This window comes from Psittacula echo, assembly GCF_963264785.1.
Source record: "Psittacula echo genome assembly, chromosome: 4".
NCBI lineage: Eukaryota > Metazoa > Chordata > Aves > Psittaciformes > Psittacidae > Psittacula > Psittacula echo.
Window position 1 is genome coordinate 15,821,265 of NC_137738.1, and position 72,089 is coordinate 15,893,353.

The following is a 72,089-nucleotide window of genomic DNA, read 5'->3' on the forward strand; positions in this document are numbered from 1 at the left end:
GTAGCCTAGACAGCCACTGCCAAATAACAAAGTTAGGTTTTAAATATGGAAGGAATTCATATTACTTCTGTCCATTTTGGACATATTGTAGAATCACTGAGATGAAAGATCAGCAAAACTGTCTATTAACTGACAGCTTGGTGATCCCTGAGCAGGGAAGTTTTACTGTCCTTACTGTATGTATCTACTTATTCTGGGAACAGGCTATAGGGTAGCACCTGCCTGCCACTGCAGGGAAGGGTGGAACAAAGTCAGGCAGGCAATAGGTTTTGGAGCTGGCTAAGCTTGAGAGAGTTTGTAGCTAGACATTCATCAGATCTGCTAATTCCATTCTGCTCCTTTTCCTTTCCTCTTTATTTTCAGAGGATGAAAGACTGTTTGCCTGTGAACATCAGTTGATCACAAATGGGATTAAAAAAACCTAACCCTTCAAACCTAGATGATGTAACGGAGACATATTCATATCTCAGTGTAGTGGATATAAAGGGATTGGGGAAGACTGTTTGTGCACTGTGTTGAGGAGAACCAAGCTGTTGTATAAGGTGGATCCCTTCCTAGAAGAGAGCCTTTCTGTATCATAAATGAAGCAATCCTTAGGGGAAAAAGTAAAAATCAATCCACTTGGTTCTTGCTGGCTTTTTTGCATGTGTCTGTGGTCAGAAAAATTTCTTTTTCCTTCTCACAGCAGCTGGTCATTCAAAGTGTACAATGATTTTTGTTGGTAAGTAAAAGTACGTCTTTACTGTGTCTTAACAACAGAGACAGACATTGACTTTGAGAACCAGTGCATTGTTTTGGTTTATTCGGATGTTTTGATGTAAGCCGAAGAAAAGAGTTCCTTGAAGTTAAGCAGAAAAGAAAACATTTATGTAAAAGCCAGGGAAGATTTCATAGTGATGAAGTTGAATGGCAGGAATATTTCCACTGTATTGTAATAATACAGGGGTTTGCTTTCCTTCCGTACATATTTGTGTGGGAAAAAAAAGTGTTGGAGAGCATGTGGAGCACAAGATGAATGCAGAAGGATTTGCTCTATAGCGTGCTGAGCCTGAGCAAATACGCAGACGGTCTTATTCTGTTGACAGCCTTTTCCAGTTTTAAAGAGACTCTGTAAAAAAAGTGAACCACAGTATCCAGTCTTTCATAATTACACGGGAAAAACAAGTCATCCAGAAGGCTTCTGAGCCATAAGAAGTATCCTGTATGGATCTGTATCTTCTTCCTCTTGTATCACGGTCTCTGCAAAGTAGTATTTCTAGGAGCTTTGACCCTTCCACCCTGTTAGTTTTCATGTTACTGCTTGCACATATGATAGCTATACCTCAGTGTAAAGAAATGTTGATAGGAAATAAAAGCACTTCTCTTACTATATACTTAGAAATACCTACTTGGACAACTGAGCTACTGCTGTCATGTACTGCTGAAATGCAGCTGAGGAGGGAAGCACATAGGAAGCTGACGGGGTGCAGGGCTCCAAAACTGAAGCTGTTTTTCTTCTCAAACCGAAGCGTTTGAACTTGAAACTTTTTCATTCAACTGCTTGGGATTATTTCTGTTGTTGAACTGGTGTCTGTGGAGTCAGGCTGTGCAATAATTGGGACGAAGGCCCAATCCATCTCCAAGGCAGCCAGACGGTTGAGAAATTAAGGAATTCTGGCAATTGGGTACTTGTCGTGTGATTCAGACATTAGTGCTCATTTATGCTCCGATGCCAGGATGTAATACCAGTCTGTTTGGAGGGGGTTTAGAAAAGGTAGCAATTAAAATATACAAGTCCCATGTTATAAGATGGAAACCATCTGTGTCATCTAGAGGGATGCTGCAGTTTCTTTGACTACATCAAGCCCATTGAAAAAAGCAACTGTAGTGAAAATATGAATGAGAGAACTAATGGGGAGGTAGAATGTCTGAAAATCTTTTTCAGACACCAAATTTCTTTGAAGCTTGTCCAGAATTACTCAGAAAATGCTTCTGCCCCATGAGCTTGGCAGTGTACAACCCTGTCAAGTGTTTGTGTAAACGTCAAACAAATTAAGATGGCTTTGGAAGAATTTGAATATGAAAGGGCAGGATATTTAATTGTAAATAGGAGGCTTAGGGAAATATCTTCACAGGCAACAAAATAAATCATATCTGTGTTGTAGCTTCCTGCCATATTCAGCAATTTAATAGTAACATTTGGACAGGCTTTTAGTAGAACTCAGTGCTTGCTTAATTATAAACAGCAAAGTTATATGGCAATGAATTGTCTTCTTTCAGATACCGAACAAATCTAAGTGCGTTTACTTTAATCTTTGTATTTACCTTTAACGCATTTTGACATTTTACAAAACTTAAACTGCTAACATCTCTTAACACCAGTGGCAGTGGTGTTCTTTTCTGTGCTTCTTCATGATTTTCCTTTTCTTGTATTGGAATTCTGTGGGTTACAGCATGTTAATTTCCTTGCAGTACAAGCTATACAGACATCTGAACAGGGCAAAATTCTTGGTTTCAATACTATAAAATGATGTTAGATATAAGGGAGAAATTCTTCACTATGAGGGTGGTGAGGCACTGGAATGGGTTGCCCAAGGAAGTTGTGAATGCTCCGTCCCTGGCAGTGTTCAAGGCCAGGTTGGATGAGGCCTTGAGTGACATGGTTTAGTGTGAGGTGTCCCTGCCCATGACGGGAGGGTTGGAACTCAATGATCTTAAGGTCCTTTCCAACCCTAACTATTCTATGATTCTATAGTGATGAAGGTTGAACTCAAGACATGTGAGGATTTCAGCCAATGTTTGTGTGAGAAAATACTATTAATTTGTATTTGGTTTTCTTTCATTTTATGTCACTATTGTCAGCTTTGCTAAAGCCCAAAACCCTCTGGCATCACAGGCAGCAGTAACCTTTTTGTTCACTCCAGGAGGTGGCTAAACACTAAAGGAGGTTTTCTGGCTGTGCTGTGCCATGTGGGCAGGGTGCAGCAGTGTAAATGGCTGAAGTGTCACAGTGCCTGTGCTGATACAGAATGTGTTTTTCTATGGGAAGTACGTAGATAGAAAATAAACACAACAGAGGTGAAGGTAAGAGCATATTTTACTTTCATAACAAATAAAAACTTAACTAACATAAAGATCTGTAATTGAAAAACTCAGCTTGCAATACCCCCATTGGTGGTCATCAGAAATGATTAAGAGGTGGCTGGTTTTTTTCTAGATATCAGATGATGTCAGAAATAGCTGCTTTTTCTGATATGTCCTTTGCCTTGTTTTCTACTGAAGTTCAAAGCATAGCTTTCAAATTTGCCTCCAAGTTGGCTATCCATCTTCTGCAGAGCCATCAACAGGTAAGAGAAACAAAGCTGCTTAACAATTTTGCAGTTCTGGAGGTTCTGGTGATTGGAGTAATATGGCTTCTTTGAGACAGAAGCCCTGAACTTGTGTTTTCTTGTGTCGTTCCACCTTTTCTGGTGTTATATCTTAGTTTTTGAATACGCTGCCACATTCTCAAATGATATGGACATAAGTATCATTAGTATATTCCTCTCTAGCATCCTGGCCTGTATCAGCACCAGTGTGGCAGCAGGACCAAGCAGTGATTGTCCCCCTGTACCAGGCATTGGTGAGGCTGCACCTCAAATCCTGTGTTCAGTTCAAGGGCCACTCACTACAAGAGAGACATTGAGGTGCTGGAGCGGGGCCAGAGAAGGGCAATGGAGCTGGTTCAGGGCCTGGAGCACACGTGTGATACGGAACGGCTGAGGGACCTAGGGGGTTTAGTCTGAAGAAGAGAAGGGTTGGGGGGAACGTTATTGCTCACTACAACTGCCTGACAGAAGGATGGAGCCGGGAGGGGGCTGGTCTCTGCTCCCAAGGAGCAAGGGATGAGACAAGGGCTTCAAGCTGCACCAGGGAAGATTTAGATTGAGATGAGGAACAGTACCTTCACCAAAAGGGTTGTCAAGCAGTGGAACAGGCTGCCCAGGGAAGTTACATTCCCTGGAGGTGTTTTAAAAAGGTGTAGATGAGGCACTAAGGGATTTGGTTTAGTGGTGCACTTGGCAGTGCTGGGTTAATGATTGGACTTGATGATCTTAAAGGTCTTTTCCAATGATTCTGTGACTGTGCTTTGACTTGTGTGGTCATTGGTGAGTCTGCTGTGAAGGGACAGAGTGAGAGAATTGCCTGTTGTCCTGGGTTCAGAATACTGCTTTGACTAAAAAACATATCTGCCATCTTAACAACCTGTGACACAGTAAGCCAACATTTGAATGGACATGTGGGATTCACCACCTTGAAAAAAAACCCTGCATTTACTAATGAGTGGTATCCATTTGGCAGTTCATAGTCTGACGTGATAGTAAGTGCTAACACCTGATTCTAAAGCACACTTCTCACATGTTCTGTGCCTTCAGATACCAAAAGTCCTGAAAAAATGTGTTCAGTTCATAGTTTTCTTTTTTGTGGAGATGGACAACAGACAGAGATGCTGTTAAAAGGCTAACACCATTCCTTCTGAACAGTGAGAAACTCATGCTTGGTGAGTAGTTTAAACATGAATCTTCTGGATCTTTTTAGATGAAACCCATTAATCCAGGACTTAAAATGTATATTGTGTACGTATATATGTACACACAGACAAAACACATAATTCCATCAATTTTTTCTAAATTTTAATAGGATTTAATTACTAAACAGATAGAATTGTTTAAATTCTGGTACAAAATTTAGCACAGCCTCTTGCAATAACTCTGCAGAAAGGGGACATGAGATGCTCTTGTGTCTCCAGGCCGCTCTACATTGCTGTATAGGTTTACTGGCTTGCAATTGCTTTCTGACTTCAGTCATTCTGAAATATTCTATTGGTGATGTGAACATACTTTTAGTTAACCACTGAGTGTTAACAAGGCTGTGCTGGTGTTGGCTGAATGTTGATATTCAAGGGTTCAGTCTAGAAATAAGGGACACATTCTACTGTGAGGATGATCAATGACTAGATCACATTATACCTTCCAGATAGAATGATTGCTTTGTTAAATGTTAACATTAGACTGTAGAAAGCAAACAAACAAAACCCTACACATTTATTCAGCACTACATTACCGACTGGGAGGCAAAGCTAAGGGAAATTCTCTGGTCTGCTATGTAGAAGCTATTGTTTTTTTCCTTTTAGCTTCCCTCCTGCCATGCCCACCTTCTGTGAACAGAGAATAAGGGGATTTTGTGACTGAAGCACCAGGAGATATGCAAAAATAGGTAGTGATAGATGATAAAGAAGACAGGCAGCTTTAAATACTTCTGGTTTCTGTGATGTTTTATTCCAATGTAGTTATTTAGATGTTTTTTGTTTGAGTAGTGTAAGTCCATATGTATGGGCTGCATACAAATTCTTGTTAGACAAGTAGAGTGGTATATTTCTGAAATTGTAGATAGTGTTGCCTTTAGAAAGTCTGCTGTTTATTTTGAGATGTGTCTTTTAAGAGGAGTTGGTAACATTTAACAGAGCTATATCTGTTATTTGAAGTGAACGTACAATTAAATGTTCTTAATATCAACTCTGTAAATCTTGACCTTTACCATCTAGTTAAAGCTCTTTGTAGGACAGATATTACTGTTTTATATCAAATGAAGACAGTGGAGGTACTGGAGTGAAACACTCCCAAATGCTGTGCTTCTCGTCTGTTGCCATTTGGATCTGGTCCATAGCTGATGGAGAACAGATCTTCCTCTTAGATCTTGTTGGAACAGTTGCTGGTTTCCATGTGTTCCAATTGGGTAGATGTGAATGTCTGACATTAAAAAATAGCAGCAGTTTGTATTCTGCACGAAATCTTAACAAAGAGAAAAGCAACAGCAACAACAAAACAAACCAACCAACCAAACAAAAAACCCCACAAACTCCCCCCATAAAACAGCCCAGAGAAGAAAGCCCCAAGACCTCAGTGTTGAAGCCATCTAAATTAGCCATTTGCTTTGAAAATGGGGTCAGTGGATGGTAGAATCACAGCCGACCCTCCATGCTACCTAGAATTGGCAATCTAATTCATAACTGTGAAACTCTCAGAACTGCTGTAAGAAGTGTCTAGTTGTAGTGATATAAAACCAGAATCATTCCCTTAAAGGGATTATGCACATATAAATAGTTCTGACTTTTATGCCTTGTTCTCCATCACTTTGCTTGACCACATACAGTAGAAAATAGAATCTAAAGAAAATTGTGGTTGTGTGAAATGGCATGTCATTCACAAAAGCTTCCATTAAGTATTTCTACAAGAAGAAGAGGGTAAATGCCAATCAGTATGTTCTGGAACACCCCATCTTCTGCCCAGCATGTTGCTTGAGGGTTCAGAAAAAGTCTTTTTGGAAAATTCATTTGCAGATTTCTACCCTTCCTGGAGATGCAGCAGAAACTCATCTAGGTGGCAAAGCTGGTCATTGTAGCTAGAAGGGAATAATTATTCTGCCCTAGCTGTGCCAGTATAACATTATTGGGTGTGTTATGCTAGAAAAAGGCAACTTCTTTCTGAAACAATTATACTCCATGCTATAACATATAACAGGGAAGTTATATGAAATACAGAAATGCTTCTTCTGCCTTTGTTGTAAAACCTCAAGCAATTAATTTTGGCCAAGAGGTGAAATACAATTAATTGTCTGGCTAGCCTTGTAATACAAAACTCTGATAGATCTGTTGATAACATGCTTGAAGAAAACCAGTGCAGCAATGAAGCACCAACTCCATTGTTCTCTGTGATCACCAGAAAGTAGTATCTAACAACTGGCTGACTCTAAAAGACACCTTCCAGTGCATTCCTTTAATGAGAATGTTAAACAAGAGCTGAAAAGCGGTTGAAAAGTACCCCAGAAACCTGCAAGTACAGCCTTGAGACTTGAGCCAGTCATCCTTAGTGTGACACCACACGCACAAAGGTTTGCAAGTGGAGTATGGCTCATGTGATGTAAATTGCCCCTGGGGTGGTGTGTGGAGTCTGCCTTTTGGAGTTTGTCAGATGAATATGTCCCCCTTGGCAGCTATCTCCAATTAGTCTTAACTGTGTGCCAATTACCGCTGCATGAATTAAACCTGCCTTGCTTCCAACAGATACTCAATATAAAGGTGATGGGTCATGTTGGTGAGTAGGGGGTGAGGTGGATATGGGAGAAGTAGGTGACAGGTAGACTTCTGGGAAGTGGGATCATATTGCCAGTTGTCTTCCCAGTGGTTTGCCATTGCATTTCTCCTGCCCATATTTCAGTGTTTCACTGCACTTGTTGTGTTTACATGTGGAAACAGAGCTCTGTAACTTCTTTGAATGCATATAAGAAATAGAATCCTAATTTTTCTCCCTAAATAATGACAGGACATCCTTGCTATGTGGAAACATGTGGTTCTACTGCTGCAGAATGAAGATTTGGTAGTAAGGGATGCTGCTACTGAAGTTATACAAATGGCACAGTCTGATAAAAAGAGCAGTAAAGGAACAGGAATGTTGACATTTTCTTTACTTTTAAATATTATTGGATATTTAAAAGCCAAAAGTATTTCTCCTCTTATCACAAACTTGTTGCTAACTGTAAAGTGATCTCTTATAAACACATCCCATGGAGGATATCAGCAAGTTATGGTGTTTGACACCCACCTTGCCTTATTTTGTTTTTACTATTCTTGGTATAATCTGCATATGGTTACATGGGTATGCAAAAAAGACAACATCAGTATTCAGCTTTATGGCTCTTGCTGTGATGAGTCAACTACCACACAATTCCACTGAAAGTTGTTTAATACCGGCTTTGGTCTAATATAATGCAGTGGAAGAAACTATTGAATCCCACGTCATTAATATAGCCTGATCATAGAGAGAGAGGAATCTGGGAAACAGTGTTCAACTTATTTATTCATTATTAGACCTTGAAATCCATTTAGATTCAGATCAACAAAGACAATCCTGAGCATACCCACAACGTGCTTTCAAGGATGTCGACACTTTTGTATGCATGTCCTAGTTTGCTCAACTCTAATTTTAAAATAGCCACAATACTTGCATACGCTTTAACTAATGAATGTGCTTTGAGAGTCTTTGCTGGTGGATTCTTCCATATGTTGTGAATATGCTGCCAAGCTCATCTCTCTCTGCTGGTCTGTACTACTCAGTAACACCTATACTTGTTTGCCAGTTCACATTAGTTGGCCGTCTCCATGTGAAATTCTGCAGGACTGGAGCTAAAGCAGTTCTATGGTGGGTAAAAAACAAACAAAAAAACAGAAGAAAAGGCAGTAAATGTCTGTTTGCCACTACTGTAGATAGAAATAGCCTGGAATGTGCTCATGTGGCAGATGTGGTTTTGAGCTGGTACTGTTTGGGCACAGTGCTATGATACAGGAGAAGTTAAAAGGAACCCAACACTGGCCTATGGGGGGCATTCTGAAATGCCTTGAGATGATACTTTCTCTGAAAACAATACAATGCTGCTTTTTCTCTCTGGCTCCTTGTATCTTTTCCCTTCTTCCTTGTAACCCTGTTACTGAATGAGGACTCTGTCCTACCAATTAATACTAAGGTCATGTCAGGGCTCACTGTTGTAACTTACACTTGGTATAGCAGAAGTGGCCATAATCAAGGAAATAACATCATAACTGTTTTTTATTTTCTACGTTCCTAATTAGGATAGGGACTCCTTCCCTACCTATACTTATGTTAACTCTTAGTTACACTTGATTGTGCCTTCCTGTTCTTTCATTTGAAACTGCTTTTAATGAAATCAGTGTCTTTTGTCTGTGATTGGCAAAGAACACTGCTTTTGGAAAGATGATAGAATCCACTTTCTTTCCACCTCCATTTTACATTATTATGGCTCCTTCCTGTGATCTCTTTCCCCCTCACCCACTAAATCCTTCAAATTTTTGTGCTTTGCTTTCTAGCTTTTGGGGGAGCAGGATAAGGAGTTTGGCACCTGAGGCTTTTGTTTACAATCAGATTAAAATAAGGTTTCCTCTGAATGTTGTTTGTTACTTTCATTTACCCTCTTTCTTTTCGTGTGCGCATGGCAGTATGCAGTAGTTTTAGGTCTGAGGTTTAGGTATTGCATGGATCAGCAGTGATCTCTCTCCTGACAACTATTAAATTACATTCAGATATCTACTTGTTTTTTCTCAGTTTTCATGCCATGAAAGTCTGCTCTTTCATCACAGCACTGATTTAAAACATCTAAGCTGATACCCTGAAATTTATTACAACATTATACAATCATTATACAACAGCTCTCTTTAGACGTTTTATTTGATAACAAATTGCTGGTTATCTTACATTAACTGACTTTTCATTTCCATTATATGTTGACAAATAAGGATGGTGGCCTAGCAGTTTTATCATGAGATCAGAAAGAAGGATGGCTCAAGATTAGAAAGAGGAATGGATGTTTAGAAACCCATTTTCCTATGTTCTGTAATTGTTTCAGTTCCATTTCATTGCCATTACCACTCGCTAATGTGAGGCAGTAAACAGACTATAATTTCAGCTTCATTTGTGCATCAAAAATGTTGATGTCCTAGTAGCAGTTACATTTCCAGAAAAAGGTTACTGTGTGTTGCACCTTTACCTGCTGTTAATTTTCTGTACAGAGTAGGAACGCTGCTCCCCAAAATCCAAGCACTGGACTTGCCAGCAGTTTTGACACTAGCATCATTATATCCACTCTTCACAAAATTCTCTTTCTTGCTGTGTACACAGTGTCTAAGGTAGGAGGATGTAGCTGCCTACAGAAAAACTGTATTGTTGGCATTGGGAATCAGCTGAAGTGTTTCATTTATATGTGAGATCCAACAGAATCCCTGATTATAGCCTGATAACTGCCTCTGTCCTTCATGCATGATACCAGCTGACATCTGTGAAAGAATAGAGTATGAAAGGGTGTATAGTTGTATGTAACAGCTGGACCAAGACTCAATTTGCATTCTGCCTCAGCAGAGTAAGATGTGTGAACTTGGACTGTTGTAAGTAATAACAAGTTGTTTGCATAGATTGTTCATATAGTTGTTATAGGACATTTTTCCTTTGCATACGTATTGCTTGAATGTGAATGTGAATGTGTACAAATGTGAAGCAGTATGACAGTGTCAAATAGGTATTCTCAGGTCACTTATAGATTGTGACACTGGAGGCAAATGATCTCATCTATTAGTGTGGTTTCATTTCCAAGTAACAGCTCCTATCTTGTGTAATTCTTTCAAATGTTATGTGAGATCCTGGAAGAAAATATTAACTTGGTTTTTGCTATTCCCTTATGGCTTTTAGTGAGGGCAAACTCCCTAGTTTCCTGGGGAAATCCATGCAGTTTTGGCTAATCCATGCAGGTTTTGGCTCACTCAGATTATGACAGCAGTAACCTTGCACAGTCTGAAATGCAGGCTAACAAATGTGACACAAGAACTGTGTGAAAATTGCAACCCCCATTCTCATTTAAAAGAAGAAAAGCTCAAAAGACCAAATACTGACCCACAGCAGGGCTTCTGTCCTCACTCTGTCCTACTCTTCACCCCCAAGAAAACCCCTACAAAATCTACTATTGTTAATAGAAGGCAAAGACTCCCACTGGTACCAGTAACATTCATTTTTATATTCTAATCCATGCAGAGAAGCTTAATTAAATTGTGTAGTATGTGTAAAATCTCAGGGTTAGAAGGGGAAGCTTCTGAGGTTAGATGGCTCAGTCATTTTCTGAGCAGAGCAGGTCAGACAGAATTCTGTCTCACTAGGAAAGAGAAAAACCCTTGTTTTCCTTGCTAAAAATACCAACTTAACAGGTAGTTAAGGTTTTCCTAATAACTTGAACAATGTAAACCCCATCTGTAACTCGAGGTATTGTATGGTACACTTTGTTGTTGTTTTCTCATGCATTGAGGTGTAAACTTCTGGGGGATTGTTTTATTCCTTTTAGTATGAGGGAGGGTACAGGAAGTATTGTATTAGGTGTAAAGGTAAAATAGCTGCTTTGAAATCTAATTTAAATTAGTGACCCATGGCTGTGTGAAGTCTCGACCTATTCACAGCAGCATTTCTTATCCAAGAGGGTTCCCTACAAGAAAGAAGATCATTTAAGTCAGGGAAATAGGAGTTTTCTTTCGCTTCTGATGGTCACTTTACTGAATATCCTGAAAAATGAACTCGATGTTAAAACAAAAACTGTGTTGTCATTTTCCTCCATGGCTTTTTTTATCTAGAGAATTGTTACCTTAAGGTATGAGCTTGTCAGTATTAGCGAAGTTTGAATAAACTATTTTTTACTATTATAGCTAAGCCAGTGCAATTCTATACAATTCTATGTTAAAAAATACCTTGGTCAGCTTAACTTTAAGCTTAACTAAGCTGAATCAAGCTTAGATGAGCAATTAGATTTGAGAAATTCAGTAAGTCTTTTTAAAGTGCCTGAATGATTTAGCAGCTTTAGATATTCTTCCCGAATGTAATTTAGGCCCTTCAGAAACCTTCTGCTCCATTTATTGTGAAATAGCAGTATTGGATAGGGATGCTCAGGCACAGCTTTGTTCAGCACAAGTCAGGTAAATGGCCCACTCTGAACACCATCATCCTGGGAAGTGCTGTAAACATCATTGAAAATCAGTTCAATGCTGCTGTTGTTAGTGCCCTTAGTTCTTGAGTAACTGTGAGAACAGGATTTAGGCTGTAAATGATGGAGTCACTATTGCTGATTTAATCTACTGGCCAAAACTTCAGGTATATTAACCCTGTTCCTTCTGTTTCCATTTCACATGCTTAAGAAAATAAGCAATAGACAGTGCGCTTGTGCTACGAGTTTCTGAACAAAAGACAATGAAAAGCTCTCTCGGTGGTTGTTCACTTCCCATTTTTTAGTTTGCCAGCAAAAACCCCCACTATTAGCTGACTGACTCCGCCTTCTGAAGGACATCCTCTTGGGAGGAGAGTGGCACTGTTCTACAGAGCAGATTTGGTTGAGATTCTTGTGGAAATCTTTATTACTGAGTATTGATCTGTGTTTTAGTGGTCCATAAAATCTCACCCCTATCTTCCTGTATCAGACTAAATGCATCTAGGTGCCTTTCAGCAACTTTTATTTTGCTTATTGACTGCAGAGTATAAATTAGAGCAAAGGGAGAAGTTAAAGCATGGGGGAAGGGAATGCAGGAGAAAAAAAATCATTTAATTAGATTAAAGAACTAAAACATTTTTCAGGTGACTTTGAATTCCTTTCTAGACTTAGCGTTTCTCTGACTAGAACCTTTCTCTGTGAACCATGCTGTCTCCTTGGCATGAACAGAAGACGAGCTACTTCTTTCTTGTGCCTCTGTTTGTTCACACATCTGGAGTATAAAAGGTAAAATGGAAATAAACTTTATCACGAATCCAGAGTAGGTGTCTTTCTATCATGAGAATGTGTGCAAGAAGGCGTAGTTGGGTTTTTTTTGTGGGTGGAAGGTGTAAATAAGTCTTACCAGTGGCAGCAAAGGAGAAGAAAGAAGTTGAGAAGATCTTAACATTTGTAAGAGATGAGAAGAAATCCTACTCAGATTTATGTTTCTTGTGTCTATCCTCTAAAAATCTTCCTCAGTGAACCTAAAGCTGTACAGAAGTTTTCATACATATGTGCCGTAGAAGATCTACTAAATCACTTGAGTGGAAGATAAGAGAGAATGTATGATGCTAGCAGCACCATGGTCTGGCACTCATCATCAACACCACAGGTGGTAGCAGTAGATCATTGGTGACTGGTGTGATGCCAAAGCTTGTACCCCAGATGTTCTTTTCAGCTGATCCATGAAGTATTTCAGGACAAGTGACTTGGATTTAATCTGGTCCAGTTGCTAAATGAAGCAGCTAAGAGCTGGGCAAACCTAAAATGCTAAAAATACCTTTGTCATTGATTTTGTGCAGCTGCATGATAAGAACATCCCACATTTTGCACAGGAAACAGTAAAGGAAGATATTTTACTTTAACTGTTGCCTCAAGTGCTTGTTGTCATTTGAAACTCTGTCTTCAAATTATTCCTTAAAGTACACGCAAACTTTGGCTGCACCAAAAGGAGTTTTTCTTGCACATGTTTACCATTGGGTAAATATGTTAAATAGACTTCTTAAAATTCTTCAGCATGTTGAGTTAACTCTCTTCGCCTCACACCTTCAGTAAGTAAACTTTGTAATTTAACTTACAAAGTGCTAAGTCAGTGCTGTTGCTTGGAGATGGAAAATAACTGGGGATTAGGACCTGCGCACCATTGCTGTGTGCAATACGCAAGTGTTAAGTCACTTTGAGTCTCTTGATGAAGCATACAAAGAAAAGATGCTAACAAGCTGTTCAGAATCTCCTTTTTTATATGACTATTGTGTTCATCCTCTCGCCAAACTTGAGGACAGGTTCACCACTTTATGCTCTACTCCTGTGGTGCTCTACTTCCAGTGGGGCAAATGAGAGGGCTGTGGTGAGTAAGGTTACTCTGATGTGGTGATCAGAGATTACTCTGATCCTGGACAAAGATTAATGTGTAGGGTTCAACTTCCCTCATGCACTAGATGACTTGCCTGATATTCAGGTTAGGCTAATAGACCTCTGAGGCTCCAGACAGCTCTTTTAGTTGTGGCTCTTAAAACCAGTTCTGGCAGCTGCCTGACTTCAAGGAATAAGTGGTAATTACCTGTACATAAACAAGGGAACTACATGAATACAAACTGGTTTGAGGAGACATTGACTGGAGTCTGTGGCAGGATCATAGGTGATAGATTTCTTTTTCTTAAGTCAGACTCATGCATTTTCTTCTCTATTCTGAAATTTGAATTTCTTCTCTACTTAGAGGTTTTGATGGAGGGGTTGCAAAAAGCAGAAAGTCAAAACTTGTCTGTAGAAAGAGCTGGGCTGAAACTGCTCTCTGGAGCTCTTCCACTAGCCAACCTGAAAATGGAGGTTGGTTCATAGTGCTGTGGATAGTTAAGCTGCATACGGAAGACTGAACATCTTCATTCTAGATACAAGACATTAACTGCTATGGTGAAGAAAGTCAAGAGCTTCCCACAACTGGATCAACTTCAGGTCCATCCTAGTGCCCAGCATACGAAACAACAGCAAAGAGCATTGGAAAGAGTATTTAAAAAGTACATGATTTTCAACCTACCTTGAGGTCTCATAACTTTGGATTCTGTTGGTCAGAAAAATCTCCCAGTCAGATCTTGTGATATGCCACGTGTGCTTGGGAATGGTCCAGAAGTTCTCACAGCATTGTCTGGGTTACTAATGGAAAACTGCTGATCATGGTAGCCAAAATATGTTTATGTTCCTTTTGTTGGGGGCAAGTGGAAAGAAGGTTAATGAATTTTTTTCTCTGGGATCAGCTCCAGGATTTCCTCTGCTTGATAACCTCAGTCTTCTTGATAACTGCATTCTAGTAGCTAGATGCACAGCTCACTAAGCAGAACTGGATTTCTAAGCCTGCTATGAAAGGAGTCTTTTGAGCTGAATGTTCAGATTTAAATGGGAGGTGGCATTTATCCAAATGGCCTTTAAGCAGTGTAAAACAGAAAAGGCACAAAGATGAAACCCTTCCAGGCAGAAGTAGAAGACAGTATGATAAAGATGATACAGTCAAAAGGAGAAAACAAACCCCATAGCAAAGCAGAGCTGCACCTGTTGCCAAATGTGATTGTTTTCTACAAATCACATTTATTTTCAACAGATTGTGCATGGAGTCTCTGTAATAGCCTATGTTAAAAGCATTGCTTCTTGCAGCCTCAGTGGAGAGGTCTAACATAGTGGCAGCATGTTTGCGCTCTTACATTCAAACACGGTGTAGGACTTTGTATTCAGAGGCACTGTAAGGTGATGACATCTCTTCGATTATATTAGATGAAGCATGTTGAGGACAGGAGGAAAGGTCAAACAGCTGTATGAGTATTCTGGGAGTCCTCTGAAGAGAGTCCTAGCAAGGGAGGCAGCGGGTGTGCTGCCGAGAATGACTAGAACACTGCACCATGAAGTGCACTGGACGATACTAAAAAGTACTATAAGCCATGGAAGCCGTAAGCCATCACCGATAATGTCCTTATGCTATCTGTAATTGTAGGATCATAAGCAGAGTAGGGTTCACAGAGAAGAAGGACAGTATTTGCCTTAAAATGTGAAATTTTCAGCCTTCTGCTTATGGGACTGTACCTCTGGCTGTCTCTTTTGTTTCCTTTTAGTGGAGAGTACTTCCTTACGCACACGCACTGAGTAGGATTTATGCAGAGACACAATTGTGTAAGGATAGCCATTTAAATCCTGGCAAAGTAAATAGCTGGTAAATACCTGGGCTAGTTGGTGACTACCTGATGATTATGGTGACCTTACACTTTAGAGATTTATTGCAGGAACCAAAATGACCCATGGTAGAAATTATGAAATACTTAATGCAGCTAGAAGCTATAATTTGGGGGGTTTTACATCTGCTGTAATAGTTCTAAGAAACTAACAATTACAGGTCAGTTGCAAGGATGAAAGAACTGAGGTCTAGGAGTACAAATGAATTCATCTGGTCTTTCGGCTAGGATAAATCCAGGGCTGTTTCAGTGGTAGATTTGACCTATTGCCTAGTTGTGTCTTATATTTATGCTAATAGGTATGGTCAGGGTCTTAGTAATAGTATTTCTTTTGTATCTGATGTTCTAGTTACATGCCCTAAATATACCTCCTATTAGCATGAAAACAGAAAATTTCTGATAGGGAAGTAATTGGGGTCTTTTAGATTGCATTTGTAATATGATTAGTTCCTGGTTTAATGGTGACTCTGGACTAATGTTTAGCTGTTGTCCTTAAATACAGAGAAAAAGTTGCCTGAAAAAGATAGAAAATAGGCTCAAAAAAGAGTTCAGAAAACTCTTTGGTAACTACTATCAATGAATACATTGACTCTCTCTTTTGTCTTTCTGATGCCAGTTCTTTTCTTTTTAGTCACAAAGCAGCACAGAGGAAGGCTGTTTGCTACCCACAGCTTACCTACTAAACTGGGAGTCCTTGGGTCTGAGTGAAATATTAATGAAGAACCATTTTCTTGGAACCAAAGTGAATTCACACCCTCCTGCAGTTTTCTTATGCAGCTTCCTAAGCTGATGAAACTGGGTTTTCTGATATATGCTGTAAAAGTGTTGTCCCCTAGAAAAAGTAAAGAGCAGTGTTAACTATCATGGAAAAACCAGTTTGCAAGCCAGGCCAGTAAACTGTGTGAAATCAGCCTCTACAGGAGTAAATGAAACCCGAAGGATTGATCCCATTCTTGTGAAGAGAGCTATTTTGTGTTTTCTGGGAATGAGCTGGAAGTGCAGGAGAGCCAGTGCTTTGGAACAACAATTCTCAGTTCACAAGAGTGTGAAAGAATGTCAAGGAATGCCAGGTGAAAACTAATTGTCTTATCCACCCTATGTGTACTAGTTTTTACAGCTAGGTCATGAAGAGTTGCTGTAGGTTTCCGTTGGTTTGGTTTCTCACTGGGATTCTGCATTCCTAATTGTGGGCATGCTACAAATCAATAAAAGTATTCAGCTTTTTAATCATATCTAGACTTCTGAAATAGGATTTGAACAGATCTAGTTAGAGACATAATAGAGGTTCCATTATAGATGAAGATTGCAGGACCTGGCTTACAATCTGTATGACATTTTGCAACTGTATTCTGCGCTTGTTATACCAAGGTTTAAATATATTCTTTCAATAAATGGGCTCCAATTTTATTGGTTAAAAAAAATGAAATGAAACTTGCAATAACACTGTTGTAGCTTATCCTTCATCAGGCTGGGCACAAATTGTACCTTTTTGCTGAGCAGTTGCTGCAGTTCTCTAGTTTTATTACTACTGCTCCTTCTGTTTCAAAGGTAAAGCTGTCCCAAGAGATTTCTTCTTGAAAGACCAATGACTACAGACCTGAGAAATTTAATAGAAGGGCTAGTTATTAAAATACGTATTTTTAAGCTAGATAGTGTTGTAAAATAGTCAGCCAAAGAAATCGCATTAGTTGATGTTTAATGATTAGAGTTTGGGAAAAGGGAATCGGGGAAGGAAAAACAGTGGAGGGAGTTGCATACAACTTAAAAACAAATAATTGCTGTTTTTAGGGAACTCACTTTCTCAGAACATCTGACCAGGAGCTAAACACAATTGAGAAGTGAGCTATAGAAGCTGGTGGTAACTTTATGATCATTCATTACCCAGCACAGGGGAAAGCTGGATCAAACAGGATGCTATTCTAACTGGGACTGTGCACAAAAAGGCTTGAGTTACCCATAACCTTCAACTGCTTCTCTCCTCCTCAGATTGCTTAAGATGCAAAAGTCCAAATGAGTATGGCCCAGCATCTCTGATGGTTTTGGTATCCTGAATATCAGCTTCATGTACAGTGTAGTCAAGTACTGTATTGTAGTTGGAGAGCCTAGGATGGGCACACACAGACACACGTGGCGTTCTTTATAAAGGCTATGCTGGGATACCTCCTGGGAGCACCTGAGGGGCATTTCCATACTCTTTACTATCTCATAGCTCTGAATGCACAAAACTTTAACAATCTGCCTCAGTGCTGCAAACATCTGCTTTATAAACTGGTCATATTGAAGATAAACAGATGAAATGTTAATTGAAAAATGTGGATCATACATAGCAAGAATACAAAAATGTATGCTAAGAAGTGCATGTATAATGCTATGGGAAATAATAAATTTACCTTGTAAATGTTTGCTTATGGGAAACTAATCAATATCTGTGGAGAATGAAAGTATTTGTGTTTCAGCAGCAGAGATTGAACAGATATCAATAGTGCAAATTTCCTCTTGTTCTGCCCTTTGCATCATAAGATATCACCTGTGCAAAAATGATACAGAAAACCCATGCAGACCCCTATGCAGAATACTCGTCTCATGCAAGGCCCACACCCCATCTCAAGGTGTGCGGGTAGGCTATTGATATTGATTGGTAATGTCACCTGCACTGACTGGTGTTTCACCAAGAATGAGTAGATGATGCAAGCAGGTTTTTGCACACAGAATTTCATTTGTATGAGTGGGAGTGAGGTAGGGAATATATATGCCTTTGCAAAGTAACTTAAACGACCAGTTTCTTTTCACGTAAGTCAACACTCAGCATTTTTAATGACCAAGATAATACCTTCCTGTGCCAGACTCTAAGAGGCATCCCAGAATGAGGGGGGGTTGGAGTTAGATGATCTTAAGGTTCTTCCCATCCCTAACTATTCTATTCTATGATTCTGTGAAAGGTGTTGTTATATTACCGATTCCCTGAGCCATAGCCTTCCCATTGATTTGGTTGCTTTAATTCATGGTGTGTTGATGGTGGGGGTAGGAAGCAGCTGTGGGACACAATGGGCTGCTACTTCAAAACCTGAGATGTGTAAAACTCAACATCTTTTTTACCCTATAATCAGTTCCAAATGAGCTCTTACAAGAGGAACTTGGAACCGGCTTGGTTGAACAAACTGATTTCTCATGCATGAGAAAGTCAAGCTAAACATCCTTGGGATGCCTAGAAGTTTAAATGTTGAGAACTAGGCTTTTTATAAAGGGCTTTTGATATGTTAGATTTACAGCAAGACTGTTGAAATCACCTTAAGGAGAAGATTATTTATGGCAGTTGCTTACGGTACCAGTGAAATGCCACTTTTGCCTGCATTTAATTTTCTTCCCTCACATGGTCTGTGCTGTGTTAATGACCACCTTGTCATTCGAGCAGTGGAAAATGGTTTTATAAATAATTCTCACTGGTGAGATGAAAGTGTTAACAGAAAGGTCTTGATTAACTTATACACTTGGCTTGACCACAGTGGAGGCTAGGCTTACAATGTCTTGTTACCAGGACTAATAAAACCCATTCATTTTTTCATGTACTATGTTAATTACCCTTTTACCTTCCTTCATGTGAGACACACGCACTGATTTCATATTTGTGTTGAAGACCACAATTACACTTTGTAGACTTCTTGCTGCACTTACAAATTCAGTCCCAAACAAAACCAACCTTCCCTAATTCCAGAATAGTAATACTAGGACTTCAAGACTGTAGATTGTTACACTTAGGTGCTCAACTTAACCTACTCTTGCTATAAACAGCAGAAGATAGTACTTACTGAAAGCTCTCTGATTAGTATGCATGCATTAAAAAGGACAAATAAAAATTAAACTGCGAGAATATCTTTCCTATTTAATTCAAATTCCCCAGATGTAAATTATTCAAGTAAATCACCACATAGCATCCCATATTCCATCACCACCACCACTTCTCAGAAGCATCAGGAAAACAGGTATGTGCTACGTTATCTGAAGTCTAGTAGCATTAGAATCAAATAAACTGCTAATGAACAATTCAAGGGTCATTTGGAAAAGATGTTCCCAATATTGATTTCCTTCTCCTGCTGTGTAGGTTAGTTTTAATTGGGCAAGATCATACTGAGATGAGAAATAGTCTCTCAAGGTACCAAAGTACAGAGGACTTGATTCTTTGTAGCCAATGGCTTCATGCTACCCTAATGCAAGGTTGGCATGGACCTTGGGCTGAAAATACAGTGGAGTGTAAGGAGAGACTAGGAATAAAGGGATCTCTTTATTATATCTTATATCTTCTAACCGAATTCTATTTCTATATGTTATTGTCTGTAGAATAACACATCAGTGATTTCACTTCAAATTCATAGAAGTAGTAGACGCAATACAGGCAGCCATTGCTTGTTGGCGCTGCCTTTTGCAATGTGTCTTAATTTTTGGCATGACCATCTGTGTGACACTGTGGAAGGCTGTCACAGTGTAAAGGTAAATACTCCAAGTTAGAGGATTTTACCTGAATCTCACGGTTAGTGGTGAAGGCTCAGCCAGTGCCATCCATGGCAAGGTGAAGTAGAACATGGCCTTCATTAAGCAAACTCATTTGAAGCATGAAGATGGAAAAATAAGATGTTACAGACAGAAACAGCCTTTACGTTAAAGACGTGTCTATGTTAAAGACATAGGCCAATGTGGAGTGTGACTTCAAATGGGATTATTTATTTAATATTAATATTTATGTAAGACAAGGAAAAGGAAAGGAAAAAAGTTCCCTGAGCAGTGAAATGAAGGGAGCTTCAGGTTTGTTTTTAATTTGTTTTTTGTTTGGTTTGGTTTGGTTTTCCCCAAGGATTTGTTTTACAAATAAGTGGATTTGCTCAAGTCTGAAGACTGAAGTTTCAGCCTTTCACTAGGCAGCACAGCAACGGGGTCTCTTCTTTACCCAGCTGGCTAGTGTCATAGAACAAGACTCAATATTTTGGATTCTCTTATCCTCTTTGTCAGCCTGGATTGAAATTGTACAGCTGTTTCAGAGGTTGTGGTGGGAAACACTTAGACAGAAACATGCCTACTGATTTCCTCAGTTTGTTAAAATTGGGACAAAAATCCCTTTGATGTTGTTTATTCTTGTAGATTGCCAGTCTCATTGAATAAAGTATACCAGAGCTGTTATGCTGTTCTGTGCAGTGGTCCCTTCATCTCTACCTGCCCTCCTACCTGAGCCTCTAATCCTTGCACCTTTTCAACAGATGTTGAATTTACTGCTGTAACTTACTGCCTTCTGATTTTCTGTATCCATCTTCTCCTTATCATTTGTTTTGCAAATTAAATTAATTATATACACTGTATATTTTTATAAGGAGGGTTGATGATCTGTTGTTAGGCTTGCCTCACACTTTTCATTATAAAATTCTGGTTTTCAGCTACTGATGTTCATCTTTATTAGTTGGTACTGAGGTTTTTCCATAATGTGAAGTTTTTGTATTGTGGTTTTTCTTATTTTCTTTCTTTCTTTATATATATATTATTCTTTTTTACTTGGGTTTTTTACATGATTCTACATAGGAAATTAGGGGGAAATCTGTAGGGGTAAATTATCTCTACGTAGGCCACAAAAAAAACCTTGACGACCTTCTCTTTGAATGCTGTTATAGATGTGTGCTTTGGAGAAAGATATTTTTGGTAAAAATATGTACAAATGTGGCTGAGAAATAGGACTATAAAATGCTATACTTATACATTGCCATCTTCCCCCTGCACTCTTTCACATTAAGAATATTTGTAAGATTCCGAATATTTGTAAGATTCCGAATATTAGGAAATGCAACTTTAATTTAACAGTGTTGTGCTGCATGTATTAAGAAGCAAGGATAAGCTACACTATCATTTTTGGGGTTTTTACAGGAGTTTTTTTATAATTCAATAGATGGGTAGATTTGCTCTGATGAAGAACCAGGAACACACAGCATAGGAAACTATCATCTCCAAGAGTACTATACCTCAGCTGCAAAATTGAAAGTGATAATGAGTAAGATCTCAAGGAAGGACATGCCAAAGCCATTTAGTGTTGCTCTTGTGATTTGCATTCTATCTCTGCTTCTTTCAGAGAGCTGTTTAGTGCAGGTAAGCAAGTCACTCTGAGCAGAGTTACACAGTGGCATTTCTTCTTGCTTTTGAATAGAACTGATTTGTGAAGCACTCCATCTCATGATGCATTACTGAGAGTAACAAGTTACTTCGCCATTCTGTCTTCCTTTTCTATTTAGAATATTTTGGAATATTCTTTACTAACAAACAGGGAAGGACCAGTTGGTGATGTGAAAGTTGGAGGCAGCCTGGGCTCAAGGATCATGAGATCCATATCATGCTAGGAGGAAACAGGGCAATAAGTAACATTGTGACTCTGGACTTCAGGAAAGCTAACTTTGGCCTCTTCAGAGACCTTCTTGGAAGATTCCCATGGGAATGGGTCCTTGAGAGAAGAGGGGTCCCAGAGAGCTGGTAATTATTCAAGGATCACATTCTCCAGGCTCAAGAATGGTGCATCCTCATGGGCAAGAAATTGAGCAAAGGAGGTAGGAGACCTGCATGGATGAACAAGGACCTCCTGTCAAAACTCAAAGGTAAGCAGAGCACTGAGGGAGCCAGTGGACATCATTGCTAGGCCACTCTCAATCATCTTTGAAAGGTCTTGTAGAACAGGAGAGGTGCCTGAGGGCTGGAAGAAAGCAAGTGTCACTTCAGTCTTCAAAAAAGGGCAAGAAGGAGGACCCTAGGAACTACAGTGCAGACAGCCTCACCTCAGAGGTGATGGAACACCTCATCCTGGGTGTCATTTCCAAGCATGTGGAAGACAAGAAAGTAATCAGGAGTAGTCAGCATGGAGGAGAGAAGGCTGCGTGGAGACCTCATACCAGCCTTCCAGTATCTGAAGGGGAGCTATAAGGATGCTGGGGATGGACTATTCATTAGGGACTGTAATGATAGGACAAGGGGTAACGGATTAAAACTTAAACAGGGGAAGTTTAGATTGGATATAAGGAAGAAATTCTTTACTGAGAGGGTGGTGAGGCACTGGAATGGGTTGCCCAGGGAGGTTGTGAATGCTCCATCCCTGGTGGTGTTCAAGGCCAGGTTGGACAGAGGCTTGTGTGGCATGGTTTAGTGTGAGGTGTCCCTGCCCATGGCAGGGGGGTTGGAACTAGATGATCTTATGGTCATTTCCAACCCTAGCTATTCTATGATTCACAAAAGGGTGAATCTTAGCTAACAAGGGTGAATTAACTACCTTAACAAGGGTGAAAAATGCTTAACTAACTTGATTGTCTTCTACAGTACTGGCTGGATAAATAAGGGGAGGGCAGTGGATGTTGTCTACCTGGACTTCAGCAAGGCTTTTGATACTGTCTCCCACAATATCCTCATAGGCAAGCTCAGGAAGTGCAGGCTGGATGAGTGGATAGTGAGGTGGATTGAGACCTGGCTGAATGGTAGGTCTCAGAGGGTTGCGATCAGTGGCACAGAGCCTAGTCGGAGACCTGTACTAGCAGTGGCCCCCAGGGGTCAGTACTGGGTCTAGTCTCATTTAACTTTCTCATCAGGGACTTCTATGCAGGGATAGAGTGCCTCCTCAGCAGGTTTGCTGAGTGTACAAAACAGGGAGGAACGGCTGGTTCCCCAGGGTGCTGTGCTTGTTACTCAGAAGGATCTGGACAGGCTGAAGAGATGGGCAGAGAAGAACCTTCTGAACTTCAGCAAAGGCAAGTGTGGGGTCCTGCATCTAGGGAGGAATAGCCCCATGCACCAGTACAGGTTCGGGTTTGACCTGCTGGAAAGCAGCTCTGCAGAGAAGGACCGTGGGGTCCTGATGGACAACAAGTTGTCCATGAGCCAGCAAAATGCCCTTGTGGCCAAGAAGGCAAATTGTGTCCTGGGCTGCATAAGGAAGAGCATTGCAGCAGGTCAGGGAGGTGATCTTCCCTCTCTGCTCAGCCCTGGTGAGGCCTAAGCTGGAGTACTGTGTCCAGCTCTGGGCTCTCCAGTACAAGAGAGATGTGTACTCATTGGTGACAAAACAATAGGAAGAATGAGCTGCTGAGGTTCCCAAGTTGCCTTGTGCTATTCTGCTCAAAATGCTTGCATTCCTTAGGTCGCACATAGATCTTGAATAGATGTTTTATAGTAACTTTAAAAGTGTCTTCTCTACTCAGATGTGTTCAATAGCTACAGTTTGCAGGAATCTGTAGCTCTGCATTGTCCCAGCCTTCAGAGCAGAACTGCTGGAAGAAGGATGAGACATACTAAGCTAGTGTTCAAGAGAAAATGTAGAACAAGATCTTATAACCTATGTGGCCTTCAATTAGTTTAAATTTGTGTCTGCTTATTAGAAAATTTTCCACTAATCTAAAATTATTCTAAATTTCAGTAATTCAAACATGAAGAATTTATTTAGCAGTTGTCACCAGCTGTGATAAGCATGCACCTAGAACAAGGGTTATAGTACCAAAAAAGTATAGTCTTGCATCAGTACACGAGTAGCCTTTTATGCATGGCTTTGTGTCTTGCAGAAAATTCCACCAACATACACGTAGTGACTCGGATCAGTTGGTTTAATTAAAGATAAAAGAGGAAAGGAGAGAGGACTACTGCACTGAAACTCATAATTTTCTTAGCAAGATTTACTGGTGTGTACGGTATTTGTTGAAATCAGTAGCTTTGCAATGAGAACCTTATTTATTTCTTGTTAAAGAATTACATTATATAGGAATGTGTAATCACTGTGACTATTCAATTTGTATTCCTAAATGTATTTGAACACCTTACAAGATGTTCTCAGCCCACTCACACAATGTTGGATCATCATACGAATAAAGGAACCGTTTATTTTGTAGAATACAAATTAGTAACAGTTAAAGTTGAGAGTGAATGGGCTGAATTAGAATCAGCTCATCCATCAAAGACTGGCTACTGATTATTTACTTGGCAGTGCTTCATTTAGCTCTATTAATAACACAGTGGCACCATTATGTAAAGGTTATGAGCTGTTATCATAGAATCATAGAAAAGTTAGGGTTGGAAAGGACCTTAAGATCATCTAGTTCCAACCCCCCTGTCATGGGCAGGGACACCCCACACTAAACCATGCCACCCAAGGCCTCATCCGACCCGGCCTTGAACACCACCAGGAATGGAGCATTCACAACCTCCCTGGGCAACCCACTCCAGTGCCTCACCATCCTAACAGTGAAGAATTTCTTCCTCATATGCAATCTAAACTTCCCCTGTTTAAGTTTTAACCCATTACCCCTTGTCCTGTCACTACAGTCCCTGATGAATAGTCCATCCCCAGCATCCTTGTAGGCCCCCTTCAGATATACTAGAAGGCTGCTATGAGGTCTCCACGCAGCCTTCTCTTCTCCAGGCTGAACAGCCCCAACTTTCTCAGCCTGTCTTATGCTCTTGAAAATTAAGAAAGAATACATGAAAAATAATGATATGTGCTCAAAGTCTGGAAGTGGTAAATGTTACATGAAGTGTCAATAGGAATAATCTATTCATTTGGTTTTTTTCTTACCAGCATTTTAATTGCAAGTTAGTAAGCAAAACAGCAGCTTACAGACCTTGATAGGTTTCTTATGCACACCGTGCTGGATGTGGCTATGACTTCACAGCAGTGAAGGAAAGCCTGCCTTTCTATTGCTGCTTTGAAAAGAACTTTTACATATTTGAGTGTTCTGCTCAAATTATATCAGTTTATATAGCATTAGATAGTGTACAGCCTTCTATATTGCTTGCCCACCTCTTCCTTATTCCTTTATCTCTGTAATAACAAACCTTTCACCACCATTCTCCAGATAGTACTCTAAAATTCCAGCTGTGATACAAAGATAAATTTGGCTCCTGTGTTTGTACAGCAGAGCTGTAACATGCATCTCATTCCCATTTGGTTGTCTTCATCAGTGTCATGCAAAAGGTTCCATGGTTGGAATATGCCAGTAACAAGAGTCTTCACTCATATATTTAGCTCTAGTGATACTCATTTTGAAACTGTAATCTTCATTTGTTTGACTGTTTGACAATGTAATGTTCATTTGTTTGAAATGTCAAAAATTCATTTGTTTGACAATGAAATGTTTGACATTTCATTTTACTGAAAATGTATCTTCATTTTTTCCCAATAAATAACTGGAGTTAAAACACACATTCTTGTTGATGGTGTTTTAAACAATTAGGTCAATAATATCTATTGCCTTTTCAAAAGGAAAAGCATGAGTTCTGTGGGTTATGCAGCGGGGCATTGGTTTTTTTTTTTCGCTGTTTAAATTAGAAGATGGCTTGGGGGGGGGGAGGTTCTGCAAAAGCAGTAATGTAAGTACTGAAGTCCAAATGTTCCTTTCCTCTAACTGATCTATAATGAAAGCCTTCATGTACAGGAGGCATGGCTTGCATGGGAAAAGCTTGTGTATGCATATATACAGATGGGAATATAGATTTTTAAAAAGGAAAAAACCAAACCCAACAAACCCAACCTTGTTATTGAGCTGAAAAACATTGTTCTGTTCACATGTTAAAAAAACGGCTTGAAAGGATGATGAATATATGTGTGCTTTTCTGTTCAAGAAGGAACATTAATTTTCTGCTCAATCCTGAGCTGCAAATTTCAATCATAATCAGAGATATTATTAACTCAGATCTGTTTATAATCAAAGTCAGGGCTGAGGGCAGCATCGCTGCCACTCTACTCAGACACTGAAACTATTAAGAAATCAGTTTTGATGAGTTTGTTTTGTAATAGTGTTGTGTTTTGACATCGTGTTGTGTGATGTCAGGAAGTGCTGCTTTTTCAAGTCATCCTGAAAAAGCACAGCCTTTTCAAAACAGACTCAGTCAGGGAAATGGAAAACAGATGAAGTAGTTGTACGTCATCGAGGGAATGATATTTCTTGAGAGGACAGAAATTATCTAATTGCCTTTGATTTTATGAAACGCTATAAAAAGGATTCTGCTTATATATTAGATTTTACATTTTGAAAATTGGAAAGTTTGATGTTTGTAAGTTAAATTGACACAGTGCAATGAACGATCACCCTTTCAAGAGCCATCTGCCAACTCTCCAGGTGCAACAGTCTCCATTTCTGCATTTTCAGTTGTCCTTTTAATCTTAGTGCCCATAAGGATTATAGCACTGTAACATCATTTGTGGAGATGGAGTGGGTATGAATATACAAAGTAGATATATTATATCTACTGCTAAGGCTTTTCTTCCATCCTGTTGTTTTTCAAGTGGCAAGATACCTGCATGTTGCCTTGCTGTACAAGCAAGTACTTGCTGTACTTGCACAGTTCCTGTCTACCTCAAAGTAGAATATTTAAGCAGGTTATTTCAACATCAGTGTCTAACATTGGTTTATTTACCAGCATATGTAGCTCTTGGGTTGGGCCTTTTCTTCTTTAAGTTTGAAGGCATTTTAGGTTTTGTGAAGCATGTGCACACATAAACACAGTATTTTAAATAAAAGATATATGCACCAAAGCCTCACTAAGTTCTCTGAGATCTGACATGTCAAGAATAGGGGCAAACTTAACACCAACAAGAAGAAAGCCTTCAATGCAACAAGAAGTGATTAGTGATTCAGTAGGTGAAATATTCCATTCGCAAATCTCATATTACACATATTAGTGACTGGGGTGCTGGATCTGCCATCATTTGGTTGTGAACCTCTTCTCTTGCTTGATGTTCATCATCTTGTCGAGGTGATGTGTCAGGAAGCCTGAGAGAAATCTCCAGTTCTGTCAAGCAATCATTCAGTGAGATTTGTTGATGTAAATGTCCATGCTGGCCTCTTAAGCAAGAATACTACCTTGTTTTACCAGGCTGTTATGAGATACTCTATTGACAATGATGTACTCATGTTTATACCTATGGTAAGCAGCACTTGGAGCAGAAAAAGTAAATAATATTGTACAAATTTAGCCTATACCTAGCCTACCTAAAACACTTCCTGTAATTTCCATATACCCTATATGTTTCTCTTGAACATCCTTGCTGTTGGTACACTGTTCTTTGTGAGACTTTCTCTCAGGATTGTTACAACTAAGCTTCCTTGCAGTTTTACTTCTCTTTGTTTGTTCTGAACACGGTATGTATTTACAAAAATTGCACTGCTCTTTGATCTTCAGATGAACTTTAGCTAACAATTTCCAGCACAAAACCAATTACAAAATGCTTCATTAGGCAAAGAATACGGTTTGCTTTTCTATTTTGCCTGTGTTTTATCGTGGCTGTCCTTAAAATCTGTAGATATGCTCTTAACACATTCTTTCAGTTCCCCATAATATCACCAAGGCTTTAACAGAGAACAATTGTATAGTTGGAGGATGTGTAATAGGCTACTAGAAGAAATATTTACATCTGGCATGATCAAAGCTTTGGAGTATATGAATGTGTATGTGGGAGGCCTAATTTTTATGTGGGTGGATTCACAAAGACTCAAACGCTGCAGTACTTAACCCCTTTCCCTTTATGAAAATTCCATTCCACAAAATGATAAAGCATGTAATACCTGATTCTTATCTTTTGTTTTTCATTTCAAGGAGCAGTATTAATTCTTCTGCTTGTAACTACTTGTTTAAGGCAGAAAGAATTCTTTGTATTTCATCTCCTGTACTAGCTTACTTAGTAAGATGCTTATCTTGCTTGTGATGTTTTTGCATGTTGGAATACATATGTGTTTTAGAACCTAAGAATCAGATTATTTTAATACAGTTTTGATAGCCTGTAGAACTGCTGTGGTAGGCACAATACTGTATTGTCAGTGTTTGTAATAGCTACATCTTCAGGTTCAATTTCTGCTGGTTTCGCTCCTGTGGCAGTAACGGTCTGTGAGTGGTTTCTAGAAATCTGTCACTTGAAAGTTTTTATTCAGTTACTTTAAATAGTTACTTTTATTATGAAGGTTGTTAATACTCAGCCATTTGAATAATCTCTGTTAGGAGTTTGTTTACGTGGTTTTGATGAGGAAGCTTTGGATTATAGCTGACCTGAGCTAGCAGCTTGCTGAACGGGGAGGTCTTGCTTTCCCTTTTGGCCTGTTTCCTTCTCCCCACTGCCCTGTGGTCTTCCCTTCCATGGCTCCCAGCTGCACCAATTCTGGCTGCTGGGTAACCAGCTCAGCTTGCCAGCCCAGCAGAGGAGCCCACACGCCGAGCTGTGTGCCAAATTCATCTTCTGCTATTCTGGGCTTTCATTTACCAGGGGATCAGCAGAGGACCTGAGCTGGCTGGAGGAGCCATCAGGAGCCATGGCCTGAGGGGCTACGGGGAGAGCAAAGCCCCTTTGTGCCTCTGGGGAAATTCCAGCTTGCTCAGACCACTTTCTGAAGTCATAGCATGAATCATGAACAGAGCATCATGTGTAATGTGTATATGGCTTCTTGAAAACCAGCCCTGTTTTTGCAGGCAAATGGTGATGTGAGCAGTAATTCAACAGTTAATACATCAGTGAAGACATGTGCATTTATTTTTAGAAGACATACTTCTTTCGTGGGTATCTTAGAAGATTCTGTATATGCTTATAGCATTCATTGCTGTTGCTTTCATAGCTTGGGGCCATCAAAGCAATAGAACATTCTCCCTTCTAAAAGTGTTTTTTGCCTATTAAATCATGGGTATGTATGTAACTTTGCTTGCTGTTATCTGTATTACCTCAGCACACTGAGTTTAGGGAGCTGATACACCTTTTTTGGATACTTTTTCAATCTCTTTGTTGTCCCTGTGACAATGGTAGTCCACAAATATGATCTTGAACGATTTCAGTATCAAATTTGTGTGAACTAGTATCAGTCAGTTAATGTCAGTGTGCTTTGTAAGTAACAGCAGCTGAGGAAGTGATTCAGAAACAAGGAAGCCATTCCTGATGCTCTCCAGTAGAGGGATGGGATGGGATGGGATAAGATGGAATGGGAAGATAGAAGTGAATATTCTTCATCTGCCAGAATTTGAGCTGTTGTTGAATCTGTGTCAACACCTCAAGTACCAGGAGGCCACTGTGCCAGCTTCTCTAGTGCAACCCCCAAGGTAGGCAGGCTCTTACCCACATTTTTGCAGTTTCAGGATTATCAAAGTGACGTTGCTTTGTTTTTCTGTGGTGTCAGTGTCAAAACTGATGCATGAGTCTGGTTGACAGTTAAATGGTGTCTGCAGTTCACAGGTGTGTGGTTGGCAGCTTTTGGGTCAGTAACAGAGGTCAGGGTCTTTGTGTTTATCCTCTGTGTGTGACCTCCTTTGTAGGTTTTACTTCTAAAACACCCCCTCACCATTTTGTTTGTGGCAACACAATGATTCACTGCAGGATTGCTGTGCTATGGAACCACAAAACTGACTTTTCTTCTGTGTCACGCTGTTGAAAAACTGCAAGTCAGCAAGGTTAGCCTAAGGAGTACCTCAGCATGACTTGTTCTGCTGCCTCATGCTTTCAGTATGTTCACATAACAACAGAATTAGAGGCCCCAGTATCATTTTTGGTGCATATCTCAGTAGTCTGGTGTTCTCATTCACAAGGACAATATCACCACATTTATACTTAAGCAGTCTAAATCTTAGAAGGGAAAAAAGGCCCCAGAAAATGGCATTTTAAAGATCTGAAGTTTTACATATAATCAGTCCTCTGGAACAGCAGCTAAATTCAGGAAGACAGCAGTGAAAAAAAACATGTTTGGTGCTAACTCTCAGCATCACTAAATTTCCTATATATTCAAATACAAATAAAGTAACACGAGAGATGTTATATAAATATTGACCATCATAGGCACTCAGTAATCATCTGTAAGACTCCAAGGGATCACCGGACTTCAAAAGAGCTGGGTGTAAAATGCTGTATTTTGTAAGCATTTGTAACTGCAATGATAGTTTCAAGCTCAGAAACCCACCCTCCATTTTCATTTCTGTTCTTCCAGCTCTGAGGATTGACAGTATTCCTGAGGTCCCATGGAACTTGAATGAAACCTTGTTTTCTACCTGAGCTGAAGTGGATCAAAACAGAGAGGACAACCATTGCACCCGTTCTTTAGAGCATCACACTGTACCAAACAGGGCACAGCAACAGAGAAAGCACAGAAAAAAAACCCACCTAAAAACCCCAACAGCTAAAATAAACAGTGTGAGAATGTCACACTTCAATCCTTCAAGCTCTCCCTCACGAACAAAGCTGAGGAATGTCCTGATACTGTGATAAGTCCTGACACGAAGAAAACAGATTTGAACATTTGATTTTACTGTCTAGCAGAGACAAACTGCATATGTAACATTATTAGTGTCACCAAGAGATTGACGGCCTGCCTTCCTGTTGCTTGTTCAAGGAGATTTCCATTTACCCTCATCTAACTCCAAGATAAAGAAGGGGACCATCTGCTCTTTCTCCTTCAATCCCCTCGTTATTACAGTCCTTTGTTCGCATGGTCTCGTACTAATTCATCCTCCCCACTGTCCTCAGTACATTGCTTGGTCTGTCAGATACCATGTACCCATCTTTCTGGCAGTCTGTTTTGTCCTTAGTTGTTTCTTGTGCTCCCTTATTCATTGGCACATGTATTTGCCTAGACCTGGTGCTTTACTGTACATTACTCTGCTGTGCCAATGTCCTCTAGAGAACCTGCAGCTGGTGTGAGGCCTCAGGGAGTTATTACAGAGTAGAAGTTGTGCTGCAGGAGTTGTGAAGGACAGGTCTTGGCTACACTTCTATGCCTCTTTCACATCAGTAATCATATTCCTTTGTGAGAAACGGTTAAATACACTCAGACATAAAAAGCAGGGTCTGTATGAATTGCATGAATGTATATGTATATATATCTGTATGAATATTTGTATGAATTCTTACCAAATCAATCTGACTCTGCGGTGTTGTCTGCTTGCAAAAGACAGCCTTCAGAAAAGACATGTCCTTATGATACCACTACTTAGAAGACAGAGCATTTAGTGAGCAGCTGTTCATTTGCTGGTGACTATGGGCGAGGATCAATTTTGCCAAAATTCATTTTACAGTAATAGGGATTTTACAGGGGCTTGTTTGCTCTCCTCATCAGCTCCTCTTCCTGCATCCCCACTGAAAATAAAGACAAACTGCATTAGTGTTACCCATACCTGTGAATGCTGCTGTTGGTGTTCTCATGCAAACAGGACTTAGGTACTCTGTTATTGAGGGCAGTCCTGGGAACCACACAGTTAAAACAGCATCTGACCAAGTGAGAGCAATGGGGAAGTACAGGGAAGGAAAACAGTATGGATGGTTGTGGCATGACAGCTAAACCTGTATAGCTATAGCCCTGTGGTGTTATCCTAAACAGTGTCTGCCTTTAACAGCCTAAGTTCGTCTGTACGCTTGATCTTTCTTACATATATGCGCGTGTGTGTGTGTGTATGCTCCAATGGCCTTGGATTTAGCAATTGTCATCTGTGTGTGCTGCTCCGGCTGGGAGAGGAGATTTGTGCCCATGTGCCTATCCTCTGGAGCAGCTGCTAGGAGACAGCAGCTGGACAAGAGGCTCAGAGACCTCAGCCTGAGGTAATTTTAACAACCAGTTGCTACCTGTTAGGATTCTGTGGCAGGAATATAATGCAATATCTCATCTGGTGAAGCCTGATGAGCACTATTCTAGTATTAGTTGATTTACAACTTAAAAATAATAACTAAACAAAGTAAAATTCAGGGTCAGTATTTAGAACAAAAACTGGAGTTTGGTGTCTGTTTCCTGGCAATATCAGCATATAATTAGAGAGCAATAAGCAAACATTGACATGAAGAGTTACTTAAGGAGTCATTGTTGACAAACATTTTGAGACTGTAACTTATTGCACCCAGTATCATTGCAGATCATAGAATCATAGAATGGTTTGGGCTGGAAGGGAACTTAAGACCACCTAGTTCCAACCCCCCTGCCATGGGCAGGGACACCTCACACTAAACCGTGTCACCCAAGGCTCTGTCCAACCTGGCCTTGAACGCTGCCAGGGATGGAACATTCACAACTTCTTTGGGCAACCCATTCCAGTGCCTCACCACCCTTACAGGGAAGAATTTCTTCCTTATATCCAATCTAAACTTCCCCTGTTTTAGTCTGAACCCATTATGGTGGCTTGCTTTGAATTTAAACTGCTGCTGTGGGTGCCGACACAATTGGCATTCAAGAGCAGCGCTTGAACCCACTCCTGGCTTTTCCAAACATCTCACTTAAATATTAGGTAACTTTGTGCTATCTTCCATATGATTGGTTCCAGCCCCTGGAACAACTTTGCTCACATCAGTCATTGTCTTCAGAAGGATTATTTACATAAAGAGAAACATTGCCATGCTGGTTCTGTAAACCTTAATGCTGTGTAATACACTGTGCTCTCTGTGTCTTAGGAAGACTGTAAGAATCCCAAAAATGCTGGAAGGTAAACAGGAAGGAGTGAGACTGGCTCCATCTTTGAGAAGTTTATTGACAATTAATATGACCCATGAAATATATTACGAACTTTCCTTAAGCCCATGCTTTAGGTATTGCTCTTCTGATGTTTTGCTGACTGATACAATTTTCCTTTTTCATTTAATCCACTCAAAAAGCTCCATTATACAGCACATAACCATACTGCTTACAGAGAGGTCTCTGTGAAATATAAGACAGTTTCACAAGGGAAGGCAAGAACATGTTAAGGATCAAGACTAGTATTCACTTCCACTGTTTCCCAAGAGTTACACATAAATGCTTGATTTCTGAAGGTTTTTTTTTTTTTTTTTTTTTGCAAAGTAGGAACCTTTTTTATTGCATTTTCTCAAACCTTTGGAAAATGATGCATATAATTTTTTACCTTTTTTCTTTTATTAATGCAAAGAAGCTGTTCAACCAGCTTCTATTATCATTACTTCTCTCTAGATCTTACGTCTTTTATAATTTTCTTGTTATTATCAAGACCATCAGCCATTTTCTCATCACTGTTGGTTTTCTTTTTGTTGAGGAAGATGATGATTTAGCTGTGAATTTCTGGGCAAAGAAGATGACTGATGTCAGACAATTTAGTAAGCATCTAGATTACTAAGCTATATACATATATAAGATATATCATATATATCCTATATAAATTCAAAGCAAGTCACCATAATGGGTTCAAACTTAAACAGGAGAAGTTCAGGTTAGATATAAGGAAGAAGTTCTTCCCTGTGAGGGTGATGTGAGACACTGGAATGGATTGCCCAAGGAAGTTGTGAATGCTCCATCCTTGGCAGTGTTCAAGGCCAGGTTGGACACGTATATATCTTATATCCATAACTGACCTAACTTTACCAGATATATATATGTGTGTGTATATATATATATACAAGGTATATAATTGATATATAATTATACATAATATATAATTATATAGACTGTAGAATTACATATACAAATAATTGATAAAATTTTTTATATATAACCAATGTATATAATATATACTATATATAATTTTATATAGAGAGATATATTTTATATCAATGACTGACCTAACTTTACCAGATCATGGCAAAATTAAATCGACAATGAAGAGTAGCACTGGACCAACCCCAGTTCCTTGGACACCTTGGAGCACTAACCCCAACTCCAGAGTTTTCCAAAACTACAGAATTCACAAGATTGTCTAGTCAAAACAAGAGAATATTGGTCTGCCTTAAAACAACAAATCTGCTGCAGTCTGATGGTACTTTACCGGGAGGACAGGGAGGCTGAATTCTAATTGTGCTTGAGGAATAAGTGGTTGCTGTAATGACTCCTGTAAACCTGCAACAACCTGTTCAGTATTCAAGCTAAACTCACATTCTTTATATCTAAATCCATTCATTTGTTTGTGTGTGTCAGATGTGCTGTGAGGAGACTGCTCCTTTTAAATGCATTTGCTAATTTCATTCAGCTGAGCATGGTTTATTATAGCTATTCTAGGAAGTCAAGCATCTAAACCTAGTATTTTACATTCATACAGGTGCAGGCCACCTGTAGCTGTGTTATGTTTTATCCCACGTTTTTACCTCCTGGATTTTAATACCAAGAAAAAGTGTTGGGATTTTTTCCCCCTCTCATTTCAAGATGTAGAAAGGTAATTATTAGTGTGATTTTTTTTATTTTATTTGATTTTGAAGTGTTTCAAAAAGAAAGGACACAAACCTTGGCTCCTTTGCCCATGACAAGTTGTATATTTTACTGCATTTCCTCTGAAGGAAGGCAAGGATTCTCCCTTTGGTAAAAACCTTGTTTTGCACATGGAAGCAGCGTTATTCAGACTTTTGCATACCTCTTTTTTTTTCTGTAAATCAAATAACTACTTTTATAAAACCGCTCTAAACTGAACAGCACGCTGTTCAAAACAAAGCAGTTTCAAACACTTTGCCCTGCAATCAGTGTTGGCAAGTCAGGTCCTGCTTGGTAACGTAGTGCAGAGATGCACCCGGCTGTGTGCGCACGGTCTCCCCACGCCGCTGCCCCGGCTCAGCCGCGAACTCCGACGGGTGATGCCGGTAACGGGCAGCTCTCTTCCACGGCCGGTGTCACCGCGGGAGCGCGGCCGGGAGGCGGCGCTGCAGCACCACCGCACACACCTGCGCACTCGTGCTGGTGTCTGGGTTAACCAGAGCGGGATCGGGCCCGCCTCCCGGTTAACCTCACCGGGGGAGGCCTGGGCCTGCACCGCTGATACTAGCTGGGTGCTGCGTTGCCTCATGGCCTATTGCTTCCTGCTTCTCCAGCTGAGATAAGCTTCTGTATTGGGTTTACTGGGCACCTGGAAACTGCACAAGTCACTGCTGAAGAAACAGATAATTTAGAAAGAAAAGTTTAAATGCTTTCTGTAAGTTTCTGAGATTCAGGGCTACTTCTATAAGTGGTTTATCATGAAACTTGGGACCTCAGCAGGAAAAGGGAGACGCTGGAGTCTGAGATGTACAGACACAGAATCATAGAATAGTTAGGGTTGGAAAAGACCTTAAGATTGTCTAGTTCCAAATGCCCTGCCATGCGCAGGGCCACCTCGCACTAAACTATGTCACCTAAGACTCCATCCAGCCTGGCCTTGAACACTGCCAGGGATGGAGTATTGGGCAACCCATTCCAGTGCCTCACCACCCAGCTCTGCAAGCTGCACTGTGAGTTAGGCATCTGTTTTTAGCTCCTGGGGAAAGAACAGCCCAGATTATGGCTGGCAGTCACTCTTAAAAACACCGAAGACCTACACAATTAATTCTCAGCTCCTAGGCTTGCCACACCTTTCCAGTATTTTTCAACCAGTGTAGCAACAGGTTTATAGTAGAAAACAACCAGAACTTTGATTTGTAGTATCAGAACTGCAGTGTGGCTGTGTGACCCTGCTCAATAAGACTATCAATAAGAACACTGCCCTTTTTATTTTATTGGGTGGAATTTAAAATGTACATGCATATATGTTCAACAAGTGGATAAATGCAGAGGGGTAATGGCGTAGTAATAGGTCTACAGTGAACACAAAATTTCAGTAACTATGTGAAGCATTGAGAACTTTGGTTAATCAGTAAACCAGATAAGCCCTCCTTTATCTTGGGTTTGAAATGCCACCGCAACCTTCTTGTCCCACTTCGGTTTATAGCAAGCAAATAAAACTGTATCAGTGCACATACATTTAACCATGCACCGCTGGTGACCTGAGTTACTATGTAACTACTCAATCAAGAGCCTTTAAACCCTAAGCAGCAATCGCAGAAGAAGTTTAGCAAAATCCTTCAGGTACGTGTGATCAAAGTCGACTTATGGAAGCATTCCCCCAGATGACGATGACACACTGCTCCTGCATTAGTGTCAGCATCCTATGCTGTTTCCTCCATTCAGGAGCGGGCAGGATCTGCTCTGAAGGGGTTGTTTTCATCACAGGGATGATGAAACACGGGTGGGGTGATGCGGACTTGCTGGGAAACTATTGTCATTCCCGGCACCGCTTCCAGGTGCTTCCCCGTCGGAGGGCAGCGCTTTGCGCTCGGCCGGGAGCTGCGGCCTGCCCGCCGGGCTGAGGCAAGTACCGGAAGCGTGAATCCGTCGCTCCACGTTCCAGCAGCCCTTGGGAAGGCAGAGCAGGGTCCCGCGACGCGGGCACTAGGGGGAGGCAGAGCCCCGCTCCGCAGCCCGCTCAGCCAGGAATGGGGGAGGAGGGAAACGGACAGGGACGAGGAAGAAGAGGAAGTTGGGTTGGTGAGAGGTGGTGTGGCCGAAGTGGCGGGATACAGGAAGAGGCGAGGTTTGGGCTTGTTATTCCCCACCTCCTTGTCTTTCCCGGGTGGATTTTCCATCTTAGTTGCAAAGCTCAGCCCTAACGTCGCGGTCAGGCTTGTTGCTCCGTGGCGGTTCTCAGGGCGGAGCAGCAGCCAGGTCCGGTCGCTGCGCCGGGGAAGAAGACTCTGTGGGGACGTGGAGGAAGGGGAACCAAATGGGAACATGAGCCCCGCGGCGGCGGGGTGGCGAGTGAACACCCGATGTGAAGTGCCCTAATACACCTTCCCCCCCCCCCCCCCCCGCAGTTGTTCTCCTTCGCAAATGTGCTTTCAAAGCGCAGGGTTCCTGCTTATGTGGTCACGTTTGCACCCTTGAATTTCTATGGCTCAGAAACGAGAGAGGATCAAACGCGTCTGCTGGCTTTAGCAGCAATAAAACTTTACACACCAGTCCGTTTTTCCTTTCCCATTTGTCCCGGGACTGAGCAAAGGCGGGGGGGGGGGGCGGAGAACGGACGACGCCAAAGGTTCAGATCCGCGGCCTCCATCGCCTTCCTCTCCGCCTTTGAGAGGCCTTATCTGAGCGGAGGGGCGGAGCGGGCTGTTTTGCCTCGGCCAGCAGCCTGCTCACTCCCGCCCGGGAGCAGCCCCACCAGCACGGGCCTGCCGCTGCCTTCGCTCCTAGCCTCGCGACTGCGGGTCGGGGGCCGCGACGGGGATCGGCGGGAGGCGGGCGCAAGGCCGGCTGGTCAAATCGCTGTGGCAGAGGATGGGGGGGGGTTGGATCCGTGGACGGGGGCGGGCCGGGCGATGACGGGCCCAGCCGGTGCGGGGTTAACGCCGCATTGGCTCTGCGCCTGCCTGCCAACCTCTCCCTAACTCCGAACAGAAACAAAAACAAACACAAATCTCCGCCCCCCCCCTCCCCCCCCAAAAAAAACCAAAACAACCAAAAAAACCAGGGACAGGGCCGGGACGCGCAGCCCGAGGCCAGCCGCTGTCCCGCCGGTGGCACCGGGACAGCTCGGGCCTGACCTTTGTTTCAAGCCAATTACGTGGCAAAAATTTATTTTCGGCGGGGCGGAACGAAGAGGTGTCCCCTCCGCACCACGCATCGGCCTCCGCTCGGCGGCAGCCTCTACCCACCCGGGGAGGCATCGCGGGCGACTCCCCTCCCCGGAAGGAAGGGAGCTATGGCCGCAGCAACCGTGCCGGTGTCTGGGGAAGGGCACGAAGGGCGCTTAGCAGGGCCCGAGCCCTTTCGTGTCAGTTCCGTGCCGTGCGTGGCCCCCGCTCCGTCCCGTCTTGCCCTCGCTGTGGGCGCACTCCGGGGCACCGCGGTCTAGCAGAGGGCAGCACTGCTCGGACACAGCTCCAACACAACCCACCACTCCAACCCCGGCCCCCTGCACGACTTGGGCGGTCCCGCCGAACGGCGCGGGGCTGGCCGGGCGGGGCGGAAAGGAGAACCGCCCCGCGGGCCTTGGCGGCGGCGTTTATATGGGGGCAGCGCGGGGAGCCGCGGAGTTCCCGCAGTTTGCTTGCTGCTGTGCAGCTGTTGTTGCCGTTCTTGGCCCGGCATCCGCCGGGAAGAAGACGGGACCATTTCGGATCTCAAGCAAACGGCCGCCTCCTGTTTAGTCGTGGCTTTTCCAAACCCTCCGAGGAGAGCGGGATCTTTTGGTCCTTCCTGTATTTCCGACCATTACAGGATCTAGAAATGTCGACGACACTTCTATCTGCCTTCTACGACATTGACTTCTTGTGCAAGGTAGGGAGAAGGAGTGTGATCCCCAGGCGTGACCCTGGCCGGTGCCCCGTTTTGGCGGGCGTTGCTCGGGCCGGGGTTGGACCTGCCCGGGATGGGACTGGACGGGGCGGTTGGCGGGCTCTGCGGGGCGGGCTGCCTCCTGACAACTGCCAGGCTACGGCAGCGCGGTCCGCGCTGCAAGGCGGCCGATGTAAGGCTGCGAGCCCCAGAGCTACTGGGGACTTCTGGGGTGTTTTTTTTACTCTGGAGCCGGTCGCCGCCGGCCGTGCGCTCCCGAGAAGAACTTTGTAAAAGTTGCGTGGGCGGCAAAGCCTGCGAAGGGCCTCTTCGCTGCTCTGCCCGCCCGCTCCGGCACTTGCCGCAGGCCCACATTGGGGCCAGAGGGCGGTGCGACCCCCACCCGGCCCCCCGTGTTGCTGCGGAAGGGCCGCTGGGCTGGGGGTCACCGTGCAACCCCTTCTCTCTCCCCTGCTGTCTCCCCCTCCCTCCCTTTCCCCCGCCCCGGCAGACGGAGAAGTCCCTGACCAACCTCAGCAGCATGCTGGACAAGAAGGCGGTGGGGACTCCGGTGACCTCCCCCAGCTCCAGCTTCGCGCCGGGCTTCCTGCGGCGGCACTCCACCAGCAACCTGCCGGCGCTTGCCGGCGGGTCCAAATTCCCCAGCCCTGCCGGCTCCAGCTCTTCCTCCACATCTTCCTCTTCCTCCTCCTCCTCGTTCGGCAGCCTGAAGGAGACGAGTTCTGGCGCAGGTGGCAGCAGCAGGAGTCCCACGGCCCTGCTTAACAAGGAGAACAAGTTCCGGGACCGCTCCTTCAGCGAGAACGGCGAGCGCAGCCAGCACCTCATGCAGCAGCTCCAGCAGCAGCAGGCGGTGGCGGCCGGCAAGGGGGGCGGCTCCGGTGGCGGCGGCGGGGCCCCCATCAACTCGACGCGCTACAAGACGGAGCTTTGCCGCCCCTTCGAGGAAAGCGGCGCCTGCAAGTACGGCGAGAAGTGCCAGTTCGCCCACGGCTTCCACGAGTTGCGCAGCCTCACTCGGCACCCCAAATACAAGACTGAGCTCTGCCGTACCTTCCACACCATCGGCTTCTGCCCCTACGGCCCGCGCTGCCACTTCATCCACAACGCCGACGAGCGCCGCCCGGTGCCCGGCGGGGGCACGACCGCCCCTCCTCCCGCCGCCGGCGCGGGACCGCACCACCACCCTCACCACACTCCTCCGCACCCCGCCGGCAGCACTGGGGACCTCCGCTCGTTTGCCCCCCGCGACCACACGTTGGGCGGCGGCGGGTTCGGGCACCCGCGCGGCGGGGAGCGTCCTAAGCTGCATCACAGCCTGAGCTTCTCCGGGTTCTCCGCCCATCACCACCACCACCCCCCCCCGCCGCACCCCCACGGCGCCGCCCCGCCGCCTCCCGGGGGTCGCCTTGATGCCGCCCTGCTGGAGAGCCCCGGCGGATCGCGCACGCCGCCGCCGCCCGCTTCTGCGTCGTACTGCGAGGAGCTGCTGTCGCCGGCCTGTGCTAACAACGCCTTCGCCTTCTCGGGCCAGGAGTTAGGCAGCCTTATCGCCCCGCTCGCCCTCCACACACAGAACTTCGCTGCAGCCGCCGCCGCTGCCGCCGCCGCCGCCGCCTATTACCGCTGCCAGCAGCAGCCGCCGCCGCCCGGTGGGGGCTGCCCGCCGCCCCCTGCATCGCCGCCTTTCAGCTTCCAGCCCCTTCGCCGCCTTTCCGAGTCGCCAGTGTTCGAAGCGCCGCCCAGTCCCCCTGACTCTCTCTCCGACCGGGAGAGCTACTTGAGCGGCTCCCTCAGCTCCGGCTCCCTCAGTGGCTCCGAGTCGCCTAGCCTGGACTCGGGCCGCCGTCTGCCCATCTTCAGCCGGCTCTCCATCTCCGACGACTAAGGGAAAGGGAGGGGGTACCGGGGGGGGCCGGCCCCGCGGCTGCCGAGCAAGTAAGTTAGCGAGCGAAGAAAGTGAATCCTTCTTCTCTTCTTCCTTTTTTGTTTTTTTTTTTTTTTTTTTTTTATATCTATATATCTATATATCTATATATACACCGAGAGCTGAACAAAGATAAAAAAGGTGTTTTGCAAACGAGGCAAATGACACGAACTAAACAAACCTATTTTTATAGAGAGACCTTGGAAGAAGGGGATTTTTTGTTCTTTGGAGACAAGTTCTGATCCGCACCAGCAGCAGCCATTCCATCTGTGTTCATAAAGAGGAGAGAAGAAAACAAAGATAAAAAGAGCATTAGAAAACACACCACCATAAAGCAACAAACAATCTGCGGGGCGCTGGCCCTGCCTGCGCAGTGCCTCCGAACCTTCGGACACACACAGAAGGTTACAAATTGGTTCCTTTCAATGCAGTTCAGATAAAATGCAGAAACTTGAAACCTGTAAAGCCTGTTAGCTTTTTTTTTAAGGAAAAGAGGAAAAAAATCCCATCATCCTGCCAAGAATATGCCTTGATAACAACCTTCTTTTTTTATATATGTATTATTATTATTATAACATGCTAAAACCTTCATTCCAAAGTTTAATATTGGTTCCATTGCCACCACTTAGTGGATGTTTGGCTTAGAACAATTTCTGTTGTTGTTGCTTTATGTGGAAGCACTCAACTGAGTTTAGTTTGTAATTGTTGGAGAATAACTGCTGATTTTTTTTTGTTTGTTTTTTAATTTTTTTTAGCTGGTTTGAGTTGATTTTGTGTGAATGAGTCACTGCACAACAACTCAAATCTGAAACTATTTAACTTATTTATTATCTTGTGAAAAGTATACATTGGTAATTTGTTCATACTGTATTTATCGGGTATGATGAAAAAAGCAATAGATATATATTCTTTTATTATGTTTAAATTATGATTGCCATTATTAATCGGCGAAATGTGGAGTGTGTTCTTTTCACAGTAATATATGCCTTTTTTTGTAACTTCACTTGGTTATTTTATTGTAAATGAGTGAAATTCTTAATTTAAGAGATTGTAATATTTATTTCATTAATTTCTTTCCTTGTTTACGTAAATCTGAAAGATTGCATGGTTTCTGTATAGAAATCGGTCTTGATGCTGTGGAAGTAGTTTGAGGGATTTCTATGGGGTTTTTGTAGAATGTAAAATGGTTGTAGCCCATCCGAGGTGAAAAACAAATGAGAGAAAACAAGCCAGCAGCAAAAAGAGGACTGACTTCACAATCAGAGTGGCAAATTGAATCTAGACTTGTTTAACATAACCAAAAAGTATTTTTTGTTGCCTAACTCCACCAATCACACTGTGATAAGAGTCTCAGTATGTAGCAATAATTGGGGGTTCCAGTGTTTAGGATGTCTCGCAGTGCCTTCTCAAGGGTCCACGCTTGCCTTAAATCTCTCTCTCAACCAAATAAGTATTTTTTTTTTTTTCTTAATGCTTGATATGATTTGAATGTAGGGATGGGTTTTAACTGCAGCAAAATTTTGCCACTCTTGGTAAGAATGGAGGCCATCTTTGTATCTGAAACTTCCTATATACCTGAACATATCTTGTTTAAACTGAATTCCGAAACTTTGGCATTTTATTATTTTTCCTTATGTAGAAAGTCAGGAGTTTCCTAAAACTTTCTGGATGGTGGATGAATGAGCGGTAGCTTAGTTTTTGTTTGTACATAGGTACAGATTGAGCACTATGTACTCTTTTTGGACTACTTTAACAAGAAGTATGTTTTGAATGTAACTAAAGGATAAGTCAACTTGAGTTGTAATATATTTTTCGGGAGTCAGTTCACTACAGGTTGTGTGAGACTGTAAACTTTGTACTGTAAATGTTTTGTAGTTCTCCCAATAAAGTCTTTTTGGAAAAAAACAGTAAAAAGAGAAGTAACCCTTCCACTGGTGGAAGGCACTGAGTGTGTCTTGGGAGGTAGCACCTCACCCCAACCCCGGTCACCAGTGGATTTAGCTACAGATTAACCCAGCGTCAGCACACTCCTGCAGCAGTCCCTGGTCACTGGCCAGAGTTAATAAACGCTTCCAGAAGTTTTGGGAGTTCACGTGTTACTGGTGTGCTGGATCCTGCTGTTTGAATTGCTGGGTTTTGCTTCCAAGGGGTGAAGTGTGGGCCTTTGTGGCTTAACAGGTGGAGCGGGCAGAGAAATCTAGTAATGGCGTTTATCGGGTTGCATTGCTTATGGGGATATATGGGTGTGCTTGTTAAGGAAGAGGTGGCAGTTTGGGTAATAAAAAGGCATAATTAAAGTTTACCCTCTGTCCCAAAAGCTTTGTTCCTCTTGCAGGAATGGAGACTTCTGCCTTGGCACTCCCCATCACCCCGCTGAGGCATATCTCTGTTAATTGGGCTGGCATTAAATGTGTTAATCAGTTTTCAAGGCTTGGGGTTTAATCAACTTATCTTTGAGGGTATATAGCAAAATAGTGGATTGGGCTCAGTGTGTTCATTAATGCTGGAAGAATTTTAGCTAATAACTCCATGCTCAGGTCCCTTACTGTAGTCAGTTGCTTTAAAACTTAAGTCATGATTTCTACTGGCTTATTTTTGTTCTTTTGTCATGCTACTGATAAATGTTGTTAACATTATGACATCTCTGTACTGCCTGGACTGCCACAGGGCTTTCTATAAATACAAGGTAGAATGTAATACCAGTGCCATATGTTTGTGTAACAAGCCTTAGACTGACTCTCAGTTTAAAATTAAAACAAATGTAAGCAGTGTGTGACAGCACAGCCTGGCTGCAGCAATCACCGTTTCTTTTTTTAATGGCTTGGTCTGACATTCTGGCTTAGAATCATTCCGTTACATTCCCAAACAGATTTCTGAAGGAACTTCTTTCTGGTGCTGCCTGCAGAGTAGCACTGAACACAGCCTGGTCTTTCCCTGGGAATCCCTGGTGCAGGTACCATGGCTGCAAGAAGGTGTTCACCAGTATTTTGCAGGAGCAGAGAGTAGCTGTTGGTTTGACTGGTGTCTAAGCTGATGTCTTCACTAATTTGGGGGATCTAATTGTCAAATTAAAGCTGTTCATTAGGAGTTTTGGAGCAACCTGATCTGGTGGAGGATGTCCCTGCCTGTGTTGGGGGCTTGGAATTAGATGAGCTTTAAGGTCCCTTGCAACCCAACCCATTCTATGACTTATTTTCAGATTTTCTTTCATCCCTAGGTATGCTTTTTGCTTATCTCCCTTGCCCACCTCTCCCCCTAAACCTGCCCTTTTTTTTTGCCACAGTAGATAAGGACCTTATTTATTGCTCCACCAGAACAGTACTGGTTTTCTGTTGGTTGAACAGGATCTTGGTCTGAGTGCCAGGGTTGGCTTTGGTGCTCCTGGCTGGAAGCTTTACAGCAGCTGCCCCATGTGAAACACAGCCGTGCTGGTGTCAGTACCAGTGTTCTGAGCACTGAAAAGGCTGCCAGGACAAGATGGGTGACAGCCCACGAGTGTCTCCCAGTGGGCTAGTGGCATGCTGTGCACCCTGCTCCAAGTGAATAATGCTCTGAGGCCAACCATCCTGCCCCCTGTATTGTCTGTATCTGCAAAAGCCTACTGCAAAGCAGTCTGTCTCAGCATTATGTGTTCAGAAAACCAGAAGTCCTTGAACTAGGTTGATAAATATCTGCTGCTTGGGCTGCACAGTCAAGTGTTAACCTTTAAACTGATGATTTATATTGTCAATTTAAGCAAATGCTCTCTTGCTTTCATTTCAGAATTCAAGGAAGCATGTAAAGCTGGTCAGACCATTCAGAAATGTCCTAATACTTTGCAATAAATTGATAAACTGCATAAAAAGAACCTGGTTTTCTTCGAGAACTTTGGGTTGAGAAGGAGCAATAAGGTCTCTGCTATTGCCCATTAGAAATGTGGTATTTCTCTTAATAGTTGTGGCATTGAAAATGAATTTGATGATCTGGAAAATAGGGATTTGATTAGTTATTGGTGAGGCCTGAGTCTTGCATGCTTGCTTCAGTTGATAATCTGACAGAAACTGGAGCTTTTTGTAGGAATAAGGTGCAATGGTACAGACCTTGAAACAGGAATTGATTTAACATGACTAGGTATGATCATTAGGGGGTTTTCAAAGGTATCGAATCAGTAGTTTGATTTTTATGGCCTAGTCCTCTTAATTTCTTCTTATTTGTGCAGGGATTCTTAGTTTGCCTTCTTCAGGTAGCGTGGGTGTGCTATTAAATCTGGTGCTTTTGCTTTCTCTGGGCTTTGGGGGTTTGCTGCTAACCCAAGTTAATTCAGAATCTAAACCTGGTTCAGCACACAGATAGATGGATTGACATCACCGAAAATACTCCCAGCAATGTGTCACAGAATGCAGCAATGCTGCTCTTTGCTTAGGACATCATGGATGAAGCAAGAGCTGGTTTTGCTGTACCCCCAGGCCAAGCACAGGAGCTGGAATTACAGCACAGTCCGTACACTGGTGGAAGAGGGCCCATCACCACTGAAGGTTCTGGTAGGCTGCCGGGTAACTCTCCCTGCTGTATTGCTGGATGCAGAATGAAGGAAACCAAGGTTAAATACATGGGCAGGCGATGAGCCCTTTTTCAGAATCTCACTTACATGTTGTGCAGTGCAGCTCTTACATTGCTTTGAAAAAGAAATTAGTCTCCTGCTCATGTTTTCATCCCATCCCATCCCATCATTAGGTGGGCACCTAATTTTCAAAGAAGGCCCAAGATTTTCATTTTGGTCATTTTTTGTTCATGGTCAAGATTTTGATTTGCTAACATAGCATTAAAGCTAAGGGGTCTGTACTGTATAGTTTTAATTGTGTGATCTGTCTTGTCTTGTTGACCTTGAGTGTAAATCTTGCTTGGAGCTTCAGGCAGTGGTGCTCTGTCATTGGGCAGACAAGGACATGTCACGTTTTGCTTCTTTAATGTAGAGAGCTCTGGAAATGGAAACTTTATTTTCTGACCCTTCAACTCAGTTCCTCAGTGGTTTAAGGCAAAGGTACTGGGTTTCCCACATTCTTGCATCTAAAGCATAGATACATTGTCCCTTTTGCCAACCCTGCATCTGGTTGGTACCTGCCCAGAGAGGGGCAGGAATATCCTGAATGACCACAGCCAGACCTGCCTGTAAGTGTTCATCTGCTCAAGAAGTAAGTGGAGGGTTGGGATGGAAATGATACACTCGAGGTGATGCAGCAGGCTGCCTCCACCAGAAGGGAGCAGTTTGTTACCTCAGCTCTTCTCCCATCCCTTTGTGACCCACTCCCTGAGTCGGTTTGGGTTGCTGATCCAGAGAGCATCCTGCACCTAGTTTGCTCCACATGGCCCAGGGTGGGCGCTTGGTCCAGGGCCACTGAAAGGTCCCCTTGCCCCCAGCCAGCTCTGGCACTCATCGCATCTACCTAGGGGCTGATGCACTGTGTTAATCAGGCAGAATGGGGGAAAATGGTGTTTTCTGCTGGGGTGGGTCAGTGAGGAGTCTGATGGGTTTCATTGCAGGTACAGGGAGGAGGAGGATGTAGAGCCCTGCATCCTGGTGAGGAAGCAGGTATGATGGGATGGAGGACAAGGGGTCTCCCCACCAAGATACTAGATTGGCTTATCCCGCCTGTGTGGGTTTTGCTCCACACAGTTTCCTCCACAGTTCTTTGAGAAATTCTTGGTATGCCCATTTTAAAACTGCATTTCTATATTCTAATAATTTTGTATACAATGCAATGTATTTTATATTGATTTTAAGTGACTCACATGGATCTTGAGTATTCCTTGAAAAGATACCGACATTTAAGGGAAGGTTCAAAATCAAAATAGGGCCTAATGAAGGTGAATGAATGTGACCATATCCCTGAAGAGTTATTTTGTCTTGTTTACTAGCTATCAAATAATGATAGTGTGGCAAAGCTCTGCCTCTTCGGAGAAGTTCTGAATGTGAAAGGAAACACTTGTTCTCAGCTGGTTTAGATTTAGCAGGTTGTGTCATTTTTGCAGCATATGTACTGAAGGATATTAACTTGTAAATCTAATTTCTTTATTCGTGTTAAGAATTTAATATTGGAGGGGAGGGTGGAGGATGAAGATTCCTCCCTGAAGGTCTAGAGGACTTCATCTCTGAAAAGAACTTTTTGTCTCAAAGCTTAGTCAAGCAGACACAAGTCATTTCATATCTCCTTTCAGAGAGGATGGTGTTAATAGAAGCATTTTGGGGTGACACACCCCCCCCCCCACCCTGATTTGCATTCCTGTGGGAAGCAGGCAAAATTACCCTGACAGATCTGAGTAATTCCTATTCTGTATGCTATCTGAGACAGGAGTACAGGGTAATTTAACCTTCATTTTTCTACCATGGTTAATAACATAAACTGGGAGCTGGATATGCTGAAATCTAAATACAAGGGTCCTATATCAATGGATTATTACCTTATCTTCTCTGAATGATGTTCACTTGAATACCTGGAATCATAATAACATAGAAACAGGCAGAACTTAATATTTCATGATTGTTTCAGCATTACATAAGCAAAGGACAGCATTTTATAAGTTAGAAACCACAGCATGTAAGTAGCCTTGTTGCCTTGGCTGCATTCAGAAAAGTAAATTGTAAATAATGCTGTATGCAACTTCCTCTTCCCTTTGTACCACATCCAACATAAAAGAAATAATTCATGAAAGCATTCCATATCCCACAAGCTCTTAGTATAGTTACTCGTATGATGCAAATGGTCCATCATTTTATGAACTGGACAATTCCCAGGGATTAAAATGTTCCGACAGAACCCAATCTTGTTGAATTTGTTTGTTCTCAGTTCTCCCAATGAGCCAAATTAAGCTCAGGTGGAAATGCTTGTGCTTCAGAATGACTTTTTTTTGGCCTCTTCAGGAACCTACTCACTAAGGTTCCATGGGATAAAGCCATAGAGAGCAGATTGATATTCAAGAATCACTTGCTCCAGGCTCAGGAGTGTTGCATCCTGACTAGAAGGAAATGCAGCAGGAGGGCCAGGAGACCTCTATGTGTGGATAAGGAGCTACTGAGGAAACTTAGAAGGAAAAAGGAAGCTTTATAAAAGGTGGACTCAAGGACAGGCGGCCTGGGAAGAATACAAGGATGTTGTCCGGGAAGCTAGGGACCAGGTCAGGAAAGCTAAGGCCCAGTTAGAATTGAGTCTGGCCAGGGATGTGAAAGATAACAGGAAGGGATTCTATAGGTATGTAGCAAACAAAAGACAGGCTAGGGACAATGTGGGCCCCCTCCAGAAGCTATCAGGAGAACTGGCTACCCGGGATTTGGAGAAGGCTGAGGTTCTTAATGACTTCTTTGCCTCAGTCTTCACTGGCAAATGCTCTGACCAAACCACCCAAGTCTTGGAAGTCAGATGCAGGGACTGTGAGAATTAAGACCTTAGGCCCACTGCAGGAAAGGGTCAGGTTTGAGATCATCTTAAGAACCCGAAGGTGCACAAGTCCATGGGACCTGATGAAATCCATCCGTGGGTCCTGAAGGAGCCACTCTCCATCATATTTGAAAGATCATGGCAGTCAGGTGAAGTTCCCAATGACTGGAAACAGGGAAATATAACCCGCATTTTCAAGAAGGGGAATATGGAAGACCCAGGGAATTACAGACCAGTCAGTCTCATGGAGCAGATTCTCCTGGAAACTGTGCTAAGGCACATGAAAAATACGTAAGTATGTGATTTTTAGTAGCTCTTTTTGAAGGAATTTTATTAATTCTGAGCAATGGAATTTTTGATTGATTTTTTTTTTTTTTTTAAGAATTCCTTGTAGTAATTGGGATGAGGGGGATGTTCAGGGAAGTGTTGGTGCCTGTGATGATGGAGCTTTCTTATCCTCACCACCAGTGTTTCATACTATTGTCTGCACATCTGTCTCGAATTTATGTTTGAATGATGCTGTGGGAGATGAAGAGTGACCAAAGCTGGGCTGCAGTGGTGGATTTGAGTTTATAGAAAAGTCTTCTCCTTCAGCCTGAAGCCCTCTTGTGAAGGACTCTCTGCACTCAGCACGAGAGGTATGCAGCTGGTATTTGGAGAGGGCTAAGAAAAGTAAAAAAGATAAATCCTAATTTATTAGGTAAATATGACCCCTGATAAATACAATTGCCTCAGTGAAATGAGAGGGGAAACTGCTTTCAAAGAGTAAGCTCTTGAATAGGGAGAGCTAGGAGTTGTGTCAAAAGTCACTGGGAGCACTGGCAGGGACTTGCACCCAGCCCTGAGAGAGCCCAAACCTTTAAAGTTGAGTGTTTTGTGCCCCCCTGCACCTAGATTGAGTGAAATTAATTTCTGTTTGCCATGTACCTGGATGGGAGGGTCGGGGTGGGTTGTGCTGGATTAGGAGCTGGAAGATTCTGGAAGTCCTGGAGAAAGAATTTGATTCTTGTGAGTAGTTGGTTTGGTTGGTTGTGGTTGGGTTTTTTCCCAACTAGATTGGAGTGAATGGAAAAGGCTGGGGAAAGAGTACCTTTTTGTCTAAGGGCAGCCTCTGATTCTGTATCCCCTACCTCCTTTGCTGAGTTTGTTCTCATTGCCCATTTCTAGTACCATCCCTCTTCTACATGTGTCACCCCTGAATACTACCTGTGTTCAGAGATTGTCAATCCTGGAAAAAACACCAGTTCTGCCTTGCTGTTGTCCCATTCCTGGCTGTGCTGGTGGTTGCTTGGGAAGCTGTAACTTCTTCTGGTGGGCCTGGGAAGAAATTCTGTCTTCTGGCACAGCACCAAAGCAGAAAGTAATAATGGAGAAATGTGCATCATCCTTTCTCTTGCATTCAGTTCATATCCCAATAGATAGCACAGCCTCTAGCTACTGCTTCTCCTGGCTGGGAATTCTCTGTTCCTGCATATTATTGTTGTCTAGCCAACTCTGATTCAGGCCTGGTTATGGGAATCATAGGATCGTAGAATGGTTGGGGTTGGAAAGGACTTTAATTGTGTCTTCACTGAAGCTGTTGAACATCCAGTTGGCTACTTCTAATCTACCACTGATTACATTGAATTATGACCTTCATATTTCCGAATACATGGTCTCCACAGGGCTTTGCAAATCTCTCTGCGTTACAACAAAGCTGCTTTAACAATGTTAAGCTGGCTAATGGCTATAGTATATAGCCATACATTAGATGCCTTGTATCTCCATTGTGTATGTTCTAATTAAAAAAGCTCATCTGAGGACCAAGTCAGGAGCATTTGTTTTATTTACCTTTTTTTCCTCTTTATTTGACTGAGAACTTCAGAAGTGCACTGACACTTATTTGCTGAATGTCTTTGTGCGTGCTGACTGAACATTCCCGTGCTAGACTTTGATTTGGTTGCTAAAAACCAGTGTGCGGTTGCTGCGGTTTGAAGGTCTGGCCTTCCATTTAAAATTTATCAACTTCCTCAACATGTTATTCTTAGCATTAACCTTACATTTTGTCTTGCTGCTATTCCCTCATGGCAAACACCGAGCCCAGCATTAGTCACAGGAACAGCAGATTTTGGTAATGGGCAAGCTGCTGTCTGTTCAGAGTTGTGCAAAGCTGTTTATTGATCTTGTGGTTGTAGAAATGAAAGGGTAGCCTGTGTTTTAGCTAGGCTGGTGTGTGGTATGTATGGCAGAATGCATTTACACATACATGTGTGTTTTGTTTATCTATAGTTTATATATTCAAATAAATACAGACGTATATTTGTTCAATGTATATTTATAACATATATGCATTTAGTAATAGCAACATGAGAATCCTGCCGTCCATTTGGCTTCAATCTGGGCAAATACATCATGATGTGCAAGATACCTATACAGGTAAAATTTCTTGTGTGAGGATAAACACTGAGGCCGCTTAATAATAGTTAGACAAGTCAGTCGGTTGTGGTAGCCTGTTTCATTATCTGAGCTATCAGCTCTGTTTCCTGAACAGTTTGATATAAAGTCATTGGAGTTTCTTTCCTAATAGAGCATTACTTCTGCAGTGTGATGCTCTTTTATCCCTCTGTGTGTAGCGTGCAACATATATGACGGGTCTATGAATGTGACAGTTGTGACTGCACCTTCTTTAAACTAGTCATCAATATAGTGAGCGATGTTCAGCACTTCACTGTATTCTACCCTGCTGGCAGAATTGCCAGCAGATGCTGGGATACCATTTAAGGTGAACTTGTCTCATTTGTGAAGAAGGAGGAAAGAGGTGCTGCAGATCCAAGGCAAACTTTCCATGACTGAAAAGTGTTTGTGTGTATTTGCCTTGCGTATCTTGGATTTTCATAAAGAAGAGAACAGAAATATTTGGGAATTGCTAGTCATCTGATTCTGCTCCATAGCATTATATCCATTTGTTCAGATGTCATTTAGAGTGGCAGTTTTGCTGTTCTTGAGATAACTTCTTCCTGGGCTAGTTAAACTTATGTATGTCATGCCTCAAAATGATTAATTTCCTGATCTCCTAGTTACTTAACCTGGGGTGTTGGGATTTGCCTGGCATCGCACAGCTTTCAAGGAATCTGTTTTCTGTCTTGTTCTGGCTCAGGTCAGCAGTCTGAGGGTTTCAGTCCTGACTTGCTTCTTTCCCTCGTCAGTGCGGGAAGCTGAAAACTACTTCATACTAATATGAAGACTTCCTTGATAAGAAGGCTGCTTCACATATCAGTTTATATCAGGACAGAGTTTTAACAGCAGGTTTTTTTTCCTGTTAGACACCAAGTAGGCTATATCCTGATTTTTCACTGACCTCTATTGAAAGAAATGACAATAGTAGGTGTAGGCTTAGACATAGGTGCGTTTGTACAAGCTGCGGTGGTTGTCATGGTTAATATTCAGTTGCTCCTGTGTCATTATTGAGATGGGATGACATGGTAGTGTCTCTTCTATGGCATTTCCTAGATGGATGTGATGGATCCTGTATCCCCTGGCAGGGTTACAATAGTCACCTGTCGGTCTGAAGTGCTAGACTGAAAACAAGGTTAGTTTAAGAAGACATTACACTGCTTCCCCTCTTCTTCTGCCCTTCCATTCACCTAAAATGACTCATCTCTGGCACCTGAGGATGGTTATTATTTCTTATATGTGTAACACTTTGGTCATAATTGGTGCATGGTTTGTCAATAATTATTTACTTAATTATGGAGAGACTTACAGGTGTTGTTATTGATGCTGATGCTAATCAGGGGTTATTTAGTTAGCGTATGTTTTGGGAGAGTACTCCCTTATTAGAATATACAGATGTCAGCACCAAAAAAAATGCGTTCATGCCTGCCTCTTCTTCACAGCTTTGAGAACTTGCTGTTAGAGAAGTCTGACTTTCTGATTGAGTCACATCTGCAGCCTGTTCGACTGTGCCTGGTTTGGGCTGGGTGGCTTTGGGAGATTCAGGTTACCTGAGGGAAGTGTCTTCCTTTTGTTTTCATTTGGGCTCTTAGAGATGTAAGTCGGGCCTTAGCATAAAGGATGCACTTATCTGCGTTAGAATTGCACCAGAAGTTGCCTTTTGGCCTGTGGCTATGAGGGACATTGCCTGATGCACTGACTGTGTTAGAAGTGGGCATCCTTTTAAAAAGCAGTGGATGTCATTAAATGTGGGAGTGGGAAAAGAATAGCTCATGTTTTCATTTGCTGCCTCAATATTCCTAATGCTGGTTCTGGTGAGAATCTGCACTTGCTCAGGATTTATACCCTGTGCCTTGTCTAGTGGAGAGGATGATGCTGGTAAAACTCGAGTGCTCTCAGTCTAAGCTGCTATATATTTTTTTTCTGGTTTTTGGTTGTCTTGCACAGACTTGTCCTTCTTTGTATTTATTTCCCTTTGGTATAGATGGCTTAGTTTTCCCAACTAAACCTTGTCAAGTGCACGTCCAGGTACAAATAGCCAACTGCTGTTAGTGGCAACTGTGCACAACTCTGATGAGAGAGAGAAAAGATGTGTAGGGAGATAAAGCCTTGTCTAGACCTGTAGTGGCTGCACTCCAATGGCAAGGCTGTAGAAAACTCCCTCTAACAGATTCTTTCCTTTCCCTTTCCACCCCGCCCCCCAGCCACCTTGGCATTAGTAAATTGGTCTACAGATGCACCCAAAGCAGAAAGTAAACACAATCTGCAAAGCCTTGGTAAGAGTCTTTGAAACCTCTGGGGAATGGAGGGCAGGGATCAAGCTGTGTCTTGCACATTTGGGATGTGAAACCATTCTGTTTGTGTCTGAAATGGAAGTGACTCACTGAGTTTTGGGCTTTTATTACCACTGTGTTTAGTGACTGTAGATCTTTGCTTCCTAATGACCTTATGTCCCAGAGATTAAGCCTTCATCATGTTGACAATCTATTAATCTCAATATTTATCCTCAAAATACATCAAAAGGAATTATGACCTTGGCATAAGAAACGAAAATACATAGGTAAGGGAAGCTATTATTTATTTTTTAAACATTTGCATTCTGTGTATGGCTTCACAAAGTGCTTTTTCTAACAAGAATTCATCTTTTCTAACACTCCAGTACCCCACTGATTTGTTCTTAAAATACTCCTTTCTGCACAGCAAGCATAGTCCTTTGGAGACCATCCAGAACAGTTGTATTCAAACTGCAAGTCACATTTAGTGCTTGAGCCTTTTTAAGGTTTCCAATAATATTTTGTCTTCCTTGCTTTTTTTTTTTTTTTAATTAAAGCTTATATTTTATATGTGAGATTTTTGAGGATTAAGAAAGGGAGTGGCTGTTCTCCTCCTATTTGCTAAACCCACAGGGGGTATTTAGCTTGATCTCATTTGATCTCGCATTTGTCTGACAGAGCTTACTCTGATGTCAAGGAGGAATAGATTGCAGCTATGCAAATAATAGATGTATTTGCTCATGCTAAGAGATTGATTAGTGTGCATCCATCAGTACATGTCCTCTGTCTTTCCAGGCTGTTTCTAATCTGTGGGTTGTTCCTGCAGCAAAACGCTTCCTTTGAATGAATTCTCAAAGAGTCTCTCCAGGGTAAATTTAGTTTTAATGTATATACTACTGGAATAAGTTTTGTGCCTGCACCTTGAGGAAGTAGAGGTGAGGTGCAGTAGGTAGTGAAATGACAGTAGGACCAAGCCAAACTTGGAGTTTGGAACCCACCTACACTGGAGATGCCCTGCTCAGCAGCCACATGTCCCTGTCACAGCTCTTCCACCCAGACATGGCCAGAGATTCAGGAGCTCTTGGGATGCTTGGGTAAGATCTGCTAGGAGAAGTACCAGTTTTCCATGTCACTTTGGCTACAGCCATGCAGCTCAGTGGTAGCATGTTCCTCATTCCCTGGGAAAGAGAAAAAGACACACAAACAAGCCAAATGAACTGGATCAGCGCACAGGGAGTTACATGATGTGGTGCATAGCCCTGCACTGGGGAGGGAAACACTGAGAGTGTATGTGTGCGGGAGAAGGCTGCTTAAACTGACACTGCAAAAATTGTCTGTCAACTCCTCATGCAGCAATTTTGCTGTCTTTTAGCTGGGGTTACCTAATCGTGCAAAGCTTCCTCATTTGTCATTAGAGAGGAATCTTCATCTTAGGGGAAATATGTATTTAGTAGGTGTGTAAATATGGGGTGTCCACAGTTTTGGGGATATTTTTCTCTTAGAGTACACCTATTTGTGTTGTTTCAATTTCACTCTTAATGGAGAGTTCTGGCCTTTTGGAGATGTATCCTGTGTTATGCTTTGAGATTGAATGCTAAAGCCTACTTCACATTTTCTGTCATTTCTTGCTCTCTTGACAATATTTTAGTTGTTTACTAAACTCAGAAGACAAACAATAGCTTGACTTTCCTCCCACAGAGCTGATCTACAGTAAATATTGCTTTGCAACCACCAATTTGGAGCAACAAAAATGATGTTTTCAAAGGCAAAAATTGTACTGCCAAAGCATCCCCTAAAGACTTGGGGCTCAAGGCCTGAAAACGGTTGTCTGCTACAGCAGCCCCTGTCACTTGTAAAGTGGTTGTTAAAAGCAGCTTCACAAGTTATTTTGGAAATTCATGCTCTGTAGGATTTCTTAAGGGGCTTCTCACCAAACATATCGCACACCAGTGAGAAACTGCTAACAGCGGGCAAGGGAAAATCATCTTAGCAATTGCCTATTGAGCCATCTTGGATTTCCACAGAGGCAAATGAGGAAGACACAGCCTGTTTTCACTGAAGGAGGTCTGGAAGTGCTGAACAAGAGCAGGACCAAGTGTAAAGTGGAACTGGGTTGCAGAGAGGGAAAGGGAAGTCCATTCTTGCATTGCTAGATAAAAGACCATCAAGTGTTGAACAGGGGGAGATGTTGGGCTTGGTTTCCGCTGTGTTTTAGTGGTTATGATGTTGCTGATGTGTGCACAGATCAACTAGAAATGTGGCTGCTGGAGTGTATGTTGAGTAGCTCAAGGTGTAACCTAGTCCCCATCTGTCCCGGGGAGCATTTAGCTACAAAAAGGCACATAAGCCACTTCAGTGTGCACTTGAGCCCAGAAACCACCTGTGTGCTGAGCTGCATCAAAAGGAGTGTGACAGCAGGTCGAAGGAGGTGATCCTGCCCCTCTACTCTGATCTCATGAGACCTCACTTGGAGTATTGTGTGCAGTTCTGGTGTCCTCAACATAAAAAGAACATGGAACTGTTGGAACAAGTCCAGAGGAGGGCCACGAGGATGATCAGGGGACTGGAGCACCTCCTGTATGAAGACAGGCTGAGAACACTGTGGCTGTTCAGCCTGAAGAAGAGAAGGTTGCGTGGAGACCTCATAGCAGCCTTCCAGTATCTGAAGGGGGCCTACAAGGATGCCGGGGAGGGACTCTTCATTAGGGCCTGTAGTGATAGGACAAGAAGTGATGGGTTCAAACTGGAACAGGAGAAGTTTAGGTTAGATATAAGGAAGAAGTTCTTTACTGTAAGGGTGGTGAGGCACTGGCACAGGTTTCCTTGTGGTAAAGGCCAGGTTGGTCAGAGCCTTGAGTGACATGGTCTAGTGTGTGGTGTCCCTGCTCATGGTCAGGGAGGTTGGGACTGAATAATCTTAAGGTCCTCTCCAACCCAAACCATTCTATGATTCTGTGCAGCTTTAATGTCTGTCACTGTGGGGAAAATGAGAAGAAACTACTATTTTGAAATCTCTCACTCAGTGATGACTGATAAGAGACGTGCATCACAGGGAAACTTATCCAGGAGTCAACAGGTGCCTCTTCTGCATTCTGCAGCCAGTCATGGAAAACAATAAGAGAGCACAACAGGTTATTCCAATTTGACATGCAGTGCCTGGGAACAGCCACTGACAAGTCCCAATTTGTGACCAGCTGCTTTAAAAACTACCACCCAGTTTGGTATTATCCTTCTGCCCTCCGGGAGCTTGGCTTGTGAAAAGAGTTATTGATGGCTGATTTCAGCATTCCTCAGGGCTGTGCTCATGGTGAAGTATCTGCCTCAAGTCCTGATTTCAAAGTAAATGATCTCTTGGTCACAGATAAGAAATGGCTTTCTTTAATATATTCCCATTGTCTATAATCTCAGCTCTTATAAAAATCACTCCTTTTGAAGCTTTCTGCTTGGAGAGTGTGAGTTTGAGCCGCAGATTTTAGCAGAGGTGATGCTATGGTTTTTGCAAATCCAGCTACGCAGTGGAGTGAAATACATGTTTCTGTGCCCTGAGTAGTTACCCATTTAAATCTGGTTAGTAATCTCCATTTTGTGCAGCTTTCCCCATTAAACTCCACTTTCCCTGCACTCCAAGAAGGGATTCTTCTCATTCCCAGGCTTCATTATATGTTTTTTAAGTTGGGTGAAGGCTTTTGAATTGTTGCTGTTGTTTTGCATCAGTGTGCTGCCTGCTTGCTACAGTCCCCTGTCCTCAGGACCCCACTGGGCAGGACCAAGGCTGTATGCACTGTCCTGGATGCACTTGGCTTTTCCTTTCCTGTGGATTTGCTGCCTGAGACCACATCTCTTGGTATGTGCTGCACAGCCAAAACCTACAAAACACACAAGTGTGCAATGCAGCTTCACAAGTGCAAGCAGTAAGAATTTAATGCCATTTATCTATCTTAGAGTAAGGACAACCAAACCTAATAGAGCTGATTCACAGCCACTGCTCCAGAAAGCCCAGGTCTCCTACAGCTCTCTCATGCATAGTGTATATATCAACCCTGTGTAAATGTCCTGAAACACATCAGGGCAGCTTGAATGATGCCCAGTACCTACACTGTGGCATTTTGTGTAGGTCATGTATGATAGCGGTAGCAGCCTGGTAGAAGACAAGCTAAAAGCCCCTGATGATGATGATAACGTAAATATGTACTGTAAAAAGGAGGTATTAGCGCTCTGCTTCTTGGCTAATCTGTGCAGTTACCTGGGTATTAGCTTCCTTTTTGCTCTTCCTCTCTTTTTAATTTTCTAATATTTCTGATGAGTAAGTCTAGAAACAAGGGTTTGTGGACATGTGCTTCTTCCAGAAAGGAGGTATTTCATCTGAGCTATCACTTTATTTTCTCAATAGGCATGTCAGGTAGTTCAGTCTTCCCACTGCTCCCAGGAGCAGAAACATACTATTTCTTTTCCCCCTCTGTGCAGGTTGTTTGAGTAAGAATCAGTGGATCATGACTTGAAGTTTTAATCTCTGTAACCCAGAAAACACAGTATTGACAGCTACATGCTTGCAGTTGCATCACTATTAATCACCTGTAGCTACTACCATCTGAAAATCAATTCTGTAGTTATTCATGACTGCTTTGTGCTAGATAGTGTATAAACACAAGTAAGAAAGAATCCTGTTTCATGAGTTGCGATAGAAACAGACAAGCTACACAAAGCATGGAAGAAAGTAAAACTCTGAAATGCCTTAGCATATGCAAACCCTTCATGCCTCTCACTTCTGTAAAATGGAGTAATAGTGTTATCCTCTAACTTTAATTTAGACTGCAACCCCACCACAAGAGGGATGGGGTTCTAATTGTTGGGTTTTGTTCTTCTGTGCTTCTATCGTGTCAAGCATTAGACGCCCTGATTTTGATTAAGAGCTGGGGCTACCTCTGCAAAAAAACAAAGTGTGTGCTGAGGGGAGTGTATGTTTTCAGTTCAAGGATAAGTATGAGACATGATGGCACATGATCTGTGTGATGCTGATTGCTACCTCTCATTGCCTCATTTGTTCTGCATTTGCAAATGTGTTCAGCTGCCTTGACCTGTGCTTATGCAGACGCAGATGAAAGCTACAAGTGCCATTCATACTGCAATAAAATTCAAGGCTTTTGTAATGAAATATCAGTTCCTGAGCTTGATCCCTAAATTTTAGAAGAATTAAGAAAAGCCTTTAGGAGTTTTGTACTGGCTTTTAAACAAAAGTGTATTTAAATCACAGCTTTATAGAATTGACCCTTGTGCCTGGTGCATTCTGCAGTTTTGGGTTTTTTTTGCCAAGACTGAAAACATCTGTATGTATGAATCTGTTGGAATTTTTCACAAAATAAAGCTAATCTGAATCATTTTCCCACCCAAGCTGATTCTGAATTTTTACTCATATATATGTATAGTGCACTATAAAGTGTTCAGCTGACTTCTATCCATAACAAAAACTTCAGTAAGCTTCTTTTGCCAATATTTGAAAACTAAGGAACTTGTCAATAGCAACATCATGTGGCAGCCTGGGCAGGCTAGCAGTCAAACAGCCCATAGCCTTGCTAAGTGTGAACTCAATGTGTCATTAAGTTGTGATCCTAGAGGCATGAATACCTGCAGAAAGGGAGGCTGGACTGTAGATGCAGCCTAGAGGAAAGCTGTGAAAACAACTCTAGCCCTAGAGCACCCTATGCTCCTTGCAGCACTGGGGGGGATCTTTGTCTGCAGGTTGGAGCTACTGGGAGCAAGGAGGAGGCTGTTCCTTTCCTTCATCAGACCCAGCAGCGACTCCTTTGCTTTAAACCTTGTTTAGTGTCTTGTCCCCTTGCTCTACCTCTTTGTCATGCAGGGTCTAGCTGAGAGGGATGAGTAGCTTAACAATGCACTGGTCCCTCATGCAAAGCTTCATGCACTTGATGGGAATTTTGCCATTAATTTAATAAAAAATTACATTTCTCCACCACATGTATCTATAGCACCTCTGAATAATTGGAGCTATTCATTTACTGCGCTCGTGTAAAGAGCTTGTTGTTCAGAATGGGGCAGTGGCTTTCCTATCTGATCTTCAGCAATGGTGATGAGAGAGTAATTGTGGTAGCAGTAGACAAAGGTACTTGTTTTTGCAGAGGTGACTGGCCAGGCTGGGTGTAAACTGAGCTTTGCTTATTCCCTCCCCACCTGGGTTCCTGCTGTGACTGGACTTTTAATTTATTTTGTTGGTTTAAATTTGTAATATAGATGTGGCTTAATTTCACATGCCTGGAGATCATTAAAGGACAGCTGCTCTTTGCCACTTCCCTTCAGCAGACAAATGTGGTTTTGTTATTTTTGTATTTGTTGTCCCTCATTGGTTTGGTATTTATCAGTTTTCTCTAATTAAAAAAACCTAATAGATGAATGGATGCTATTTCTGAAAAGACAAAGCCCCCAGTACAGACAGTCAGTGTCATTTTGCTGAAGGGATGCTTTGCTTTTGAGAAAATCTGGCATTTGAGCTTTTCCTTGGCTTTTGAGAGCAGCCAAATGCATAATTCACTTGGCCTCTGTGTTGCTGTGGCTCCATTTGCAAGAGAATAGCAGGAAGGATGTACAGTGCCTACTTTTTTCTTGCACTTTGGACACAAAAGAAGGGGTGTTGCTTTGATTAACTATAAGCCACTGAGGAGATAGATGAAGGCAAAATGGAAATGAACTCTCTCCCAGCTACTTTCCCTCTTTGCCATCACTTGTGTATAATGGTTTATGACACCCAAACCGCTGTCTCTTGAGCACTGGTATTGTGTAAGCTTTCATTGGCGGACTGAGGACATACCTGGGATTTTGAACATGCATCTTTAGGAATGGAGAACCCCCCCCCATGGGCTTGAACATTAAACTAATGTGGTGGTTGTTTCTGTGATGCTACCAGAGGCACCGCTTTAGGTGTTAGATGGTGGAACACCTGCAGTGGATGCCTGTGCATGCGATTCTGCAGGAGCAGGTTTTGAAACCTGAGCTGCTGAGTGTGATCTTACCGCAGCTTAGTGTTGAAAACCTTGTTTTTCTTGCCTGAGACTCATTCCCTTGCAGCTGCAAGGCTCTAGCTGGTATAAACAGCTATCCCTGAATGCTATTGGCTGTCTGACTTAAGGTTTGAGTTTCTTTTCCCCAACTCCCAGTCTGACAAAGATTGGAGAATGGTGAAGGTGTATGGCAGAACCGACAGGATGAAAAGCACCTCTTCTTGCTCAGGCATAAGTTAGAATAGAGGCTGTTGGAGGCTGCATCCCTGTGATCCAAGCTCTTGGAAAGGTTGTTGTAAAGAAGGAGAAATGGGATTCACAGACTGAAAAGCCTCAGATTCCCAGGAGAGAAAAGTAGAGAAATAAGTTTCTCATGTCCTGTCTTCTAAGAGTGAGGTGGTGCAGAGATCAGTGAGCGAGGAGCAGTGTAAAGTGTCCTAAAATAACACAGGACAGGTGAGAATTACATACAGTATCTGCTGTACCTCTGGATCTCTTGGCTCACAACAGTGAGGTTGTGGGTTTGATTTTGTTTGATTGGTGGTTTTTAAGACAAATAGAGCTCCATAGCTTTATTTTTTCCTATCCGTATTCATCATGTGACATTACCAGGGATTGTAAACTTCTGATTTTCTCTCCTATACATTTTTCCGAGTTCTTTGCCAATATTAAATCTGCTATTTTTGCTACTTGTCCAACAGCAAAGAAAATTGGCTTCACTTCTTTTAGCATATATTTAACCATAAATACTTCCTTGCAGTGTAATGATGACAAGCAATGCATTATCATGAAAATAAAATCACATTAGATACCAGAGATAGTTTCCTGCAAAGGCATATTGCAGAATGTGTAAAAGAAGTGACAAAGATACACTGGTACAGATGTAAAAAACCCCCAAAACCTCACTTCAATGCATGATATCTACTGAGAAAGTATTGATACTAATGCCTCTATTTCTGAAAGTCTCTAACTGAAAAGGTAAAACATGCGTGCATTTTAAATGCCTGGTATAGGGAGAGACGCCTTCTGCTCAGTCCTCATGGCTGTCTCTCTTCTGCACCCAAGATCTGTGCAAGAGAGAAACAGTGCAAAACTCTGCCTTGGCACAAAGGTAAATCTCAGCCTCAACTAATTCACAACCTGCCTGGTTGGACTTGGTCTGCTTGAGCTGTGGTTTGCAGTGTGAGGACTGTTCAGCCTGGGGCTGCCCAAGCACAAATATCAGACAGGTGGTGAACCTGGGATTTGCAGTAGTGGAAATGGATGCTGCAGCTGGTATGACCTGAGTCATGGCTTTACTTTCCTGTTGGACTGGGTATACAAGTAAGGGCACTACACACTTTAAAGCTAGCAGCAAATGGTAGTGGGGAGGTGCTGTCAAGGCCAGGATCCTTAGCACTTCTGTAAGACTAAATGGCCCCTTCACAGCATTGGGTTCTGTTCTGTGTCTGCTTTGGCACCACCAGAAGCAGCCCCAGCCTCTCCCTGCCACAAACGCATCCCCAGCATGTGCCAGCACAGACATACGTGGAAGCCAGCTTGGGAAACTGATCCAGATGAAACCAGCTCAACAAATACTGCCCAAATGCTTAGCTTTTGATGAGATTTGCTTCCCAATTCTGGTTTGCTGTGTGGCCTCCTTGTTGGTTGTGCCAGTCTCAATGTGGGGTGAGCCAGGGGCCAGAGTCAGAGGCCAGAGTCAGACTGTGCATTCAGGATCAACATGGCCTTACACTGTGCTCAAGATACTTGTGAAAGTAGGCTTTAGACTTGCTAAACTGTGTTTTCCTCTTTTGTAGTGAAGTGCTCACTTCTTCAGTATTCAGGGAATAGGTCTAAGTGGCTCTCAGCCAGCCAGCGATGTTCATCGCAGCCTTAAGCCTACAGGTTTATTAAACACCAGTAGAGGGTTTCATTGCCCCAAATCAATTAGAACCAGCTAAAAGCTAAACCACAGGGAATTACACTAAAATGAAAATGTTCCTCTAATTTTTTATGTGGTTTATTAATTTTTGGTACACAGAGTGGCAAGAGAAAGTGGTATGGAGTAGTCCCTCGGAGAGACAGTCGTTCTAGTGTCTAGAGGACCTTGACAAGTACATATAAATATATATATATGTATCTATTTACAAAGTCCTGGTATATTAATGGTTGTCCTCTTCCAGTTGTAACTCAGCACTTGCCCTGTTATTTCACACTGTCATTTTTGGGGACTCAGACACACAAATCCAAAAAAACAACAAAATAAAACTGGGCAGTGGACCTAGAATGTGTTAGATCAATGCAGACACCATGAAAAAATAACCAGGACATGCTTTTGTGGCTTTTGATGTAGCTATGGCTGTTGCTGAAACTAACAGATGCAAAAGCTAACTGCCAGATATCCAGCGTGTGTGCCAATGCTGACAACCCTGCCAGATGCCTGGCAGCTGGTCTTGCCCCAACTCCAGTGGCTCTCTTGTATATAGATTGCCTTTTGAACAACAACAGAAACTGGTTCTCTGAGCTATCTCATGAGAGCATCTTCCATAAATACAATAAATATCTTTTTTTAAGTCAATAATCTTGTGAGCTCATGTTAGAAGGATAAAGGATGCTGAGTCTTGATAATCTTTATCCAGTATAAGTCAAGTTTTTTGGGGTGTAGCTTAGTTGCAGTTCAGAGTGTAAATGATCATTCTGTCCCCTGTAGCAGGAGTTGTTATAGCTAAGCCAACTGGGCAGGTTGGAGAGAAAAATCTGTTTGAATTTCTTGTGCTGTTCCAGGCTATGATGCTGAAAGGAAATAAATGTTTTTCTACCAAATGTGGTTTTATCTGGCCAGAATAAACAGTTATGGCAGGAGATTGGTGCTAAATATATTAATAGTCTTCTGGGAAAAATTAACTGAGATAGCTAGAAAAAGTTAAATTCACCTCAATTCTTTACCTTGATTTCCTGTTTAAGCTTCAGTTTTTGACAGTTCAATCAGCTGACCTGGAATAACAATAATAGTTTAAAAAAACCCCTGTACAAGTACAGCTGAGGTTAAGATAGAAGTATTCCTTCAAGAGGGGTATATACCATGATCCTACAAGGAGCAGCATCTCCAAAGGAATCATTAATTTGATGCTGATATTTTTTAACCATTCCATGCTGCAGCTTGTGCTAATGATTTTCAGGAAACACCATTTCTTTCTGTTCAGTTTCCAGGGCAGGTGAGCTGGTTGACTTGCAGCTCTTTGTGTGTGAGCTTCACTTCCAGGTTCTTTAAGGTCACATTTCATTTTGGCCATCATTAAATGAATGAGACTGTGCTCTTCAAATGATGCTCTGAGATGTCCCTTGAAGGATGGGAATCACCACAGTTTGCATCTGCAGATCTTATATTGGATCTTTGGCACTTTGGGGGCATGAGTGTTTTTTGCTGTGTGTAGTGTCTCAAACCCTCCACTTCCTTTTGTGGGCTTACCGTCAGCACACTCACAAGATGAAATCAGATGAGCTTTATTTGCAGTGTGAAGTATTTTGTCACCTTATACGTTTCTTGCTTATAGTTTTTTCCAAATACGGACACCAATGCTACAGCTGAATTCTTGTGGCCAAACATCCAAGAGTAGTGTGATTACCTCTATAAGTACAGGGGACTCATTATAAAGGTCATAAATCTACAAACTTATGTAGGTTTGGTGCAGATCATGAGTAAGTGCATCATTTTTGGAACAAACAGTGCTATACAGTAATTTACAGAGAGAAATCACAAAATGAATGCACTTTTCCACTTCCAGTTTCATGTGTGAATTCAGTCCTGCTTTGTCTGCTGAAAACCTTTTTCTTCCCCCATCCTTTGTTTTCAACTTTGGATTTATCCAGACTATATCATACCACTGCTCCTAGTGTTTCTCAACCACCTTTGCTTACTTTAGAAGCTATGGGGAGGAATGCTTTGAAAAGTAGTTGTTAGTAGTATTCTTTTTATTATATGAATCTCTTTCAGATAAAGGTAACTGTAACACTCTGGTTGCTCTGTGTTTGAAATAGTCTGTCAAAACCACCGTTTACTCTTTAACCCACGTTACCAAATACTCTGAAAATGAAAGAGCTTCTTCAGGGCTGTGGTCCTGCCAAGCCATAGCCATGTGTGTTTCCCAGGACTTTATTTACAAATGAATTCTACATTCCCAGACTTGTAAGAGATTCAAGGATATGAAGTTTTCAGAAAAGATAAAAGGAATCACTTATTTGCTTGCCCTATGAAGAACTGTTTAGCAAGATCACTGTGAGGTGTATTGTATGTTGAATAAAGACTGAAAAGGAGCTTATTTACCCCCAAACTGAAGTATGTTGCAAAACTGGAAAATGTGTAACTCGGCTGCCCTAGAGTCAAAGGCCTTGGCAAGTCTGCTGACTTGATTAAGAAGAGGTACAAGGCAGGATTTGGTCTTGAGTAGCCTGGCTCCTTGTGCCTACCCCAATTTATATATTGTTTTAACCATATAAGGCTCTTTTAAAGTTCATATTTTGAAGCACTAATTATCTTCCTTTTTTGAGTCCCTTTAAGTGAAGCACAGGAGAAGAAGTCATATAAGACATGAGTGAAGACGCTATTTAGGTGATATGAAATTATCTGTTACTTGTTCTGTTTGTGCATAAGGGTGTACAGAGGTAACAAGCCCATATCTTGATATGTGATTGTACTGGTAGATGCTGAAGCAAGGCTCAGAAGGTTACTAAGCCCATTACTGCTGGCATGCAGCTCTCATGGATAGACTCTGGAGTTCCTCTCATCTGATATTTCCCTTTCTGGTTTTCCTTCACTTTATCGCTGTGTTAAGACACTCCTTCCTATTGTAAAAATCCTGGTAGGAACCTGGAGTTACTCCAATTGGCAGGATGAATCCCTTCCAGTTGCCTCCACAGTGCCCTGTCTGTGCCCAGCCTTCTCTCTGTTGCCATCCTGCCATCAGGTAGATCGCTTGGTTAAGCTGAGCAGCAGGTACTGATCCTGTCACTTCTTCCAGCAGTAGTCACCTAGCATCCACCTGTGGAAGCTTTTATCCTGCCTCTATACTGATGAAGCATAAGAGAATGGTGATCAAGTATTTCAGCATCCATGTATCTCCTGGTACTAGGAACAGTGTTCTCAATTGCCTTCTTATGAAGGTTGCCTGCCCACTGCAGTGAGGGCTGGAAACCTTCTCAGGTGAAGTGTGGAGGAATGACAGTGAAAAGCTGCCTCTGTCTTTGGAGCAGATAAAGGAGTGTTTTGGGCTCACTGCAAGAGCAGGTTCTTCTGAAAACTTGGTGATGAATCAGGTGTCTTAGTCTGTGCATTGGAACCAGGGGTGAGATTGGGCAGGTTTAGGCAATCAGCCAGGGTGTAAAGAGCAAGATATATTCTCCCAAGCAAAGGAAGAGCAGGGACAAGTGTGGAAAGTGGTAGGACTCACCTAGACGTGCCATCCCAGCTCCCTGCATAAAATCAGGTACAGAGATTTGTGTGTCTGAAGGAAGTGGAGAAACTGCTGCCTAAGAAATGAATGCCTAAATGAAATGTTCATTTTCCACTGTCTGCCTGAAACTGCCATGTATATGGACTTAACACCCCAAAGGAAGGTTTCTAGGATGGTGGCTTATGGTCCGGGTTGTTTGGGAGGACCTTGATGTGCAGTGGAAATGCTTCGTGAGGGATGCATCTGTCACAGTCTCTGTCTCTGTACACGGCTGTGAGCCTGGACAAGTGAGAGCCCATGGAACCAGCCCAAAGGCTGTTGCACCATTTTATTCTGAGTGTTGGCTCATTGCTGTCAACCTTGACACAGACCTCCGGCGGACTTGGACACTGTGGGTAGTGTAGCACATCGATCTGGGAGGGAACAGAAGGCCACTTTGATCTGCAGGGGAAAGAGGGGCCTGAGCATGAATAGATATGGGGGCATGGGGAGCCCCTTTATGATGACCCTGTCTCCCCAAGGAAATGCAGCTCTTGTCCAGGCTGTCTGTCTTCATGGACACAATGCAGTAGCTCGTACTCCAGCAGGGACACATCCCCTGGAGGAAGATATTTAACAGCAAATTGGCCTAGTAATTTTTAGTGATGACCTTATGTTAATTACAAGTTGCTATATTAGTAAGTCCCTTCTGAAGGCCAGCTGTTGTGTTGGCATTAACTCCAAGACTCAACTGCTTGTTTACTAAGTCCCAGGGCAATTAAAGCTTCCTCCCTGGCCCCCCCACCCAACCCCCTTCACAGTTTTTATTCAGCTCGGCATGGCCAGGTGATGAACCCTTTTCCTCTCTCCCCTTTCACAGTATCTTGCTGCCTAGCTGCTTGACTGGACTATGTCTGATAGACTTCTTGCTAAGTCCTGGCTGTTTGCTTGCTTTACTGCAGGATGTTGGCGCCCCTGTCCTGGGCCAGCACCCTGAGAGGTGTTGTACGAAGGGAAAACTGGCAGTCCCTCCACGAGGGGTCTTGGTTTTAGTGAAGTCTTGGTGTTCATTCCAGAAACTCTTCAGAAATGGAAAATATTGCGTTGAAACAGCAATAGTCATGTTTGGAATAGGTCACATTTGGAACTGGCCTCCCATAACACATTGTGGGACTGGAGACTGGGAAGGAAAAACTTAGGTCTCAGAGTCAAAAGCCATTTGAGGTACACTGTCCCCACAGCAGCTGGTAGCTGCTGTACCTACTGGGAACAGCGTGCCCCTGTGCTTGGACAGTGGTGGAGTACAGAGCTGTTATCTGGAGGTCCATGTCCTCTGCTCTGGGGAAAATTGGGTCCCATTTGGGGACCCAGCAGTTGGCAGCACTGTGTGCCCAATAGATGACACAGCTTCAGAACTGAGTGAACTTTCAGCGCTCCTTAAGACTGCAGTGTGAATGGGCAGCAAGCAGGCCAACGGGGCTAGAAGCTACCATTCTCTGTTGGTGTTACAGAGCCCAGCTCTGCTTTGGTGTCTCCTGGTATCTCTGGATACTGCTGGGAAAGGCTGACTCCTCATTAGGAGTTTCACTTGTGCTCAGGCCAGAGCGTGGGTTTAAATCTCAGAAGCAGTAGCTTACATACGTGTTTGTATAGAAGGATGCAGAAAAGGGGTGCAGGATACTGCCAAAGACAGTATGGGGCTCATCAGCAGCTCCCCTGGAGCTTCTACTCGGACAGGGCTGCAGTGGTGCTTCGGTTCACAAGAGCAAACTTCTGGGCACGTGGAGGAGAAGGCAGTTGGGATAAGTCTGTCTGGATATACCAGTGGTAAATCATAATCAATCAACCTGATTCATTTCTTTGAAATGAATGGACTTGTGGATGAAAGGAAAGTAGTCATTAATATAAACTTTAGCAAGGCTTACAACTCTGTCTTGCAGTGTTCTTTTATTCAAGTTAGGGTGAATATCTAGATGAGCAACTGTCTGGTTGGATGATCAGCCCCAGGGGTAAAGATTAATGGGTTGCACACTGCAAGGATGTCAGTGACAACTGCAACGCAGCAAGGGTCTGCCTTGGGGCCTCTCCTGTTTGTCGTACAATAGTTTGGATTGGAAAGGACCTTAAGATCATCCAGTTCCAACCCCCCTGCAGAGACATCTCACACTAAACCATATCACCTAAGGCTCTGTCCAACCTGGCTTTGAAAACTGCCAGGGATGGAGCATTCACAACTTCCTTGGGCAACCCATTCCAGTGCCTCACCACCCTCACAGTAAAGAACTTCTTCCTTATATCTAACCTGAACTTCCTCGGTTTCAGTTTGAACTCATTGCCTCTTGTCCTGTTGCTACAGCCCCTAATAGGGAGTCCCTGTCCAGCATTCTTGTAGCCCCTTTCAGATACTGGCAGCTGCTCTGAGGTCTCCACACAGCTTCTCTTCTCCAGGCTGAACAGCATCTTTATTAGTGACCTGAAGTAAGTGACAAAGTATGCTCTCATTGGGCTTGTTGATGACCAGATGAGGAGGACCAGACAGTGTACTTAAGGGCAGGCCTGCCGTATAGTGGGACCTGGGCAAGCTGGACGGATGTGCCTGCAGGAACCTCATGAAGTTCAGCAATGACAAACACAAAGCTGTCTTCATGAGAAGGAAGTGCCCCTGGCAGGGATACAGGCTGGGAAATGGAAAGGCTTGGGGAAGCAACTCTGCAGGAAGAGCCTCGAGCGTGTGAAGGGGAGCATGGGAGCCAGAAGTGCACCCTGGCAGTGCAGGAGACCAACAGCATTTTGTGCTATATCACTAGGCACGTATTCAGTAGGTCAAGGGGAGTGATCAGTTATTCAGTACTTGTTAGATCATATCCAGGAACTATATCTTGGATTGGACTCCCTGATAGAAGAAACCAGAGTGATTTGAGCTGAGGCTACCACCACTTGCCCTGTGGGGACAGGCTGAGGGATTTGGTCTTGCTCAGCCTAGAGAAGAGGTGGCTTTGCAGGGGATGAACAGCAGCCCCCAGTGCCTGGTGAGAGGTTACTGAATGAATGGAGCAAGGCTATGCAGGTGAGAAAGATGAGTGACAACAGGCATGAATGAGAGGTTCAGACTGGGCATATGGGGAAACCTTTTCCTCCACGAAGACAGTCAGACAGTGGAGCAGCAGGGGTGGCTGTGCAGGGTCTTACTTTGGAGGTTGTAAAGACTAGACTAGATAAAATGCTGAGGAACTTGGTCTGACCTCACAGCTAAGCCTGCTTGGACAAGAAACCTCATTGGGGTCCCTTCCAAACTGTGTTACCCAAGGTCCCTTGACTTCCTAGGAACTTTACTGGAAACTTGGAGCCTGCTCCCCCACTGTTCTGCCCACCAGCTCTGTAGTAAGCAGTCTTATATATCAAAGGCAAGCTCTGGGCTTGGCCGAGGCACCGCAGAGGGAGCAAGTTAGGGTGCCTGAGGGAGCAAGACTTAGTGCCTGACCCTTCCTTGATATAAGTTCTTCCAACTCAGGCAAACTCAAATGCTTTACTCGTTGTTTTATTTTTTATTAAGGTGCAGAGCCATGAATCCCGAGAGCATTTGCAAAGGGCTGATTTCACTGTTCATTAGTTTCTTATAATAAATGTTTTCTAATCAGCAGGATGGTACTGAGAACAAAGAAGTAAGAACTGTCAGCGAGCAATACTATTGGGGACATGTCTATAATCTATATATACGAAATATATGTGCACTTTCAGTGGTATGCTTTCTTAGGGAGGAGGATGGCCACATTTCATAGGTACTTGTGCCTGCCATTTCTTTTGTAGCAAAATAATCTCCTTGTCAGTAGAGGCCATTGCAAAAGGTTACACTTTTGCTCAGAGCAGCTAAGACAGTTCATGTCACAACTACAGTACATCACCTCATTACAGGGCATATCTGCAGGGCCAAAGTGAGGTTTTTCCACTGCCCCAGGCAGGTACAAAATTGATGCCTAGATAAGAAAGGGCACCACCAGTATAGCTGCTGGCAGTCTGAACTGTTCTTCTGCTGTGACTTGCTGCCCTTTAGTAGAGGTGGCAAGAAGAAGGCATGTGGCTAAATTTTAGCTGCTCCCAGCAGTCTGAATAAAGATGCTAATCTATGACCCTTTTTTTCTGGGCCTGCTACCAAGCAGCTGTGTTGGGTGGCAGGGTTGTGTGGTGCAGGTAGCTGGAGGCAGTGAATCCTACTGGGGCAGGCGCAGTTGACTCTGAATTGAGATGGTGGAAGCAAGGTCTTGTTCTTTGCTTTGCTTCCACAACAGGGGCAATAATCTCAAGCAGAGGGTAAAGGGAATAGATGGTTACTGTAGAAACTGTCAGCTGGGTGGCTCGCCTGTTCTTTCCCTCACCTGAGATGATAGCCCCTGCAGCAGAGGTTTTACAGCCTTATATCTGTGCTACCTATTTGCTAGAACTGCCCATGCTGACTCGTAACTGATGACAGCACTTAACCACAGTAAGGCTAATGCCTCATGTGTGGCGCTTAGATGTGCCTGTGACAAGGGGCCATGGTAGCCTGCCTGGAAAAGAAGTTAACATGGGGAAATCAAAGAGAAGGATGAATTGTACTAGTTGGGTAGATCCAGTGTATGGGCTGAAGTTGTGCTGTGTCAGTGTTTTGTAAGCCAAGGATGTTGTCAAAGCCCATTATCCGTTGATGTTAGTTATTATTATGACTGTTCAGCAGTTTTGCAAATCACATCATAGTATCGAATTGTTCACCCAGGAAATCAGGATATATTTTTAATGAGTGTGCAGGATAGTTCAGTTTGGTTTCAGTGAATTCAACTTGTTCTGTTTTCTTCAGTTGATTGAATTACCAGAGAAGAGGCAAAGGCAGGCTTCATTTCTTTAATTCGGAGCTGATAGATATCTATAGCTATTTGAAGAAAAAGGCTATAGGAATTGTGATGGGCTGAGGAAAGGAGGAAGGAGATTATGAATCTTTTGTTGATCATGTTTTCAGAAAGAGCTAAGCTATTTTAATCTCAGCTAAGTTTTCTTTTAAAAACAGAAATATCAACCAAAGGCATGGAGCATTTCTTCTGAAACAGTAAGAATTTAGCAAATTTGTTAATTGGTAGAGCTTTATGATGCTAAGCCTTGCATGAACTTAATTATGGGTCATACTGTCTGTCTAGTGTGTGAAGTGTTGGTGTGATTGGATGACATGGAGACATATATTCATCTCCCTTTTTATTTTAATAGTAGTCTGTTCTTCCAAAAGAGTTCACCCTTAGGGCCACCTGAGGTCAGAATGATTTCACTTGGTACTCTGCATAGGTAGGCAGCAAACCTCTAAGGTTTTAGCAGTAATAATAGCTTGTTCACATTCAGCAGAGGGAAACCTTCCTCTGGTGTAATCCACATACCAATGCAACAGCACACTGGGACTGTAAAAACCCTACGATCAAGTGGATTTCCACAGCATAACCATTGCACTTCTGCTGTCACTAGTAGCCTTGTGCTACTCCCTGTAAAACTTGTCCTAACTGGTATCCTTGTAACACTCAGAGCACTGCTCTGAGTCTTAGGGCTCTTCCGGGTTGCTGAGTGAACCCAGGTCAGAAGCTGCCGTATTTGAAGTCTTCCCTCTGTCATCTCTCACGCACTGGGTAACCTCTCAGCCACTGTTGGGCTGCTGGTGAGATTGTTGAAGATGTACGCCTGAATGTAACAGAACATCACTGTGCATCATCATTAGGAGAACCCTCTTTAGTCTTATTCAAGAAGGATTCTTCCAATATGCATAGAGATGTAATTTTGTTTGTCAAAATGTGTTGTAGAAAGCAGTCAGATCAGAGCCATATGTGTATTGCAAACTTATGTGATATAAATGAAGACTTAAGAGAGTTGTAAAACATGGCAAAAAGATTTCTGCTGGGTACTTAGTGTTGCATTATCACCAGATTGAGGATCGTAATACAGACTTCTGACTGTGGTAGTTGGTTTTGCTAATTTCACCTATTCAGAAACCGTGAAGCTGATTACAAAACTTGGTGGTTTGACATGGGGGTGGTGGTGTCTGGCCTGTTCATACCTTTGAAATTTTCTGGGTTACAGCAGAGGGTCTTAAGTAGATTAATATATTAATGTTGCCTATATCTTAAAGGAAAGCTGAGTTTAGGCTCTCTTTTGTTATATATTGAACATCTGCCAAACACTTACAGAATAGGGTGTTTCAAAGCTGTTATTGTTTCACAGTTAGACAAAGTGGCTTCTAATTGAAACCAGGAGTGACTGATCCATGCTTTTAATTTTGCACAGATTTCCGTGTTTGGCACTTAACACAGAAACTGGGGACTGAGCATAGAGTACACCAAATTTCTTCATTTCCACACCTCCAAGTTGGAGTTTATGGATGTTACAATGAAGAAAGCTTGGAGTGATTCTGTGCAAGCGTTCCTTTTGTATGAATTTCAATTTTAGTTATATTAAAATAAATAAAAATAATGATTATATATTAAATAAAATATCAGTTTAAAAATACTGAATTCTGATTTCAGTTAGATCTAGAGAAATTTAGTATCCTTTGTAAATTTACACAGCTCAAGGCAATGTTAAGAGACTGTAGAAACTTGTTAATGACGGTGAATGTCATTGCTGGAAAAGTGAACTATACATACGGCCTTATTCCCAGTCATTCTTAGAAGCCCAATTTATGTTTGCTAGTGGATCTAGCTGGAGCAGCTGAAGCTGTTATCTCTCCCAATGGGCTGTGTTTCTGTTGCTGAGATTGCTGTGTTCTGACTGAATGAGATATGCCTCTAGTCTTCAATAATATTCACCCATGCATGTTAGCCTTTACTACATCTAGTGGTAGTTTGTAAGGTCAGTTTTCCCTTTCCCCAAACTGATTGGAAAAATGGGAAGCAGAATGCAAGCTAAAATCCTGTAGGTTCCTAAACAAGGTGGATAAGGATATGATTTGTAAAATCTTACTCTGATTTTCACCTCTGATCTTGTGATCAGCATGGAAATGGAGGAAATGTAGTTTACAGCTAGTAGGACTCTTTATGGAATAACACTTTATTCATCCTCGTTAACGAATTGCCTTGAACAGACTCTAAACCTCAATTCCCATCTCTGCACAATGGCTCTTGCAGATAAATGTAGTCAGGATGGGTTTTTGTGAAGAGTTTTCTTAATTTGATTTCCCAGAGTCAAGATGACAACAGTGGAAACTGAGCAGATGTCAGAGAAAGAGGCATCAAAACAATTTTGACAGCTTTGTTTTAGTAAGGATCCCATTGATACTGATAAAAGTAAAATTGGAACG

The 72,089-nt window shown here is 42.7% G+C and overlaps 1 protein-coding gene across 3 annotated transcripts; it reads left to right on the forward strand.

The window, feature by feature from the left end:
• Window positions 1-37,433: 37,433 nt before the first annotated feature.
• On the forward strand, window positions 37,434-48,140 carry ZFP36L2 (ZFP36 ring finger protein like 2). Of its 3 annotated transcripts, none has more exons than XR_013956644.1 (3): window positions 37,434-38,302; window positions 38,811-40,258; window positions 48,128-48,140. XR_013956644.1 is itself a non-coding variant. In XM_080616209.1 (2 exons), exons 1-2 carry the CDS (start codon window positions 38,252-38,254, stop codon window positions 40,206-40,208), a joined length of 1,449 nt encoding a protein of 482 aa, XP_080472335.1. In that variant the 5' UTR covers window positions 37,434-38,251; the 3' UTR covers window positions 40,209-43,258. The 3 variants fall into 3 exon arrangements, 1 of the variants encoding a protein (XP_080472335.1); XR_013956645.1 differs by lacking the exon at window positions 48,128-48,140 and adding an exon at window positions 40,441-43,258; XM_080616209.1 differs by lacking the exon at window positions 48,128-48,140 and having other exon boundaries at window positions 38,811-43,258.
• The last annotated feature ends 23,949 nt before the right edge of the window (window positions 48,141-72,089 follow it).

Excerpts from the sequence above, each read along its gene's own strand:
- ZFP36L2 (XM_080616209.1), top strand. The coding sequence starts at position 38,252 with ATGTCGACGACACTTCTATCTGCCTTCTACGACATTGACTTCTTGTGC. Across the intron at positions 38,303-38,810 it reads ACATTGACTTCTTGTGCAAG|ACGGAGAAGTCCCTGACCAA; the intron begins GTAGGGAGAAGG and ends CCGCCCCGGCAG.